General features: G+C 45.5%; 2 protein-coding genes and 1 long non-coding RNA gene across 16 annotated transcripts; 1 reads left to right on the top strand and 2 right to left on the bottom strand.

The window, feature by feature from the left end:
- Window positions 1-8,918: 8,918 nt before the first annotated feature.
- OR11A1 (olfactory receptor family 11 subfamily A member 1) lies at window positions 8,919-9,875 on the bottom strand (the record flags this gene model as incomplete). The annotated part of the gene is made up of 1 exon (XM_082715273.1): window positions 8,919-9,875. The coding sequence occupies one exon, from the start codon at window positions 9,873-9,875 to the stop codon at window positions 8,919-8,921; it is 957 nt and encodes a 318-aa protein (XP_082571399.1).
- Window positions 9,876-49,283: 39,408 nt separating this feature from the next.
- Window positions 49,284-52,575, bottom strand: LOC309855219. 11 transcript variants are annotated; one of them, XR_014306667.1, is made up of 5 exons: window positions 52,500-52,568; window positions 50,965-51,222; window positions 50,705-50,853; window positions 50,399-50,579; window positions 49,284-49,609 (listed from the first exon to the last, which is right to left on the bottom strand). It is a non-coding gene; the product is annotated as an uncharacterized lncRNA (long non-coding RNA). The 11 variants fall into 11 exon arrangements; XR_014306668.1 differs by having other exon boundaries at window positions 50,399-50,560; window positions 50,977-51,222; XR_014306669.1 differs by having other exon boundaries at window positions 50,977-51,222; window positions 52,500-52,567.
- On the top strand, window positions 52,541-65,182 carry ZNF596 (zinc finger protein 596). 4 transcript variants are annotated; one of them, XM_082715297.1, is made up of 7 exons: window positions 52,541-52,647; window positions 53,139-53,302; window positions 57,973-58,057; window positions 59,671-59,797; window positions 60,686-60,778; window positions 61,243-61,325; window positions 61,789-65,182. In XM_082715297.1, the coding sequence occupies exons 3-7, from the start codon at window positions 58,046-58,048 to the stop codon at window positions 63,031-63,033; spliced, it is 1,560 nt and encodes a 519-aa protein (XP_082571423.1). In that variant the 5' UTR covers window positions 52,541-52,647; window positions 53,139-53,302; window positions 57,973-58,045; the 3' UTR covers window positions 63,034-65,182. The 4 variants fall into 4 exon arrangements, with proteins under 4 accessions (XP_082571423.1, XP_082571425.1, XP_082571426.1 ...); XM_082715299.1 differs by having other exon boundaries at window positions 52,573-52,647; window positions 53,145-53,302; XM_082715300.1 differs by having other exon boundaries at window positions 52,573-52,647; window positions 53,145-54,526; window positions 55,603-58,057.
- The last annotated feature ends 6,907 nt before the right edge of the window (window positions 65,183-72,089 follow it).

The following is a 72,089-nucleotide window of genomic DNA, read 5'->3' as shown; positions in this document are numbered from 1 at the left end:
GATTTCTTATACTTTTTATTCCTGTGGAATATCCCTTAACTCCTTAACTTTTTACCTATTTTTTGTTTTATATTGCAAGTTTTTCTATTATACATACAATAGAATGTTCTGTTCTATCCCATATGGGTTTTTTTTATTTTTTAATTTATTTTTTCAGTGTTCCAAGATTCACTGTTTGTGCACCCACCCAGTACTCCATGAAATACTGCCCTCCTTAATACCCACCACCAGGCTCACCCAACCCCCCACATCACTCCCTTCCAAAACCCTCGGTTTGTTTCTCAGAGTCCACAGGAATCCCCACAGTTTTCAAAAGTGGCTGCACCAGGTTTCATTATGACTAGAGTCATATGCTGAGTCTACAATCATTCTATAAAGAATTCTTGGAAAATGTGACCTTTTAAGACTTATTCCAGTAAGTGTTCTTCCATAAAAGATCCACCCCATTTCCAAAGCACCTGCCTTCACTAAACCTTCTCCATCTGTCTTCTCTTGTTTGGCAATTTGAAACGGACTTTTGGGGTGGGGGCAATTTTTTTAAATTTTATTTAATTTTGTTTTTTAAACTTTATTTTATTTTTTCAGTGTTCCAAGGTTCTTTGTTTATACAGCACACCCAGTTCTGAAAAGCAGCAAATCCTAATCTCTGAATACCCCCAACTTTATCTCTCTTTTTTAAAGATTTTATTTATTTATTTGACAGAAAGACAGTTAGAGAGGGAATACAAGCAGGGGGAGTCAGAGAGGGAAAAGCAAGATCCCCGCTGAGCAGGGAGCACAATGTGGGACTCAATCCCAGGAGCCCAAGATCATGACCTGAGCCAAAGGCCGAGGCTTAAGAACTGAGCCACCCAGATGCCCCATTCCCAACTTTTACAAGCTGAGTTCTTTTCACAAGAAAAACAGATTATGCTGAGTAAAATAAGTCAAGCAGAGAGAGTCAATTTTCATATGGTCTCACTTACTTGTGGAGCATAAGGAATAATACGGAGAACATGGGGGAGATGGAGAGAAGGGAGTTGGAGGAAATTGGAGGCAGAGCCAAACCATGAGAGACTGTGGATTCTGAAAAACAATCTAGGTGTTTTGGAGGGAGGGGAGTGAGAGGTTGGGTGAGCCTGGTGGGTATTATGGAAGGCACATATTGCATGGAGCACTGGGTGTAGTGCACAAACAATGAATTCTGGAACACTGAAGAGAAATTTTAAAAATAAATAAAAATTTTTAAAAGAAAAACATAAAGATCGAACATTGTTTGATGCATTCTCAGAATAAACAGATCTGAGGTGCTCTTCTGTTTGGCTAACTTTGTATTTCTAATCAAAGGAATTTTCCACCTTAAAGCCTGAGGCACACCTTGTTAAAAGTGTATGTTCTACCAACATGCCCTCAGCACTTATGCTGGCCATCCTGGCAGCAGCAACTCCAGGCCTCAATTAGCAAGCACACCAGTGTATACCTTCTTAAAATGCCAACACTCACATGCAAGGGACAAAAATGCTGCCAAAAAGTTAGAAAACTGAATTAAAGGAAAAAGAGGCAAGAACAAAACAGAGACATTCAACTCAGCCCAGAGACACTCCCTGGAAGACCATGTCCTGTGAAACAGGAAATACTGCACTGCAACACATTTGCAGATCTCTTCTTCATAATAATAGTAATAGTAGGGGACTTTAACGCCCCACTTAGATCAATGGACAGATCATCCAAACAGAAAATCAACAAGGAAACAGTGGCTTTGAGTGATACACTGGACTAGATGGATATAACAGATATATTCAGAACATTCCATGTTTTTTAAAGATTTTATTTATTTATTTGTCATAGAGAGAGAAGCGAGAGCAAGCACAGGCAGACAGAGTGGCAGGCAGAGGCAGAGGGAGAAGCAGGCTCCCCGCCAAGCAAGGAGCCCGTTGTGGGACTCGATCCCAGGACGCTGGGATCATGACCTGAGCCGAAGGCAGCTGCTCAACCAACTGAGCCACCCAGGCGTCCCGAACATTCCATTTTTTTAATATGTTTTTTATTTTCAGCATAACAGTATTCATTATTTTTTCACCACACCCAGTGCTCCATGAAATACGTGCCCTCTCTAATACCCACCACCTGGTACCCCGACCTCCCACCCCCGCCCCTTCAAAACTCTCAGATTATTTTTCAGAGTCCATAGTCTCTCATGGTTCACCTCCCCTTCCAATTTCCCCCAAATCCCTTCTCCTCTCTAACTCCCCATGTCCTCCATGCTATTTGTTATGCTCCACACATAAGTGAAACCATATGATAATTGACTCTCTCTGCTTGACTTATTTCACTCAGCATAATCTCTTCCAGTCCCATTCATGTTGCTACAAAAGTTGGGTATTCATCCTTTCTGATGGAGGCATAATATTCCATAGTGTATATGGACCACATCTTCCTTATCCATTCATCCATTGAAGGACATCTTGGTGCTTTCCACAGTTTGGCGACTGTGGCCATTGCTGCTATAAACATTGGGGTACAGATGGCCCTTCTTTTCACTACATCTGTATCTTTGGGGTAAATACCCAGGAGTGCAATTGCAGGGTCATAGGGAAGTTCTATTTTTAATTTCTTGAGGAATCTCCACTCTGTTCTCCAAAGTGGCTGCACCAACTTGCATTCCCACCAATAGTGGAAGAGGGTTCCCCTTTCTCCACATCCCCTCTAACACATGTTGTTTCCTGTCTTGCTAATTTTGGCCATTCTAACTGGTGTAAGGTGATATCTCAATGTGGTTTTAATTTGAATCTCCCTGATGGCTAGTGATGATGAACATTTTTTCATGTGTCTGATAGCCATTTGTATGTCTTCCTTGGAGAAGTGTCTATTCATATCTTCTGCCCATTTTTTGATATGATTGTCTGTTTTGTGCATGTTGAATTTGAGGATTCTTTATAGATCCTGGATATCAACCTTTTGTCTGTACTGTCAGAACATTCATTTTAATAAATTAGAAAACACATTCTTGCCAAATGTACATAGAATGAACATTCTCTAGAACAAATCACATATTGGGCCACAAGTCTCAACAAATTCAAAAAAATCAAAGTCATACCATACATTTTTTTCTCAATACAACAGTAAGAAACTAGAAAGCAACAACAAGAAAAACTGTAGAGCACAAATGCAAGGAGGCTAAATAACATGTTACTAAACAATCAGTGGGCCAACTAGGAAATCAATGAAGAAATCCAAATGTATATGGAACCAAATGAAAATTAAAACATAATGGCCCAAATTGCTGGGCTGCTGCAAAAGCAATTCAAAGACATAAGTATATAGTAATACAGGCCAACCTCAAGAAGCAAAAAAAAAATCTCAAAAAAACAACCTCACCTCACACCTAAAGTATAGGAAAAAAAATACAAAACCCCAAACCAGAAGAAGGAAGAAAATAATAAAAAGAGCAGAAATAAATGATGTAGAAACTAAAACAACAGCAAAAACAAACACAAAACAAACAAACAAAAAGCAATAGAACCGATTGTTGAAACCAGAAGCTGGCTCTTTGAAAGCATCAACAAAATTTATAAACCTCTAGCTAGATTCATCAAGAAAAAAAGAGGGAGAGAAAGACTCACATAAGCAAAATTGCCAATGAGAGAGGAGAAATAACCAACACCACAGATATACAAACAATTGTAAGCAAATATTGTGAAAAATTATATGTTACCAATTGATGATCTAGAAAAACTGGATAAATTCCCAGAAACATATAAAATACCAAAATGGAAGCAGGAAGAAATAAAAAATTTGAACAGACCAATTACTAGCAAGGAAATTGAATCAGTAATCAAAACACTCCCCCCAAAAAAAAACAAAAGTCCAAGACCAGACAGCCTCACAGGCAAATTCTATCAAACATTTAAAGAAGAGATAATACCTACTCTTCTCAAACTATTCTAAAAAATGGAAGAGGAAGGAAAACTTCCAAATTCATTTTATGAGGCCAGCATTACCCTAACACCAAAACCAGATATAGACACCACAAAGAAAAAAAAAAAAAACAAACTACATCTGATAAACATAGATGCAAAAATACTAAGCAAAATACTAGCAAACTCAGTTCACATCACATATGCCTTCCTTGCCCTGGGTGTTATACATAACTAAGGAATCACTGAACACTACATCAAGAACTAATGATGTATATACAACTGGTATTACTGGTATACTACAACTGGTAAATGAATTCAGTAACGTCTCAGGATACAAAATCAATGTACAGAAATCTGTTGCATGTCTATATACTAATAATGAAGCAGCAGAAATAGAAATTAAGAAAACCACCCACTTACAATTTCACCAAAAATAATAAAGTATGTAGGAATAAACTTAAGCAAGGAATTGAAAGACCTGCACTCTGAAAACTATAAAAATCACTGATGAAAGAAACTGAAGAAGGCTCAACAAAATGGAAAGACATTCCTGGCTCATGGATTATAGTTTTTAAAAAAAATATATTAACTAAAGCAATCTACATACTTAATACAATCTTTATCAAAATATCAGTAGCATTTTTTACAGAATTAGAACAATTCTAAGAATTTGTATGGAACCACAAAAGACCCTGAATGGTTGAAGAAATCTTGAAAAAGAAAAGCAAAGCAAGAGGCATCACAATTCAGGGTTTTAAATTATATTACAAAGCTGTAGTGATCAAAACAGTATGATACTGGCACAAAAATAAACACATAAATCAATAGAACAGAATAGAAAACCCTGAAATAAACCCATAATTATATGGGCAATTAATCTTTAACAAAGCAGGAAATAACATCCAATAGGAAAAAGACAGGCTCTTCAACAAATGGTGTTTTTAAAATCGGGCAGTCACATGCAGAAAAATGAAACTGGACCACTTTCTTGCACCACACACAAAATTAAATTCAAAATGGATTAAAGACCTAAATGGAGTCAGGTAACCATAAATGTCCCAGAAAATATCTATACTGCCAAGAGCAATCTATACTTTCAATGCCATTCTGATCAAAATTCCACCAGCATTTTTCAAAGAGCTGGAGCAAACAATCCTAAAATTTGTGTGGAGTCAGAAGAGACCCCGAATTGCTACAGAAATGTTAAAAAAGATAAACAAAACTAGGGGCATCACGTTGCCTGATTTGAAGCTTTACTACAAAGCTGTGATCACCAAGACAGCATGAGACTGGCACAAAAACAGACACAAAGACCAGTGGAACAGAGTAGAGAGCCCAGATATAGACCTGCAACTCTATGGTCAAATAATCTTTGACAGACCAGGAAAAAAATATACAGTGGAAAAAAGAGAGTTTCTTCAATAAATGGTGCTGGGAAAATTAAACAGCTATGTGTAGAAGAATGTAACTTGACCCTCTCTTACACCATACACAAAGATAAATTTGAAATGGATAAAAGACCTCAGTGTGATTCAGGAATCCATCAGAATCATAGAGGAGAACATAGGCAGTAATCTCTTCGATATCAGCCACAGCAACTTCTTTCAAGATAAGTCTCTGAAGGCAAAGGAAACAAAAGTGAAAATGAATTCTTGGGACTTCATCAAGATCAAAACGTTCTTCACAGCAAAGGAAGCAGTCAACAAAACAAAGAGGCAACCCACAGAGTGGGAGAAGATACTCGCAAATGACAGTACAGATAAAAGGCTGATCCAGGATCTAGAAAGAACTCCTCAAACCCAACACACACATAACAGATAATCATGTAAAGAAATGGGCAGAAGATATGAACAGACAATTCTCCAATGGAGACACAAATGGCTATCAGACACATGAAAAAATGTTCATCATCACTAGCCATCAGGGAGATTCAAATCAAAACCACATTGAGATATCATCTTACACCAGTTATAATGGCCAAAATTAGCAAGACAGGAAACAACATGTGTTGGAGGGGATGTGGAGAAAGGGGAACCCTCTTATACTGTTGGTGGGAATGCAAGTTGGTGCAGCCACTTTGGAGAACAGAGTGGAGATTCCTCAAGAAATTTAAAATAGAACTTCCCTATGACCCTGCAATTGCAATACTGGGTATTTGCCCCAAAGACACAAATGTAGTGAAAAGAAGGGCCATCTGTACCCCAATGTTTATAGCAGCAATGGCCACGGTCACCAAACTGTGGAAAGAACCAAGATGCCCTTCAACGGATGAATGGATAAGAAGATGTGGTCCATATACACTATGGAGTATGATGCCTCCATCAGAAAGGATGAATACTCAACTTTTGTAGCAACATGGACGGGACTGGAAGAGATTATGCTGAGTGAAATAAGTCAAGCAGAGAGAGTCAATTATCATATGGTTTCACTTATGTGTGGAGCATAACAAATAGCATGGAGGACATGGGGAGTTGGAGAGGAGAAGGGATTTGGGGGAAATTGGAAGGGGAGGTGAACCATGAGAGACTATGGACTCTGAAAAACAATCTGAGGGGAATGAAGTGGGGGGGGGGAGGTTGGGGTACCAGGTGGTGGGTATTATAGAGGGCACAGATTGCATGGAGCACTGGGTGTGGTACAAAAATAATGAATACTGTTATGCTGAAAATAAATAAATTTAATTAATAAAAAAAAGAAAGAACAACAACAACAAAAAAAAAGAGACTATGGACTCTGAAAAACAATCTGAGGGGTTTGAAGTGGCAGGGGTTGGGAGGTCGGGGCACCAGGTGGTGGGTATTATAGAGGGCACGGATTGCATGGAGCACTGGGTGTGGTGCAAAAATAATGAATACTGTTCCATTGAAAAAAATTTTAAAAATTAATAAAAGAAAATAAAAGCTCTATTTTATGAATCATAAAAAAGAAAGAAATGGGCAGAAGAAATGAATATATATTTCTCCATAAAAATGTACAGATGGCTAACAGACATATAAAAACATGCTCAACATCACTCATAATCAAAACCACAATGAGATATCACCTCACACTGGTCAGAATACTAAATTTAATAAATCAGGAACAACAGATGTTAGTGAGGATACAGTAAAAGGGAAGCCCTCTTACACTGTTGGTGGGAATGCAAACTGGTACAGTCAATATAGAAAACAGTATGGAGGTTACTCAAAAAGGTAAAAATAGAGCGACCCTATGATCCAGTAATGACACACTATTTTTCCTAAAAAAATACAAAAACACTAATTCAAGGAATACATATATCCTGATGTTTATAGCAGCATTATCTACAATAGCCAAAAAAGAAAAAACTTAATTGTCCATCAACAGATGAATGGATAAAGAATATGTAGCATATATTTACAATGGAATATTGCTCAGCCTTCAAAAGGAATGAAATCATGCCACTTGCAATGACATGGATGAACTAGAAGTTATCATGCTAAGTTAAAGAAGTAATAGAAAGACAAATTCCTGTGATTTCAACCACATGTGGAGTTTTTAAGAAACTAAAGAAGTGAACCAAGGGGAAAAAGAGAAAAACAAACCATGAAGCAAACTCGTTTTTAAAGATTTTATTTATTTGAGAGAGAGAGAGTGAACAAGTGAGTGGGGGTTGCTAGTGGGGCAGGGAAGCAGAGGGAGAAGCAGACTCCCAGCTGCACAGGGAGCCCAACACAGTTCTCCATTCCCAGACTCTGGGATCATGACCTGAGCCAAAGGCATATGTTTAACCAGCTAAGCCACTCAGGTGCCCATGAAACAGATTCTTAACTATAGAGAACAAACTAGTGGTCACCAGAGGAGGGGTAGGTGGGGGATGGGTGGACTAGGTGGTGGGAATTAAGAAGTGTATTTGGTCATGATGAGCACAGGGTGATCTATGGAAGTGATGAATCACTATATTGTACACCTGAAACTAATAATACACTGTATGTTAACTGTATTGGTATTAAAAATAAAGTTAATTAAAAATGTCTTTACCAGTCATAGAGCACAGTGAATATTTATATGTGGAATATGTATTATACAATGTACACTTCTGAATGTGCTCTAAAATTTTGAGAAAAAGAAGGAGGTACAGTTCATTGAAACAGAGTTGGCAAATACAGATACTGAAGCTGTACGATTGCTACATGGGGTTGCTATAATTTTTTCTCTACTTTCATATGTTTGAAATTGTCTACAATTAAAAAATTTAAAAGAAATAAAATGCATTCATTTTTAAGTTTTAAAAAATATTAGAGATCCTTAGACCAGGCAATTGAAGTTCTAAAGATTTATTGTAATAAAATCTGGATGTGAACTATGTTTGTATGGTGAATGAATTGCAAATAACTAAAAAGATTCCACAATAGAACATTATTTAAACAAATCATGTTTAGCCATTCTAAAAAACCCAAAAGAATACATAAGTACATACTTCATGAAATAGAAAGATGTTTGAGACATAGCGTCCAGTGGAAGGACAGACTACAAAGTTTCACAATCCACACACAATACTAGTAGCTAATATTTCCAGGTCAGCTTTCTGTTGCTACTTTTGTGTATCTATTTTCTCTATTAAATATACATAGGCTATTTTATTTTATTATTTTTATTTTTTTTTAAGATTTTATTTATTTATTTGACAGACAGAGATCACAAGTAGGCAGAGAGGCAGACAGAGAGAGAGAGAGAAGCAGGCTCCCCACTGAGCAGAAAGACAAACCTGGGGCTCGATCCCAGGACCCTGGGATCATGACCTGAGCTGAAGGCAGAGGCTTTAATCCACTGAGCCACCCAGGTGCCCTTACATAGCCTATTTTAAAAAGAATAAAAGATAAAAGTAAATTTTAAGTTAGCACTTGAAATTTTTTAATTTTTTTTAGAGTAACTATAGAACATTTTGCAAAGGGAAATGTCAAAATAGAGCAAAGTTCTTCCTCCCCAACCAGCCAGTTCTGAAGGAAACCCCAGTGGAGACATCCAAAGTCCAAATAAAATCTTCACCACCCTCCTCCTTCAATCAGGTGTTTCAATGTGCTTAATACACAAAAGCCTCTGCAGTGCATGATGAATCTCCTTATTCCTTAGGGTGTAGATCACAGGATTGAGAAGAGGGGTGACCACAGTGTAGAGCAGAGCAAAGACCTTGGAGAGGAGTGGGGAGTGGACGGCAGACGGTGCAATGTACAAGACCATGAGAGTTCCATAGAAGGTGGACACTACTGCCAGGTGGGAGGAACAAGTGGAGAAAGCCCTCTGCCTCTGGGCCCCTGCAGGGACTCTTAGCACAACTACCACAATCCGGGCATAGGATGTCAGAATCAGTCCAAAGGGGATAGTGAGGCAGACCACAGAGAGAACAAATGTTGTCATCTGGGCAATGCTGGGATCTGAGCAGGCAAGGCCCATCAAAGGCATGAAGTCACAGTAAAAGTGGTCAATCTGGCTGGGGCCACAGAACCTCAGTTGGCCCATTAGGGCCACAACCAATCCATCCACCATGAAACCAGAGAACCAAGCTATGAGCACCAGCCCCAAGCACCCTCTGGGCCCCATCAGAAGGGGATAGTGGAGTGGATAGCAGATTGCCAGGTATCGATCATAGGCCATGACGGCCAGCATGAAGCATTCAGCTGTGGCTAGAGAACCGAAGATAAAGAACTGGAGCAAGCATCCAGCCACAGAGATGGCTGCCTTCTGCAAGAAGCCCTGCAGCATTTTTGGCACCACTGTGGAGGTGTAGAAGATCTCCAGGAAGGACAAGTTAGCCAGGAAGAAATACATGGGTGTGTGGAGCCTCTGTGAGCTAACCACCACCACAATGATTAGCACATTCCCCATGACAGTGGAGATGTAGATGACAGTGAACACAATAAAGAAAAGGAGATGCAGCTCAGCTATGTCATGGAAACCAAGGAGGACAAATTCTGTAATAGTTTGGTTTTCTAGAGCAACCATTTCCATAGGGATCATCCAAGCTGCTCTCTGGCAGAGATTAAAGGAGAGATTCTAGTGCATCTCTTCTCATACACCAACTCTGAGATAAGTAGAGCTAAAATGAAAACAATGATGTTGAGTATCCAGAATACAAGTCCCTTGCACATCCTCACCTGTCCCTCTTTGTAGTGGCTTACCCCTTGTCCAACTCCTGTTCCTGGGGCTGTCCTTAATTGTGCATGTTCTCACTCTAGAGAGTTCATCCAAATACCAGCAGTCTTCAGAGCCCTCCACCCTGTTAATGCAACACAGTATTTCTGTGACACAGTGAAACCACAATCCTAATCTGTAGATCCAGCCACACATCCTCCCTCCTGAACACCCTCCAATGCTTGCTAGACAGGCCCTACCCTCAGCTCAAAACATGATCAGCGTGATCAAACATGAATTCCTCCATCCTTCTCAGTCACAATCAAACAGGTGAGTGGTGAAAAATTATGTCTTGATACTGCCCTTACCATATAATAGTCATTTTCATCTTAATGTCCTCTCCCATTCCCCACCTCCAATCAGTGACATCCCTTACACATTCTCTCCTCGTTGCACACCACTGCTTTCACAGCCCCTTCATGACCATCTCAGTACAGTTACCTCTCTGTGGCCTGCTAGTCCCCAATTTTCCCTCTCCCTTAGCAAGACAACCTTCTTTAAATACTGGTTCCATCGAGTCATTCAAGATTTTATATTGGAAATGTGACCAGTGACAGTGCAGGGAAGTATAGGTTCTGTGGGAACAGAGAGACCAAATACAAAGGAGTGGAGGAAGTGTGAGAATCTGGTCAGGGAAAGTAGATTGTAGGATCAGTTTCACAGGACAGGGAAGAGCTGGCCAGGCAATAGGCCAGAGCAATCTAAGCATGAGAGGCATCCATGGAAGCAAAGACATGTCATTGAGCTTTTAAGATCTAAAAATGGGTCTGTGTATGTACAAGGAAGGAGGTGTTGTGAGAAAGTAGCCAAAGACAATTAAAAGAATTTCTTTTCTGGAGAAGCATTAGGACTTAGGCAAAGAACATGGAAGGTAAGGATGGAGAGATGGTCCAGGACCAGAGTGCAAGGGTCCTGTCCCGTCATGACGAACTGGAGCTCTATCCTATAAGCACCAGGTCACACCTGAGGCTTTTAGAAACTGGGGTGATGGGGTCTACCTGCACTTGAATGGTGCTGAGGAAGCTGGGCCCAAGGTAACCAGAATGGAAGAGGAAGAGTCCACACAGCTGGAACCTGGGGAGCACTGCCTTGAAGTGATCATTCATTATTCTGTTGTTTGCACTTTCTCCCTTTTGGAAAACTACTGGTTCCTCTATCACAGAGATTACAATTTATATCCACCATACTCAACAAAGTTCTAAACAAAGATGAAGCCTCAATAAACACTGATGTTTAAAACCACTTGTGCCACAACCAAAGCCCATGTGACCTGAACAGTGGGGGTTCTGCACTACGTGAACCTAGAAATTCCAGAAGTTCTGTTACTGTCTTATTCCACATCCTGTACCTCAGTGTTCTTCTTGGTGGTATGAATTTGGCTTTCCTCTGAGGACCTTCTATAACCTCTATATCATTTATGCACCCCAAACCCAATGTGAATATTGGATCCTTTCTACACCATTACTCTCCCAGGAGAGGTAGACATGCAGACCAGTCAAGAACCTCCAGTCATAAATAGCTCATTATCACCCCAGGAATTAGTGTCAAAAGTAGATCATACTGACACAGCCATTTATCCCTATAGTCAACCAAGATTTGCATCCCTATAGATTCCACTCACTCACTCTCCAGGTCATAAATGAAGTGGAAGCCTTCTTTCCTGTGGAAGCATTCAGCTGGCTGAAACCAGAAAGCAGCACAATGGAGAACAACACGATGAGGACAAACATAAGTTTCATGATTTTGTTGCAAAATTCAAGTGTGCCTATTGAAATCCATTTCATGACATTGTCTAAAGGAGCAACATGCTATTTCCTTCATTCCAACTATCCTGGAGAGGAACCAGGATTTCAGGGAACAGATTTCAGGGAACAGAGTGAGGATGAGAACAAGTCAGGGGAAACAAAAGAAAAGAAGTCCCATTGACCTCCAAGTGCCAAAACATCAGCAGTCAGAGACATATGTCCCTGACTGGCATTCTCTAAGGTACCAGTAAGACCTCAGTCTTGGTAAAACCCAGCCCCCCAACACACACATACACACACACACACACACACACTCACAATATGAGGAGAACAAACACATTACAATGTCCCCGATGCTATTAACCTTCATTAGGCCACTGAACAAATGCTAAACAATGCTAACCTATCCAGGAATGTGGTCAGAAAACAAGAGATGAGAATGGAAACAAAGGGTGAAATATAAATGTTAGGAGGGCTCAGGGTATTAAGTCATTTTTTAGAAGGCCAATGTGGTGTGATCCACCTATATATGAGCTAATTAACCCCAATTTCCAACCCCCATGGAATATCTAACTTCAATGTGTGTGGTCACAGAATCCACTAGTAGAGTTTCTGGAAATATGGCTGTATTCTATCTCCCAAATCAGATTGTTCTTGGGAGTTTTTTTAAAAGTTCATTCTTGTAAAAACTGATTTTTTATTGTAAGATAACCCTGGCCTTTCAGACCACAGCATCCCAGACCTGTTTTTCAAGGAAAGGGGTGGGGGCAAAAGGAAAGCAGAGGTATGGGGTGTGTGCAGGGCCACTGGAGGGAAGGTCACTATTGCCTAGAAAGAGAGAGAGACCATCAAATAGGGAAGGAGCTAAGTTTTGTGCTTGAAAACTCCATTCTAACAGAAAGGAAAATGAAAATAGTGCAAATTATCCATTTTCTGAAAAACACCCAATCACAGGCTCAACCCTGTATAGGTAAAAGTCATAGCAGGGGGCGTTCAGTTAAAACTCTCACCGCTGGTGGAAATGCAATTTTTATTTTTTTCTTTGGAAACTGTGAATTTAATTATTCCTTAGAAAATGAAGAAAGTTTATTCCCACATATTTCAAAATATCTGGTAAATGTGTTGTTTTTATAAACAGAAAACAAATAGTAAATAAATTTTCATTAGTTTGGATTCTTAATTTAATTCTCTTTAGCTTTCTTTCGCATTTACTCTGTAATAAAGTAGAAAATATAACAAAAATGTTTAAGGAAAACATCATGATGTTAGGCATATGCCATATCTATTATCCCATGAGAAATAGGATAAATCTCCATTGTGAAGGAAAACAGTGTGAATGTGTCTTTCTCAAACCAATGCTGTCCTCATGATGATTTGTGGTCCACTTCCAGGAGACAAGGAAATGAGCAGGGTGCAGGAGGGAGATTGAAAACCAGCTTCTTAAGGTCCCAGTGATAGAAATGGCAACAATAGGATTCTGGAGGAAGACTGTAGTATTTCCTTAAAGACCTCTGAAGAAGAGACCTTTTGCCTCTCTGAGTTAAAGGAAATGTGTTACTGGTTAGAGGAGAAAACTCTGCAAAGACCAATTCCTTAGTTTTCTAAAAGGATCTGTGAACCAAGCTGCAAAGAATTATACAAAAATAGGAAACTCACCTGAAATAACAATCCTAAAGGAAAATAGTGAGAATATGTGTTAAGGTGGGCTGAGGGCTTCACAATATTGATGTTTCCTGCCTTCAGTGCTCTCCCTCTGTGAGCTCAAGCTGAAGTCATGCAGAGCACTGATTGGCAACAGCTTACCAGTCACTCTCTGTGCCCCAAATCCATTCTGTCCTCCACTCTCCATTTCCCCTGCTAGAACCCAGATCCCTGTGCCCTTTCCTTGCAGGTCCTTCCTCTATCATAGGGAAGCTGACAATTGCCCAGAGGGGAGAGGCAACCCCCTGAGAGCCAATTATAGATTTTCTGGAGAGAGGTCCTAAATGCACAAGAAAGACCAGCCTCCTGAGACATTTGTCTCTTTCTAGAGGAGGTCCCTGAGCTGTTGGCTTGACCAGAAATAGAGAAGAAACAAAGAATCAAATGAGAACCCACCTTGACATCCACAAAGGGACTTACACTTTTCCCCCGGTAGTTCATCCTGTCTCCAGTCTCTTCCACAGAATTCAGTATCCCTCCACCACCACTGAATGTGGTCCTCCCAGAAGACTGCTCTGAACTCTCACTCTCTATCATGCTGCCTCTAGGCTCAATCACCATGCCAATACAGCTGACACTTAGACAATGTGGGGGTTAAGAGAACCAACCCCCATGCAGCCAAAAACACATGTGTAACTTTGACTCCCCAGAGACTTACTACTAATGGCCTACTGCATACCGGAAGTTTACTAGTAACATAAACAGTTTATTAGCACATATTCTGTACATTATGTGTATTATACACTGTTTTCTTACAATGAAGTAAGCTAGAGGAAAGAAAAATGTTAAGAAAACCATAAGGAAGAGAAAATACATTTACAATACTGGACCTTATTTATCAAAAAAAAAAAATGCATGTAAGTGGATCTGTGCTGTTCAAGAGTCAACTGTATTTCCATAGGGACAGTCCTTCAGAGGAGTGTTTTATGTGAATGGTCAGAGACTGCCAGCACTGGGCCTGCTTTTAGGGGAGGGAAGCTAGCATGTTGCTACAATGTCCAAATATCACAGCAATCCAACCTGTCTTAAGGGTTAACTGGCTTCAGACTTAGTGCTTCTTGCTTGCTGACCTGAGTCAGTAGCAGAAAAATCTACTTTCCTTGAGATTTGTGGACCACTGGCCTTTTAAGAGGGAAGGACCAGGCTTTCCACAAGATAAGGCCTGACTGCATTTGAAAACAGCTGCCACAGAATCCAGCATGTCTGTTCAGGGTCATGTCCACTTACAGGTCACAGGATGGGAACCTGCTGCTCCCACATGTAGCCCCCTCCCTTTCCCCAAGCCTTCTCCTGGTCTCAGCTGGACAAGAAAGATGGTCTTTGAGGCATTAATTCACCATCTTCCCAGGTTGCTGGCTTTCCTTTCCCACTGTCACTTGTCTTTGAGTATTGGTTTTCAAGTGATGAGCAGCTGAACCTGAGTTGGGAAATGGTTCTCTGTCCATAACATAAATGGTTATATAGCTTTTCAATACCTTCTGAGTGGTATATCTGCCCAGCACATCTACTGCTTTGTACATAGTACACACCAGGATGTATTATAAATGTTGTTAACCTTAAAAATAAAAATTATTTTTAGCAGCTAACATGGTATATTTGGGGGAAGGAGGAAGCAAGATGGCAGAGGAGCAGCAGACTGAAATATCATTTGGTCCCAGGAATCAAATCATTCCAAATATCTACAAACTCAGCAGGAGATAAAAGAGAAGAAGAGCAGCAATTTAGGAACAGAAAATCAACCACTTTCTTGAAGGTAGGACGTGCGGAGAAGTGAATCTGAAGTGACAGAAAGATAGACAGCAGGGGGAAGGGCCAGCTCCCTGCACTCGGTGGAGCAGTGGAGCACAAAATCAGATTTTTTAGAAGTCTGATCCACTGAGGGACATCACTCCAGAGGCTAAGCAGGGGGTGGAAACTTCACAGGGACAGTGTGGTCTCAGGACCTTTGGGGTCACAGAAAGACCAGGGGTGTCTGGGTGTGGCAGAGCTACCAGGTGTTGGAGTAGGGAAGCCAGTGGGAGAGATGGAGCTGAGCAGTGGGCTCTCAGCGTGAGCTTACCTTAAACCATGATCCGAGGCCCAGTTAGGCCACTAATCTTCAAACAGGGACCCCACAAGTGGAAGATCTGGGGAGACCCCCTCCTTCCTTCTCAGGAGGAGCAGTGTGTGAGGACATGGCAGGAATCTGCTGGGTTTGGAGACTCCAAACAGGGCCATGCACCAGAGATAGAAATGCTCAGTCACAGTCTGGGCAACCTCGGAGTGTGGCTGGAGACCAGGGAGACAGGAGAGATTGACTGCATTTCTCTGAGAATGCATTGAGGAGGGGGCCCAAAGAGGGGAAGCTGGCTACAGAGATGGAACCCAGGAGTGAGCTCTCAGCTCGGGATTACCTTAAACAGTGATCATGGTACAGTTGAGCCTTTGCTCTTTGAGCAGGAACTCCACAAGCGGCAGATCTGGGGAGACTCACCTTCCTTCTCTGGAGGCAGAAATCTGCTGGATTTGGATATTCCAAATGGGGACACACGCCAGAGACAGAAATGCTTGGTCACATGACAGATGAGCTCAGAGTATGGCCCGAGGCCAGGGAGACAGGAGTGATTGACTGCTTTTCTCTGAGAACACACTTAAAAGTGATGACCTGAGCTCTCAACTCCTCTGGCTGGAGATCGGGAGGCCGCCATTTTCATTCCCATCCTCTGGGGCTCTGAGGAAAGAGTTCAGGGATCAAAAGCTCTACCCCAAAGATACAGATGTAGGGAAAAGAAGGGCCATCTGAACCCCAATGTTTACAGCAGCAATGGCCATGGTCGCCAAACTGTGGAAAGAACCAAGATACCCTTCAACGGATGAATGGATAAGGAAGATGTGGTCCATATACACTATGGAGTATTAGCCTCCATTAGAAAGGATGAATACCCAATTTTTGTAGCAACATGGACGGGACTGGAAGAGATTATGCTGAGTGAAATAAGTCAAGCAGAGAGAGTCAATTATCATATGGTTTCACTTATTTGTGGAGCATAACAAATAACATGTAGGACATGGGGAGATGGAGAGGAGAAGGGAGTTGGGGGAAATTGGAAGGGGAGGTGAACCATGAGAGACTATGGACTCTGAAAAACAACCTGAGGGTTTTGAAGTGGCGTGGGGGTGGGAGGTTGGGGTACCAGGTGGTGGGTATTATAGAGGGCACGGATTGCATGGTGCACTGGGTGTGGTACAAAAACAATGAATACTGTTATGCTGAAAATAAATTAAAAAAAAAAAGTTCCTGAGAGCAAATGCAAGCAGATTACTTAGCCCGGCCCTCAGCAAGGGCAGCACAATTCTGCCTCAGGCAAAAATTACTACAACAGGCCCCTCCCCCAGAAGATCAGCAAGAACATCCAGCCAAGACCAAGCTAACCAAGGAGAACTGATAAAGAACTGATTAATGTTTACATTATCTGTAAAGAACTGTTAAGGAGAACAGCAGAATTCCAGAGGAGGGGAAAACAAAGCATGGAATTCATTCCTTTCTCCCCATGATTCTTTAATCTTGCAAAATTATTTAAATTTTTTTAATTTTAATTTTTTTCTTATTCTAATTTAACTTTTCCTCTTTGCCCTTTTACGTTTTAAACTAGTTTATCTTAATAATCCCTTTCTAAAAATATCTTTTAAACCTTCATTATTATAGTCATATTTTATCCTTCATTGTATCTAACTTTATTTTTTGTATACATATAGGGGTTTTTCCTCTAAAAAATTTTGGGATACAACTTCTTCTAAAAGATCAAAATATACCTTAAATCTAGCACAGAGCTTTGTTCTAGTCTCCTGCCTAAGCAAATTCTCTCCACTTTCTTTTCTTTCTTTATCCAACCAACTTATCAATTCCTTTTTTTAGAAATTTTTTTAAATTTTCATCCTTAGAGTCACATTTCATCCCTTCATCATGTTTACCCTTATCTTTGTATATATATAAGGTTTCCTTTCTTTAAAAAATTTTGGGAGGTTGGACACCTGGGTTGCTCAGTTGGTTAAGCGGCTGCCTTCGGCTCAGGTCATGATCCCAGCATCCTGGGATTGAGTCCCATGTCGGGCTCCTTGCTTGGCAGGGAGCCTGCTTCTCCCTCTGCCTCTGCCTACCACTCTGTCTGCTTGTGCTCGCTCTTGCTCCTCTCTCTCTGAAAAATAAATAAATAAATATTTTTTAAAAATTGGGGGAGGTAATTTCTTCTAAGAGACCAAAATATACCCCAAAATCAAGTGGGTGACTCTGTTCTATTCACCAGTCTAATATATATATATATATATATAAATTTTTCTTTTTACCCCCTTTCTTCTTCCCCCAATTTGGGGTCTCTTCTGATTTAGTTACTGTACTTTTTTCTGGGATCTTTTCCACCCTTTTAGTATTTTATTCTCTCATTCATATATTCTTATCCAGATAAAATGACAAGTGGAAAAACTCACCACAGGGGAGAAAATTAAAAAAAGAACAAGAGGCAGTACCGAAGGCTAGGGACCTAAACGATATGGACATTGGTAATAAATCATAGCTAGAGTTCAGAATGACAATTATCAACATGCTAGTTGGGCTCAAAAAAGGCATGGAAGATATTAGAGAATCCCTTTCTGGAGAAATAAAATCCCTTCCTAGAAACAAAAAAGAACTAAAATCTAACAAAGTTGAATCAAAAAAGCAATAAAAAATGGAGGCTCTTGGGGCACCTGGGTGGCTCAGTGGGTTAAGCTTCTGCATTCAGCTCAGGTCATGATCTCAGGGACCTGGGATCAAGCCCTGCATCAGGCTCTCTGCTCAGTGGGGAATCTGCTTCCTCCTCTCTCTCTCTGCCTGCCTCTCTGTTTACTTGTGATCTCTGGCTGTCAAGTAATAAAATAAATAAAATAAACCCCTTTTTAAAAAGGACACTCTTAAAATTGCACTTAAAACCATAAGATACCTAGGAATAAACCTAACCAAAGAGGCAAAGAATCTATACTCAGAAAACTATAAAGTACTAATGAAAGAAATTGAGGAAGACACAAAGAAATGGAAAAATGTTCCATGCTCCTGGATTGGAAGAGCAAATATTGTGAAAATGTCTATGCTACCTAAAGCAATCTACACATTTAATGCAAAAAATCAAAATACCATCAATTTTTTCAAAGAAATGAAGCAAATAATCCTAAAATTTATATAGAACAAGAAAAGATCCTGAATACCAGAGGAATGTTGAAAAAGAAAGCCAAAGTTGGTGGCATCACAATTGCAGACTTCAAGCTCTATTACAAAGCTGTCATCATCAAGGCAATATGGTCCCAGCACAAAAACAGACACACAGATCAATGTAACAGAATAGAGAGCCCAGAAATAGACCCTCAACTCTATGGTCAACTAATCTTTGACAATTGAGGAAAGAATGCCCAAGGGGGGGGGGGGGGACAGTCTCTTCAACAAATCATTTTGGGAAAATTGGACAGCCACCTGCAGAAGAAGGAACCTGGACCATTTCCATACATGACACACAAAAAATAGACTCCAAATGGATGAAAGACCTCCATGTGAGACAGAAATCCATCAAAATCCTTGAGGAGAATACAGGCAGCAACCTCTTTGACCTCAGCCACAGCAACTTCTTCCTAGAAACATCACCAAAGGCAAGGGAAGCAAAGGCAAAAATGAACTACTTGGACTTCATCAAGATCAAAAACTTTTTCAGAGCAAATGAAACAGCAACAAAACTAAAAGACAACTGACAGAATGGGAGAAGATATTCGCCGATGACATATCACATAAAGGTCTAGTATCCAAAATCTAGAAAGAACTTATCAAGCTCAACACCCAAAGAACAAATATTCCAATCAAGAAATGGGCAGAGCACATGAACAGATATTTCTGCACAGAACATCCAGATGGCCAACAGACATATGAAAAAGTGCTCCACAGCACTTGGCATCAGGGAAATACAAATCAAAACAACAATGAGATCCCCCCTCATACCAGTCAGAATGGCTAAAATCAACAAATCAGGAAATGACAGATGTTGGCGAGGATGTGAGAAAGGAGAACCCTCCTACACTGTTGGTGGGAATGTAAGCTGGTGCAACCACTCTGGAAAACAGCATGAGTGTTCCTCAAAAAGTTGAAAATAGAGCTACCTTACAACCCAGCAATCACACTACTGGGTATTTACCCTAAAGATACAAATGTAGTGATCCAAAGGGGCATGTGTACCCAAATGTTTATAGCAGCAATATCCACGATAGCCAAACTATGGAAAGAACCTAGATGTCCATCAACAGATAAATGAAAAAGAAGATGTGATATATATATATATAGATATATCTATAGATATATCTATATATATATATAATGGAATACTATGCAGCCATCAAAAGAAATGAAATCTTGCCATTTGCAATGATGTGGATTGATCTAGAGGATATTATGCTTAGCGAAATAAGTCAATCAGAGAAAGACAATTATCATATGATCTCCCTGATATGAGGAATTTGAGAGGCAGGCAAGGTGGGGCTTGTGGGGTGTAGGGAGGGAATAAAATAAAACAAGATGGGACCAGGGAGGGAGACAAAGCATAAGAGACTCCTAATCTAAGGAAACAAACTGAGGGTTGTTAGGGGAGAGGGAGGGATGGAGTGGCTGGGTTATGGACCTTGGGGAGGCTATGTGTTTTGGTGAGCGTTGTGAATTTTGTAAGACTGATGATTCACAGAATTATACCCCTGAAGCAAATAATGCATCATATGTTAAAAAAATAAAAAATAAAAGAAATTTTTTAAAAGGCAGGGGAGAAAAAAATGGCCTTAAATGACATGTTAGACCAAATGCACTTATCAAAGATATGAAGAACTTCCCATCTAAAAGCAGCAGAATACACATTCTTCTCAAATGCACATGGAACATTCCTCAGTATCGATCCCATATTAGGCCACAAAAGAAGACTTGATTGGGATGCCTTGGTGACTCAGTCATTAAGCATCTGCCTTCAGCTCAGGTCATGATTCCAGGGTCCTGGTATCAAGCCTCAAATCAGGGTCCCTGCTCAGCCAGAAGCCTGCTTCTCCCTCTTCTACTCCCCCTGCTTCTGTTCCCTCTCTCACTGTGTCTCTGTGTCAAAAAATAAATAAATAAAATCTTTTTAAAAAAAGACTTGATAAATTTAAGAACGTTGAAATCACATTAAGCATGTTTTCTGAAGTTGTTCCTTTAAGTATAAAACTAAAAGTCAATCAAAAGAAGAAAATGGGGGCGCCTGGATGGCTCAGTGGGTTAAGCCTCTGCCTTCAGCTCAGGTCATGATCTCAGGGTCCTGGGATTGAGTCCTGCATCAGGCTCTGCTCACAGGGAGCCTGCTTTCCCCTCTTTCTCTTCCTGCCTTTCTGCCTACTTGTGACCTCTGTTAGTCAAATAAATAAATAAAATCTTTTTAAAATAATAAGAAGAAGAAAATGGAAAATTCATGAATAAGTGCAGTTCAAACAACATGATACTGTGCAATGAGTCAATGAATTAATCAAAAAAGAAACTTAAAATGCCTTTAGACAAATGAAAATGGAAACACAACACAAATTCTATGGGACACAGCAAAAGCAGCTCTAAGAGCTAAGTTCATAGCAACAGTCAGAAAGAAAGAAAGATTCAAATGAATAATTTAGCTTTACACTTAATTGACTTAGAAAAAAAGTAAGAACTGAAGTTCAAATTTAATAGGAGGAAGGAAATAAAAAGGATCAGAATGAAATTAAATTGAAGCCAGAAATAAAATTACAAAGATCAATGAAACTAAGAACTGGTTCTTTGAAAGGATAAACCATACTGACAAATTATTACCTAGACTTGTAAGGAAAAAAAAAAGAAAAAGCTCAAATAAATAAAATTGGAAATTAAATAGAAGTTATAAATGATAACAAAAATTCAAAGGATCATAAGAGACTACTATAAACAATGGAGAATATAAACAATGGACTACTATAAACTACTGGACAACATAGAAGAAATGGATAAAAATCCTACCAACATTAAAACCTTTCAAGCTTAAATCATGAAAAAATAGAAAACCTGAATAAAAATTTATTGATAAGGGGACACCTGGGTAGTGTAGTGGATTAAGTGTCTGACTCTTGACCTTGAGCTCTGTTCAAACCCCAGTTTGGCTCCATGCCTAGCATGGAGCCTACTTTTAAAAAATTACAGTAAGATGATTGAATCAATAATCAAAAATCTCTTAACAAACAAAATTACTAGACCAGAGAGCTTCACCAGTTAATTCTACCACTCAAAGAAGATTTAAGCCTATCAATCTCAAACTCTACTAAAAATGAGATTCTAAATGATTATAAATGATTCTAAAAGCATATTATGAAACCAGCCTTATCCTTACACCAAAATAAAGACAGTGGAAAGAAGGAAGGAAGGAAGAAATTAAAAAACCAATATCTCGGAGGAGGAGTCAAGATGGTGGAGAAGTAGTAGGATGAGACTACTTCAGCTAGCAGGAGATCAGCTAGATAGCTTATCTAAAGATTGCAAACACCTACAAATCCAATGGGAGATCGAAGGGAAGAAGAACAGCAACTCTAGAAACAGAAAATCAACCACTTTCTGAAAGGTCGGACTGGTGGAGAAGTGAATCCAAAGCGACAGGAAGATAGACCCTGGGGGGAGGGGCTGGCTCCCGGCAAGCGGTCGAGCAACGGAGCACAAAACCAGGACATTTAAAAATCTGTTCTGCTGATGGACATCGCTCCAGAGGCTAAACTGGGGTGAAGCCCACGGGGGGTTCAGCACGGCCTCAGGTCCCGCAGGGTCACAGAAGGATCGGGGGTGTCTGAGTGTTGCAGAGCTTGCAGGTATTAGAACGGGAAAACCAGCTACAGAGACAGAGCCAAGGAGTGAGCTCCCAGCTTGGGGTTACCTTGAACCAGTTGCAGGCTCGGTGAGCTCAGAGCGCGGCTGGAGGCCAGGGAGATGGGAGTTATTGGGCGCTGTTTTCTGATGGCGCACTGAGGAGTGGGGATCTGGGCTTTCGCTCCTCCAGGCTGGAGACCGGGAGGCCGCCATTTGTATTCCTGTCCTCCGGAACTCTATGGAAAGCACTCAGGGAACAAAAGCTCCTGAAAGCAAACCCGAGCGGATTGCTCAGCCTGGCCCCTGGTAAGGGCGATGCGATTCCGCCTGGGGCAAAGACACTTGCAAATCACTACACCAGGCCCCTCCCCCAGAAGATCAACAAGAAATCCAGCCAAGACCAAGTTCACCTACCAAGGAGTGCAGTTTCAATACCAAGGAGAGCGGTGGAATTCCAGAGGAGGAGAAAGCAAAACAAAGCACAAAACTCATGGCTTTCTCCCCATGATTCTTTAGTCTTGCAGTTAATTTAATCTTTTCTTCTTTTTCAATTTTTTTTCTCTTCTTCTGCTAATTCTTTTAACTTTTACCCTTTTCTTTTTAACGTTTTTTTAACTAGTTTATCTAATAAATATTTTTTCTTTTTTATAATTTTTCTTTATTCGTTTTCTTTTTTTAATTGTTTCTTTTCTTTCTTTTCTTTTTTCTTTCTGAACCTCTTTTTACCCACTTTCTCCCCCCTCATGATTTGGGACCTCTTCTGATTTGGTTAAAGCATATTTTCCTGGGGTGGTTGCCTCCCTTTTAGTATTTTACTTGCTCCTTCATATACTCTAATCTGGACAAAATGACAAGGCAGAAAAATTCACCACAAAAAAAAAAAGAACAAGAGTATTGAAGGCTAGGGACCTAATCAATACAGACATTGGTAATATGTCAGATCTAGAGTTCAGAATGACGATTCTCAAGGTTCTAGCCGGGCTCGAAAAAGGCATGGAAGATATTAGAGAAACCCTCTAGGGAGATATAAAAGCCACTTCTAGAGAAATAAAAGAACTAAAATCTAACCACGTTGAAATCAAAAAAGCTATTAATGAGGTGCGATCAAAAATGGAGGCTCGGGGCACCTGGGTGGCTCAGTGGGTTGAGCCACTGCCTTCGGCTCAGGTCATGATCTCAGGGTCCTGGGATCGAGTCCCGCATTGGGCTCTCTGCTCAGCAGGGAGCCTGCTTCTCTCTCTCTCTCTCTCTCTCTCTCTCTCTCTCTGTCTGCCTCTCTGACTACTTGTAATCTCTCTCTGTCAAATAAATAAATAAAATCTTTCTTAAAAAATGGAGGCTCTCACTGCTAGGATAAATGAGGCAGAAGAAAGAATTAGTGATATAGAAGACAAAATGACAGAGAATAAAGAAGCTGAGCAAAAGAGGGACAAACAGCTACTGGACAATGAGGGGAGAATTCGAGAGATAAGTGACACCATGAGATAAAACAACATTAGAATAATTGGGATGCCAGAAGAAGAAGAAAGAGAGAGGGGAGCAGAAGGTATACTGGAGAGAATTATTGGAGAGAATTTCCCCAATATGGCAAAGAAAATAAGCATCAAAATCCAGGAGGTGTAGAGAACCCCCCTCAAAATCAATAAGAATAGGTCCACACCCATTCTCCTAATAGTAAAATTTACAAGTCTCAGTTACAAAGAGAAAATCCTGAAAGCATCCCAGGAAAAGAAATCTGTAACATACAATGGTAAAAATATTAGATTGGCAGCAGACTTATCCACAGTGACCTGGCAGGCCAGAAGAGCTAGCATGATATATTCAGAGCACTAAACGAGAAAAACATGCAGCCAAGAATACTATATCCAGCTAGGCTATCATTGAAAATAGGAGAGATTAAAAGCTTCCAAGACAAACAAAAACTGAAAGAATTTGCAAACACCAAACCAGCTCTACAGGAAATATTGAAAGGGGTCCTCTTAGCAAAGAGAGAGCCTACAAGTGGTACATCAGAAAGGAACAGAGACCATATACAGTAACAGTCACCTTACAGGCAATACAATGGCACTAAATTCATATCTCTCAATAGTTACCCTGATGTTAATGGGCTAAATGCCCCTGTCAAAAGACACAGGGTATCAGAATGGATAAAAAAACAAAACCCATCTATATGTTGCCTCCAAGAAACTCATTTTAAGCCTGAAGACACCTCCAGATTTAAAGTGAGGGGGTGGGAAAGAATTTACCATGCTAATGGACATCAGATGAAAGCAGGAGTGGCAATCCTTATATCAGATCAATTAGATTTTAAGCCAAAGACTATAATAAGAGATGAGGAAGGACACTATATCATACTCAAAGGGTCTGTCCAACAAGAAGATTTAACAATTTTAAATATCTATGCCCCCAACATGGGAGCAGCCAACTATATAAACCAATTAATAACAAAATCAAAGAAACACATCAACAATAATACAGTAATAGTAGGGGACTTTAACACTCCCCTCGCTAAAAAGGACAGATCATCCAAGCAAAAGATCAGCAAGGAAATAAAGGCCTTAAATGACACACTGGACCAGATGGACATCACAGATATATTCAGAACATTTCATCCCAAAGCAACAGAATACACATTCTTCTCTAGTGCACATGGAACATTCTCCAGAATAGATCACATCCTCGGTCCTAAATCAGGACTCAACCGGTATCAAAAGATTGGGATCATTCCCTGCATATTTTCAGACCACAATGCTCTAAAGCTAGAACTCAACCACAAAAGGAAGTTTGGAAAGAACCCAAATACATGGAGACTAAACAGCATCCTTCTAAAGAATGAATGGGTCAACCGGGAAATTAAAGAAGAATTGAAAAAAATCATGGAAACAAATGATAATGAAAATACAATGGTTCAAAATCTGTGAGACACAACAAAGGCAGTCCTGAGAGGAAAATATATAGCGGTACAGGGCTTTCTCAAGAAACAAGAAAGGTCTCAAGTACACAACCTAACCCTACACCTAAAGGAGCTGGAGAAAGAACAAGAAAGAAACCCTAAGCCCAGCAGGAGAAGATAAATCATAAAGATCAGAGCAGAAATCAATGAAATAGAAACCAAAAAAACAATAGAACAAATCAACGAAACTAGGAGCTGGGTCTTTGAAAGAATTAACAAAATTGATAAACCCCTGGCCCGACTTATCAAAAAGAAAAGAGAAAGGACCCAAATAAATAAAATCATGAATGAAAGAGGAGAGATCACAACTAACACCAAAGAAATACAAACTATTATAAGAACATACTATGAGCAACTCTACGCCAATAAATTTGACAATCTGGAAGAAATGGATGCATTCCTAGAAACATATAAACTACCACAACTGAACCAGGAAGAAATAGAAAGCCTGAACAGACCCATAACCAGTAAGGAGATTGAAACAGTCATTAAAAATCTCAAAACAAACAAAAGCCCAGGGCCAGATGGCTTCCCGGGGGAATTCTACCAAACATTTAAAGAAGAACTAATTCCTATTCTCCTGAAACTGTTCCAAAAAATAGAAATGGAAGGAAAACATCCAAACTCATTTTATGAGGCCAGCATCACCTTGATCCCAAAACCAGACAAGGATCCCACCAAAAAAGAGAGCTATAGACCGATATCCTTGATGAACACAGATGCGAAAATACTCAACAAAATACTAGCCAATAGGATTCAACAGTACATTAAAAAGATTATTCACCACGACCAAGTGGGATTTATTCCAGGGCTGCAAGGTTGGTTCAACATCCGCAAATCAGTCAATGTGATACAACACATCAATAAAAGAAAGAACAAGAGCCATATGATACTCTCAATAGATGCTGAAAAAGCATTTGACAAAGTACAGCATCCCTTCCTGATCAAAACTCTTCAAAGTGTAGGGATAGAGGGCACATACCTCAATATCATCAAAGCCATCTATGAAAAACCCACCGCAAATATCATTCTCAATGGAGAAAAACTAAAATCTTTTCCACTAAGGTCAGGAACACGGCAGGGATGCCCATTATCACCACTGCTATTCAACATAGTACTAGAGGTCCTAGCCTCAGCAATCAGACAACAAAAGGAAATTAAAGGCATCCAAATCGGCAAAGAAGAAGTCAAATTATCACTCTTCGCAGATGATATGATACTATATGTGGACAACTCAAAAGACTCCACTCCAAAACTGCTAGAACTTATACAGGAATTCAGTAAAGTGTCAGGATATAAAATCAATGCACAGAAATCAGTTGCATTTCTCTACACCAACAGCAAGACAGAAGAAAGAGATATTAAGGAGTCAATCCCATTTACAATTGCATCCAAAACCATAAGATACCTAGGAATAAACCTAACCAAAGAGGCACAGAATCTATACTCAGAAAACTATAAAGTACTCATGAAAGAAATTGAGGAAGACACAAAGAAATGGAAAAATGTTCCATGCTCCTGGATTGGAAGAATAAATATTGTGAAAATGTCTATGCTACCTAAAGCAATCTACACATTTAACGCAATTCCTATCAAAGTACCATCCATCTTTTTCAAAGAAATGGAACAAATAATGCTAAAATTTATATGGAACCAGAAAATACCTCGAATAGCCAAAGGGATATTGAAAAAGAAAGCCAACGTTGGTGGCATCACAATTCCGGACTTCAAGCTCTATTACAAAGCTGTCATCATCAAGACAGCATGGTACTGGCACAAAAACAGACACATAGATCAGTGGAACAGAATAGAGAGCCCAGAAATAGACCCTCAACTCTACAGTCAACTAATCTTTGACAAAGCAGGAAAGAATGTCCAATGGAAAAAAGACAGCCTCTTCAATAAATGGTGCTGGGAAAATTGGACAGCCACATGCAGAAAAATGAAATTGGACCATTTCCTTACACCACACACAAAAATAGACTCAAAATGGATGAAGGACCTCAATGTGTGAAAGGAATCCATCAAAATCCTTGAGGAGAACACAGGCAGCATCCTCTTCGACCTCAGCCGCAGCAACATCTTCCTAGGAACAACGCCAAAGGCAAGGGAAGCAAGGGCAAAAGTGAACTATTGGGATGTCATCAAGATCAAAAGCTTTTGCACAGCAAAGGAAACAGTTAACAAAATCAAAAGACAACTAACAGAATGGGAGAAGATATTTGCAAACGATATATCAGATAAAGGACTAGTGTCCAGAATCTAGAAAGAACGTAGCAAACTCAACACCCAAAGAACAAATAATCCAATCAAGAAATGGGCAGAGGACATGAACAGACATTTCTGCAAAGAAGACATCCAGATGGCCAACAGACACATGAAAAAGTGCTCCATATCACTCGGCATCAGGGAAATACAAATCACACCAGTGATTTGCAATATCACCTCACACCAGTCAGAATGGCTAAAATCAACAAGTCAGGAAATGACAGATGCTGGCGAGGATGCGGAGAAAGGGGAACCCTCCTACACTGTTGGTGGGAATGCAAGCTGGTGCAGCCACTCTGGAAAACAGCATGAAGGTTCCTCAAAATGTTGAAAATAGAACTGCCCTATGACCTAGCAATTGCACTATTGGGTATTTACCCTAAAGATACAAACGTAGTGATCCAAAGGGGCACGTGCACCCGAATGTTTATAGCAGCAATGTCCACAATAGCCAAACTATGGAAAGAACCTAGATGTCCATCAACAGATGAATGGATCAAGAAGATGTGGTATATATACACAATGGAATACTATGCAGCCACCAAAAGAAATGAAATCTTGCGGGAGGAGTCAAGATGGCGGAGAAGTAGCAGGCTGAGACTGCTTCAGCTAGCCGGAGATCAGCTAGATAGCTTATCTAAAGATTGCAAACACCTGAAAATCCATCGGCAGATCGAAGACAAGAAGAACAGCAATTCTGGAAACAGAAAAACAACCACTTTCTGAAAGGTAGGACCGGCGGAGAAGTGAATCCAAAGCGACAGGAAGACAGACCCCGGGGGGAGGGGCCAGCTCCCGGCAAGCGGTGGAGCAACGGCGCACAAAATCAGGACTTTTAAAAGTCTGTTCCGCTGAGGGACATCGCTCCAAAGGCTAAACCGGAGCGAAGCCCACACGGGGTCAGCTGGCCTCAGGTCCCGCAGGGTCACAGAAGGATTGGGGGTGTCTGAGTGTCGCAGAGCTTGCGGGTATTGGAACGGGAAAGTGGGCTGCAGAGATGGAGCTGACAGTAAGCTCGCAGCTCGGTGTTACCTTGAACCGGTCGCAGGCTCGGTGAGCTCGGAGCGCGGCCGGAGGTCAGGCAGACGGGAGTAACTGGGCGCTGTTCTCTGAGGGCGCACTGAGGAGTGTGGCCCTGGGCTCTCGGCTCCTCCGGGCCGGAGACCAGGAGGCCGCCATTTGTATTCCCGCCCTCCGGAACTCTACGGAAAGCGCTCAGGGAACAAAAGCTCCTGAAAGCAAACCCTAGCGGTTTACTCACCCCGGCCCCAGGTAAGGGCGGTCTATTTCTGCCTGGGGCAAAGACACTTGAGAATCACTACAACAGGCCCCTCCCGCAGAAGATCAACAAGAAATCCAGCCGAGACCAACTTCACCTACCAAGGAGTGCGGTTTCAATACCAAGGAGAGCAGCAGAATTCCAGAGGAGGAGAAAGCCAAGCACGGATCTCATGGCTTTTTCCCTGTGATTTTTTTTTAGTCTTGCAGTTAATTTAATTTTTTTCTTTTTCATTCTTTGTTGTTTTTTTTCTCGCCTTCGGGTAAAATATTTTTTTTAACTGTTACCTTTTTCTTTTTTAACGATTTTTTACTAGTTTATCTAATATATATATTTTTTCTTTTTTACATTTTTCTTAGGTGTTTTCTTTTTTTAATTCTTTTCTTTTCTTTTTTTTTCTTTTTTCTTTTTTTTTTTTTTTCTTTCTTCCTTTTTGAACCTCTTTTTATCCCCTTTCTCCCCCCTCACAATTTTGGATCTCTTCCAATTTGGTTAAAGCATATTTTCCAGGGGTTGTTGCCAACCTTTTAGTATTTTACTTGCCCCTTCATATACCCTTATCTGGACAAAATGACAAGACGGAAAATTTCAAGGCAAAAAAAAGAACAAGAGGCAGTACCAAAGGCTAGGGACCTAATCAATACAGACATCGGTAATATGTCAGATCTAGAGTTCAGAATGACAATTCTCAAGGTTCTAGCCAGGCTCGAAAAAGGCATGGAAGATATTAAAGAAACCCTCTCGAGAGATATAAAAGCCCTTTCTGGAGAAATAAAAGAACTAAAATCTAACCAAGTTGAAATCAAAAAAGCTATTAATGAGGTGCAATCAAAAATGGAGGCTCTCACTGCTAGGATAAATGAGGCATAAAAAAGAATTAGTGATATAGAAGACCAAATGACAGAGAATAAAGAAGCTGAGCAAAAGAGGGACAAACAGGGACGCCTGGGTGGCTCAGTTGGTTAAGCGGCTGCCTTCGGCTCAGGTCATGATCCCAGCGTCCTGGGATCGAGTCCCACATCGGGCTCCTTGCTCGGCAGGGAGCCTGCTTCTCCCTCTGCCTCTGCCTGCCATTCTGTCTGCCTGTACTCGCTCGCTCTCCCTCTCTCTCTCTCTGACAAATAAATAAATAAAATCTTAAAAAAAAAAAAAAAAAAAAAAAAAAGAGGGACAAACAGCTACTGGACCATGAGGGGAGAATTCGAGGAATAAGTGACACCATAAGACGAAACAACATTAGAATAATTGGGATTCCAGAAGAAGAAGAAAGAGAGAGGGGAGCAGAAGGTATACGGGAGAAAATTATTAGGGAGAATTTCCCCAATATGCCAAAGGGAACAGGCATCAAAATTCAGGAGGTTCAGAGAACGCCCCTCAAAATCAATAAGAATAGGCCCACACCCCGTCACCTAATAGTAAAAATTACAAGTCTCAGTGACAAAGAGAAAATCCTGAAAGCAGCCCGGGAAAAGAAGTCTGTAACATACAATGGTAAAAATATTAGATTGGCAGCAGACTTATCCACAGAGACCTGTGGCAGGCCAGAAAGAGCTGGCATGATATTTTCAGAGCACTAAACGAGGAAAACATGCAGCCAAGAATACTATATCCAGCTAGGCTATCATTGAAAATAGAAGGAGAGATTAAAAGCTTCCAAGACAAACAAAAACTGAAAGAATTTGCAAACACCAAACCAGCTCTACAGGAAATATTGAAAGGGGTCCTCTAAGCAAAGAGAGAGCCTACAAGTGGTACATCAGAAAGGAACAGAGACCATATACAGTAACAGTCACCTTACAGGCAATACAATGGCACTAAATTCATATCTCTCAATAGTTACCCTGAATGTGAATGGGCTAAATGCCCCTGTCAAAAGACACAAGGTATCAGAATGGATAAAAAAACAAAATCCATCTATATGTTGCATCCAAGAAACGCATTTTAAGCCCAAAGACACCTCCAGATTTAAAGTGAGGGGGTGGGAAAGAATTTACCATGCTAATGGACATCAGAAGAAAGCAGGAGTGGCAATCCTTATATCAGATCAATTAGATTTTAAGCCAAACTATAATAAGAGATGAAGAAGGACACTATATCATACTCAAAGGGTCTGTCCAACAGAAGATATAACAATTTTAAATATCTATGCCCCCAACATGGGAGCAGCCAACTATATAAACCAATTAATAACAAAATCAAAGAAACACATCAACAATAATACAATAATAGTAGGGGACTTTAACACTCCCCTCGCTAAAATGGACAGATCATCCAAGCAAAAGATCAGCAAGGAAATAAAGGCCTTAAATGACACACTGGACCAGATGGACATCACAGATATATTCAGAACATTTCATCCCAAAGCAACAGAATACACATTCTTCTCTAGTGCACATGGAACATTCTCCAGAATAGATCACATCCTCGGTCCTAAATCAGGACTCAACCGGTATCAAAAGATTGGGATCATTCCCTGCATATTTTCAGACCACAATGCTCTAAAGCTAGAACTCAACCACAAAAGGAAGTTTGGAAAGAACCCAAATACATGGAGACTAAACAGCATCCTTCTAAAGAATGAATGGGTCAACCGGGAAATTAAAGAAGAATTGAAAAAAATCATGGAAACAAATGATAATGAAAATACAATGGTTCAAAATCTGTGAGACACAACAAAGGCAGTCCTGAGAGGAAAATATATAGCGGTACAGGGCTTTCTCAAGAAACAAGAAAGGTCTCAAGTACACAACCTAACCCTACACCTAAAGGAGCTGGAGAAAGAACAAGAAAGAAACCCTAAGCCCAGCAGGAGAAGATAAATCATAAAGATCAGAGCAGAAATCAATGAAATAGAAACCAAAAAAACAATAGAACAAATCAACGAAACTAGGAGCTGGGTCTTTGAAAGAATTAACAAAATTGATAAACCCCTGGCCCGACTTATCAAAAAGAAAAGAGAAAGGACCCAAATAAATAAAATCATGAATGAAAGAGGAGAGATCACAACTAACACCAAAGAAATACAAACTATTATAAGAACATACTATGAGCAACTCTACGCCAATAAATTTGACAATCTGGAAGAAATGGATGCATTCCTAGAAACATATAAACTACCACAACTGAACCAGGAAGAAATAGAAAGCCTGAACAGACCCATAACCAGTAAGGAGATTGAAACAGTCATTAAAAATCTCAAAACAAACAAAAGCCCAGGGCCAGATGGCTTCCCGGGGGAATTCTACCAAACATTTAAAGAAGAACTAATTCCTATTCTCCTGAAACTGTTCCAAAAAATAGAAATGGAAGGAAAACATCCAAACTCATTTTATGAGGCCAGCATCACCTTGATCCCAAAACCAGACAAGGATCCCACCAAAAAAGAGAGCTATAGACCGATATCCTTGATGAACACAGATGCGAAAATACTCAACAAAATACTAGCCAATAGGATTCAACAGTACATTAAAAAGATTATTCACCACGACCAAGTGGGATTTATTCCAGGGCTGCAAGGTTGGTTCAACATCCGCAAATCAGTCAATGTGATACAACACATCAATAAAAGAAAGAACAAGAACCATATGATACTCTCAATAGATGCTGAAAAAGCATTTGACAAAGTACAGCATCCCTTCCTGATCAAAACTCTTCAAAGTGTAGGGATAGAGGGCACATACCTCAATATCATCAAAGCCATCTATGAAAAACCCACCGCAAATATCATTCTCAATGGAGAAAAACTAAAATCTTTTCCACTAAGGTCAGGAACACGGCAGGGATGCCCATTATCACCACTGCTATTCAACATAGTACTAGAGGTCCTAGCCTCAGCAATCAGACAACAAAAGGAAATTAAAGGCATCCAAATCGGCAAAGAAGAAGTCAAATTATCACTCTTCGCAGATGATATGATACTATATGTGGACAACTCAAAAGACTCCACTCCAAAACTGCTAGAACTTATACAGGAATTCAGTAAAGTGTCAGGATATAAAATCAATGCACAGAAATCAGTTGCATTTCTCTACACCAACAGCAAGACAGAAGAAAGAGATATTAAGGAGTCAATCCCATTTACAATTGCATCCAAAACCATAAGATACCTAGGAATAAACCTAACCAAAGAGGCACAGAATCTATACTCAGAAAACTATAAAGTACTCATGAAAGAAATTGAGGAAGACACAAAGAAATGGAAAAATGTTCCATGCTCCTGGATTGGAAGAATAAATATTGTGAAAATGTCTATGCTACCTAAAGCAATCTACACATTTAACGCAATTCCTATCAAAGTACCATCCATCTTTTTCAAAGAAATGGAACAAATAATGCTAAAATTTATATGGAACCAGAAAATACCTCGAATAGCCAAAGGGATATTGAAAAAGAAAGCCAACGTTGGTGGCATCACAATTCCGGACTTCAAGCTCTATTACAAAGCTGTCATCATCAAGACAGCATGGTACTGGCACAAAAACAGACACATAGATCAGTGGAACAGAATAGAGAGCCCAGAAATAGACCCTCAACTCTACAGTCAACTAATCTTTGACAAAGCAGGAAAGAATGTCCAATGGAAAAAAGACAGCCTCTTCAATAAATGGTGCTGGGAAAATTGGACAGCCACATGCAGAAAAATGAAATTGGACCATTTCCTTACACCACACACAAAAATAGACTCAAAATGGATGAAGGACCTCAATGTGTGAAAGGAATCCATCAAAATCCTTGAGGAGAACACAGGCAGCATCCTCTTCGACCTCAGCCGCAGCAACATCTTCCTAGGAACAACGCCAAAGGCAAGGGAAGCAAGGGCAAAAGTGAACTATTGGGATGTCATCAAGATCAAAAGCTTTTGCACAGCAAAGGAAACAGTTAACAAAATCAAAAGACAACTAACAGAATGGGAGAAGATATTTGCAAACGATATATCAGATAAAGGACTAGTGTCCAGAATCTAGAAAGAACGTAGCAAACTCAACACCCAAAGAACAAATAATCCAATCAAGAAATGGGCAGAGGACATGAACAGACATTTCTGCAAAGAAGACATCCAGATGGCCAACAGACACATGAAAAAGTGCTCCATATCACTCGGCATCAGGGAAATACAAATCACACCAGTGATTTGCGATATCACCTCACACCAGTCAGAATGGCTAAAATCAACAAGTCAGGAAATGACAGATGCTGGTGAGGATGCGGAGAAAGGGGAACCCTCCTACACTGTTGGTGGGAATGCAAGCTGGTGCAGCCACTCTGGAAAACAGCATGAAGGTTCCTCAAAATGTTGAAAATAGAACTGCCCTATGACCTAGCAATTGCACTATTGGGTATTTACCCTAAAGATACAAACGTAGTGATCCAAAGGGGCACGTGCACCCGAATGTTTATAGCAGCAATGTCCACAATAGCCAAACTATGGAAAGAACCTAGATGTCCATCAACAGATGAATGGATCAAGAAGATGTGGTATACATACACAATGGAATACTATGCAGCCATAAAAAGAAATGAAATCTTGCCATTTGCGACAACATGGATGGAACTAGAGCGTATCATGCTTAGCGAAATAAGTCAAGCAGAGAAAGACAACTATCATATGATCTCCCTGATATGAGGAAGTGGTGATGCAACATGGGGGCTTAAGTGGGTAGGAGAAGAATAAATGAAACAAGATGGGATTGGGAGGGAGACAAACCATAAGTGACTCTTAATCTCACAAAACAAACTGAGGGTTGCTGGGAGGAGGGGGTTTGGGAGAAGGGGGTGGGATTATGGACATTGGGGAGGGTATGTGCTTTGGTGAATGCTGTGAAGTGTGTAAACCTGGTGATTCACAGACCTGTACCCCTGTGGATAAAAATATATGTTTATAAAAAATAAAAATTTAAAAAAAAAAAACTCCCAAAAACAAGAGCCATGTACCTGATGGATTCCTGGGGGAAATCTACCAAACTTTCATAGAAGAAATAACACCCATTCTCCTGAAGCTGTTTCAAAAACTGAAGCAGAAGGGAAACTTCTAGACACTTTTTATGAAGCCAGCATTACCCTGATCCCCAAAATAGGCAAAGACCCCACCAAAAAGGAGAATTTCAGACCAATATCCCTGATGCATATGGATGCTAAGCTTCTCAACAAGATCCTAGCAAATATGATCCAACAGCACATTAAAAAGATTATCCACCATGACCAGGTGGGATTCATCCCTGGGTTGCAAGGCTGGTTCAACATTTGCTAATCAATCAATGTGTTGGAACAGATCAGTAAGAGAAGACAGTAGAACCACATGTTGAAGAAGAAGAAGAAGAACCACATGTTGAAGAAGAAGAACCTCTCAGTTAATGCAGAAACAGAATTTCACAAAATCCAGCATCCATTCCTGATTAAAACGCTTCAAAGGGGGCACCTGGGTGGCTCAGTGTGTTAACCCTCTGTCTTTGGCTCAGGTCATGACCTCAGGGTCCTGGGATCAAGCCCCCAGTCAGGCTCTCTGCTCAGTGGGGAGGCTACTTCCCCTTATCTCTCTGCCAACTTGTGATCTCTCTGTCAAATACATAAATAAAATATTTTTTAAATGCTTCAAAGTATAGGCATAGAGGGAACATTCCTCAACTTCGTAAAATCTATCTATGAAAAATCCACAGCAAATATCATCCTCAATGGAGAAAATCTGACGGCCTTCCCTTTGAAATGAGGAACACAACAAGGATGCCCACTCTCACCACTCTTGTTCCACATAGTATTAGAAGTCCTAGCAACAGCAATCAGGCAACAAAGAGAAATAAAAGGTATTCAAATTGGCAATAAAGAACTCAAACTCTCTCTTTGCAGATGACATGATACTTTATATGGAAAACCCAAAAGGCTCCACCCCCAAACTACTAGAACACACACATAAATTCAGTAATGTGGCAGGATACAAAGTCAATGTACAGAAATCAGTTGCTTTCTTTTTTTTAAGATTTTTATTTATGTATTTGTCAGAGAGAGTGAGCACAGGCAGACAGAGTGGCAGGCAGAGGCAGAGGAAGAAGCAGACTCCCTGCTGAGCAAGGAGCCCAATGTGGGACTTGATCCCAGGACGCTGGGATCATGACCTGAGCCAAAGGCAGCTGCTTAACCCACTGAGCCACCCAGGTGTCCCAGAAATCAGTTGTTTTCTTATACACCAACACTGAAAATACAGAAAGGGAAATTAGAGAATTGATTCCATTTACTATAGCACCAAGATCCATAAGATACCTGGGAATAAACCTAACCAAAGAGGTAAAGGATCTGTACTCAAGGAACTACAGAAAACTCATGAAAGAAGTTGAAGAAGACACAAATTGAAGAAGACACAAAAAGATGGAGGACCATTCCATGTTCATGAATAGGAAGAATAAACATTGTTAAAATGTCTATACTGCCAAGAGCAATCTATACTTTCAATGGTATTCTGATCAAAATTCCACCAGCATTTTTCAAAGAGCTGGAGCAAACAATCCTAAATTTGTGTGGAATCAGAAGAGACCCCGAATTGCTAAGGAAATGCTAAAAAAGAAAAACAAAACTGGGGGCACCACGTTGCCTGATTTCAAGCTTTACTACAAAGCTGTGATCACCAAGACAGCATGGTACTGGCATAAAAACAGACACATAGACCAATGGAACAGAACAGAGAGCCCAGATATGGACCCTTAACACTATGGTCAAATAATCTTCAACAAAGCAGGAAAATATATATAGTGGAAAAAAGACAGTCTCTTCAATAAATGGTGCTGGGAAAACTGGACAGCTATGTGTAGAAGAATGAAATTCAACCATTCTCTTACACCATACACAAAGATAAACTTGAAATGGATAAAGGACCTCAACTTGAGGCAGGACGCCATCAGAATCATAGAGGAGAACATAGGCAGTAATCTCTTTGATATTAGCCACAGCAACTTCTTTCAAGATATGTCTCCAAAGGCAAAGGAAACAAAAGCGAAAATGAACTTTTGGGACCTCATCAAGATCAAAACCTTCTGCACAGCAAAGAAAACAGTCAACAAAACAAAGAGGCAACCCACAGAATGGGAGAAGATATTCACAAATGACAATACAGACAAAAGGCTGATATCCGGGATCTATAAAGAACTTCTCAAACTCAACACAAAACAGATAATCATGTCAAAAAATGGGCAGAAGACATGAACAGACACTTCTCCAATGAAGACATACAAATGGCTAACAGACACATGAAAAAATGTTCATCATCACTAGCCATCAGGGAGATTCAAATCAAAACCACATTGAGATATCACCTTACACCAGTTAGAATGGCCAAAATTAGCAAGACAGGAAACAACATGTGTTGGAGGGGATATGGAGAAAGGAGAACCCTCCTACACTCTCAGTGGGAATGCAAGTTGGTGCAGCCAATTTGGAAAACAGTGTGGAGATTCGTTAAGAAATTAAAAGTAAAGCTTCCCTATGACCCTCCTATTGAACTACTGGGTATTTACCCCAAAGATACAGATGGAGTGAAAAGAAGGTCCATCTGTACCCCAGTGTTCATAGTAGCAATGACCATAGTCACCAAACTGTGGAAAGAACCAAGATGCCCTTCATTGGACAAATGGATAAGGAAGATGTGGTCCATATACACTATGGAGTATTATGCCTCCATCAGAAAGGATGAATACCCAACTTTTGCACCAACATGGATGAGACTAGAAGAAATGATGCTAAGTGAAAGAAGTCAAGCAGAGAGAGTCAATTATCATATGGTTTCACTTATTTGTGGAGCATAAGAAATAACACGAACATGGGGAGATGGAGAGAAGGGAGTTGAGGGAAATCAGAGGGGGAGATGAACCATGAGAGACTGTGGACTCTGAGAAACAATCTGAGGGTTCTGGAGGGGTGAGGTGGGAGGGTGGGGGAGTCTGGTGGTGGGTATTATGGCGGCATGTAATACATGGAGCACTGGGTGTGGTGCATAAACAATAAATTCTGGCACACTGAAAAGAAATTTAAAAAATAAAAATAAAAGTATCTCTGATAATATAGATGCAAAAATCCTCAAAAAATATTACGAAACCAAATTCAACAATACATTAAGGGGGGCCTAGGTGGCTCAGTCAGTTAAGCTTTCAACTCTTGATTTCAGCTCAGGTCATGATCTCAGGGTTGTGAAATCGAGCCACATGTTGGGCTCTGTGTTATGGAATTGCCTTCAGATTCTCTGTCTCTCTTTGCCCCTCCACACACTACTCTTTCTCTATCAAAATCTTTTTTTCTAAAAACAACCAATACATTGAAAGGGTTGTACACTGTGATCAAGTGAAATTTATTTCAGGAATGCAAGGATGACTTAATATCTAAAAAACAACCATATGATATACTGCATCAACAAAATGAAAAATAAAAATCATAGGATGGCGTCAATAAATACCAAAAACATGCTTGACAGAATCCAACATACACTGAAATTATAAAACAATTAAAAACTCTTGAAGAGGGAAGATGGAGGAAAATTAGGAGACCCACGTTTCATCTGGTCCCTTGAATTCAGCTAGCTACCAAATAATTCTGAACACCTGAGAATTCAGGTGAGCTCTAATGGGGGAAATGCTGTAATTCTACAAATTGAAAAACAAACACTTTTGCAAGGTAGGAAGTGCAGAGAAGTGAACCTGAGGTGGTATATTGGAAGGTTAAGCATGGGGAAGGGAGCGTGTGTAAGCTGGGGACCAGAAAATGACATAGCAGCTGAGGGCAAAATCAGAACTTTCAGAAGTCTGCTCAGGTGAGGGACATCCCTGAATGAAAGGCGCTCAGATGGTGAAGTGGGGTGGAATCCTAGGTGGGAGAGCCTGGTCTCGGATCCCCAGCATCACAGAAAGAACAGGGGATGCCTGAGTACAGCAGAGTTCCCAAGCTTCAGTGTTGGAAGGCCACCCACAATCAGCAAGCCTAGGAGTGGGCTTTCAGCTCTGTGTTGCCATACACTGTGAACCACAGCATATTCGGGCCACTGCTCTCCAAGCAGAGGCCCAGCAAGAACCCTGGAAAGAACCCCCATTCTTTCTCAGAGAGGTACAGTGCAGGTGTGTGTCACAGGAGTTTGCAGGGTTTGGAAATTCCAAATGGGGCCGCCTGCCTGAAATGAGAATGCCTGGTCAAGGGCTGGGTGAGCATAGAGTTTGGACAGAGATGAGGGAGACAAGAATGGATGTTTTGTGAGGCTGCACTGAAGGGTGGGGCATCCCAGACCTGGAGATCAGGGTGCAGCCATTTCCATCCTCTAAAGCAGTTCGGAAAGCCTTCAGGGAACAAAAGCCACGCAGAGCAATCTGGAGTCACTTACATTGAGCCTGGCCCCTTGGCAAGGGGGGTGCAATTCTGCCTGAAAGAAACCTGAGAATCAGCACAAAGGGCCCCTCCCCCAGAGGATCAGCAAGAACATCTACAATACCAAGTTTACAGATCACTCAGAACTGCCAAAACCCCAGCACTAAGGGAAAACAGTATCTATAACTTGGGGCTTTAGCCTCATGATTCCTCAGTCTTCCAGTTTAAATCGTTTTGGGGTTTGTTTGGGTTTTTTTTGTTTGTTTGTTTTTGGTTTTGTTTTTTTTGTTTTCAACTAGTTTATCTACTCTATACCCTGAGCTAGCAGGAGACACACTCTGGTCTCCCTCCCAGAGCCTACCCAGAATCTGGAGTCTGGGTGCCCTACGGACCAGCACACAACAGGGTCTCTGCTGACCAGGGACCCATAGCCCCCCCAGGTGAGTCCACACTGCCCTCTCCCAGCTCCTGCCCCACATCACCTCTCCTCACTGTGGGGCTCCAGGACCCGAAACCATAGGGCTGGCTCAGCTCCAGCTTGTAATGAGTTTGCACCCTCCACCCCAAGCAGCTAGATTTCCTGGGGCTGGAGGGAGGACTGGCTGCAGACACGGATGGGATTGGGGGAGAGGTGGGGACTCATGGAGAGTGAAGGATGGGGCAGGGGCCGAGTCCTGGGGCCACTGCTCATGTCTAAAATGGCTGACGTCCATGAATGCCCATGGTGTCCTTCATTATGGTAACAACACCCTCACACTGGAGCAACATGGTGGTGGGTCCCTCCTCCCTGGCTTCTTTGCCACACCTCTGATTCCAGCCAGGGCTGCATCCAGGGACAGGCTGGATCTCTGTCCCTGAGTCCTATCAGGAGACAAGGCAGGAAGAGGACAGAAGAAGGGGAAGGGGCAGACTGATCTCTCTGTTCTGAGTCAGTCTTCACTGATGCCTCCAGTCCTCTGGCCCAGCACTGCACTTAGCTGGACCCTGGGAGGGAGTCTGCATTCCAGGCCAGCTGGGTGGGCGTATTCATTTCTGTCCCCAAATGTGCAGTCCATCTGGCCTTGCACCCTGAGGCTTGCTGCCCAAGGTGGGCATGGCTCCGGGGCTCAGCAGACTTTGGGGCCACGGAACACTTGGTGGTGGCGAGGGAACACGGGGGCTGGTCAGGTGCGGAATCATGGGACTCGTGCACATCTGCCTCAGGGTTGTGTCACGGCACAGGTGCTGTGTGAAGGTCTCCTGTGCACACCTGACCCTCTCAGGAGGGAGGCCTGTGTGCCTGATGCACCTGCCCTCCACCTACACGTGGCAGAGTGGCCAAGTTCATGCATTTGCATGTCCAAACCTCAAGGATGGTTGGGAACCTGGGGTCAAGAGAGGAAGGAACTGGCCCAGGACAAATGAGGGGTATAGAGGGGTATAGACTGATCTCCCTGTTCTGCTCTGCAGTCCTAGACCAGCCCCAACCCTCCCATGAGTTTGCTTTGGGGGTGAGAGCCCCTCAGATACTCGGGAATAGCCACCTTGGGCATCCCCAGGCATGTACGGGTATGCACACTGTACACACACACACACACATACATACACACACAAGTCTGACTTCCCAGCTGGGGCTCAGAAGGGGAGGACACCCTGGGAGTGAGGTGGGTGACAAGGGGGAAAGAAGAGGTGGGAGACAGCTGGGCCATGAAGCAGGGGCATCAGGACTCCTGGCAAGAACCCAGATCCATAGCATGGGGAGGGGAGAAATGCCAGGCTGATGGTCAGGAGGTCTCCAAGGGGCCCAGAGGGGTTGCCAGGGCACTGGGGGATGACAGGTTCTGGGGTCTAGTGTACATCACCACCCCAGACTACCGGAAGCAGGATGAGATTACCCCCCACCCCAAGTCCAGATGGGGCTACAGCACAAAAGGCCTCAGCTTACTCTTCTGCCAACTGGGCTACAGAGACAGGGTGTCCCTAGGGTCCCACAGGCTTGTAGAAGAGCCTGTTGACCTTGCATCTTATTCCCTGACCCACTGTGCTCCCCTGGGGAAATGCTTTGTATTCCGTCAAGGTCCTTCTGAGCAGAAGACAGCCTGGGGACTTGGGGGGCTGAGGACCTGGGTTTGCAGAACATGGCAGAGCACTGGACCACTGATCTGGGGGCCAAGGTCAGGAGCCCCCTTGTTGCAGCCTCAGGGTCCCTGTCTGGAAGAGGTTCCAGAGTCAGTGCTATGGTCAGGGTGAGGAGGCCTCAGGAAGGAACTGAACACCAGGACAGGAGAGGGAAACGGGGACAAGGGAGGCTCCTGAGGTCTCTCGCATCACCCCTGGGAGCCCACAGATCCTGCTCCTGGGGGACATAGACAGAGAAGGAAACAGAGATTGAACACAGAAGACAGGGAACAAGGAGAAGCCACAGACTTTCCTCAATCAGGTTGGAAATGACACTCCATCATTTCACCCCATCCTATAGAGCACAGTCACACAAGCCATCCACCCTGGGGAGAGGATTCCACAGGGATGTGTGGCCAGGATTCAGAAATGCCTGCGAACTGCTGTGGAGACTACCCAGCATGTGGGCACAGACAAGGCCCTGGGATCTGAGCCTAAACCTAATGGGAGCCCCTGGAAGTCTCCATTACCAGGGACAAGATCTGAATGCATTCAAGATCTGAATGCATGCCAAGACCAGCCCTTGGCTCACCCTTGCATTGCCAAGTGTGCACACCAGCCTCCTGTGATAGCAGGTATGGAATGTATGTACAGGTGCCCCCCGGTGGCATCCCTAGAAATAGAAGCCAGAACACTCCCAATGTGCAGACAGGAAGACTGGGGAAGCCCTGAGAGGCACACAGTCTGTCCGGAGTCACAGCCCTGGACACAAGGAGGAGCCTGGTCTGAACCCAGCTCTGTCCCCACAGCAGGGACACCGACTGTACCTGGCCTCATGGGGGCTGTGGGTGGGCTATGTGGGTGTCACTGTATGGATGAAGCATGGGTTGGAGGGTGAGCAGTGAGCACCTGGGGGAAGGGGGCCCTTGGGGAGACTCTTGTGTGAGAAGGAAGTTGGATAAGCAGGCCCCAGGCAATGGTGACCTCACTTCCCTGACGACAGAGCCCAACAGAATTTGGAACCCAGGTAACCAGGCACCCACATTCCAGAGACAGCTGCTGTCCCCGTCCATTTTGTTGGAGATCCTCGAATGAAGAACATGTTTGCATGCTGTATCCCAAAGTTCAAAGGCTGCAGGCAGAGGACAGTGCACCCTGCAAACACTTTCCCTCACCTGGGGATGCCACATCAGGGATCCCCGATGCCTCTAGCCATTTAGCCAGAAGGACCAAAAGGTGACACTGGGAAGCCCAGAGCCAGCCACCCAGCCCCACACACTCTGATCCCACTTGTGCAGCCCCAAGTCCCCTCCCCATGGGTGTGTGCATGTGTGCACTTGTGTGTGTCAAGAGGGCTCATGTGGTTGGAGATGTCCCAAGCAAGAGCAGGTTGATGAGGGGTCAGATGCCCAGTGGGCAGGTCATGTACAAGGTCAAGGCTAGCTGGGTGGGACTGGGTGTGGGGGCTTCGAGCTTCTGCCCAGGGTTTATCCCCAGAGCCCTGCAGGGATGGGTCACTGTCCCAGGTGCAGGGCTGTGCACACACAGGTCTGTGTCTGGTCTGGGAACAGCAGGGCGACTGGAGAGTGAGAAGGCTGGGCCTGGGTGCCTGTGGGTGTGTGGGGTTAGCAATTGCACTACTGGGAATTTACCCCAAAGATACAGATGCACGTGCACCCCAATGCTCACAGCAGCAATGTCCACAATAGCCAAACTGTGGGAAAAGCCGAGATGCCTGTCAACAGACAAGTGGATGAAGAAGATGAGGTCCATATACACAATGGAATACTACTCAGCCATCAGAAAGGATGACTATTACTGTACATTGCTGTGGATGGAACTGGAGGGAATTAAGCTAAGTGCAATAAGTCAAGCAGAGAAAGACAATTATCATACGGTGTCCCTCCTACGAGGAGCGTAAGGAATAGCACGGAGGACCACAGGGGAAGAAATCAGAGAGGGAGACAACCAAGGGAGACTCTGGACTCCGGGAAACAGAGGGTCTCAGAAGGAAGGGGTGAGGCGATGCGGTGACCGGGTGATGGGCAGTAAGGAGGGCACGTGTGGGATGAGCACCGGGTGTTCTGTGCAACTAATGAATCCCTGAGCACTACATCTGAAACTAATGATGTGGTATTGCTTGGCTAACTGAATTTAAATTTTTTAAAAGCTGAAAAAAGGGTGGGGGGTGACAACGCCAAGTGCACCAGTGTCTCCTGCACACAGAGTTGGGCCAAGTTGTTTCTGGGCGCGTCTGTGGAGCCAACCACGAGCACCAGAATACCGTCACCACCAGAGTCAACAACGGTTGTCTGGGGGCCGGGAGGAGGCTCTGGGCACTTCATCTCTGTGCTCTGTCTCGTGATCTGGATGATGGCTTTGTAATTACCATTTTATATTTCCACATACACAAAATAATTTGTAATGCGTAAAGTGTAAAGTTCTTTACTTTTAAAAAAAGGCGTTCTTCCCAACAAACTAGCAGAAGTGGCATGTTTCCACCAGGAAAATCCTAATGCGGGGCCGCTTCAAGCCCCAGGCCGGAGGCAGAACCCCCTCCCTGAGGGACGTGGAGCAGCGACGCCCAGGAGGAAGCCCCCACGCGCCGAACCCCGGGCTCGGGACTCCGAGAGCGCAGCCAGGGGCCGAGCTTCTCGTCACTCCGCACACCACACTGCTGCCCTGGTCGCTGGCGCACGGCTCAGCGCTGTGCACCCCTGGAAGAGAAAGAAGGGCTGCTCCGGTCCACACCCCTTCTGCTGGGGGGCGAGGGGAGCAGTGCGGGCCGGTCAGCTGCCAGCCCCGCTCCCAGCTCCCCGAGCGGTTTGTTTCCCACGCAGCCCCTGCAGGGACGCCGACTTCACGCGCCATACACCTGCCTCACTGGAAACACGAACCTCAGGGCCCAGCCGCACCCTCACGAGTGGCCAACGTTCCCACGGTGATTGCATTAACCCCCAGCCCCGGAACCACAGACACGTGGCCGTCTGGTCTGGCTTCTCGCCCGGGCACCATGTTTTCACCGTCACCCACCCGCAGTCCAGCCCAATCGCGTTCACCCCGCGTGCTTCCACCGCAGTAACTGTGACTCACAGCCGCAGGGCACACGGCGGGCGGAGTAACCTGCACTGTGGTCAGACCCGGGGGGATGCCCTGCCCCACCAGAGGCCCAAGAGGAAGGCTGTGCTGGCCAAGCAGGGGCGGGGGCTCAGCGCCTGCGGTCTCCTGTGGAACCAGCTTGCTGCTGAGCATCCTGTGGGAGCTGCTCCCCACGGCCACGCAGGGGACACGGAACCATCTGAGACCCCTCCCCTACCAGCCATGCAGGGGTCACAGAACCATCCCCCTCCACACGCAAGGAACGTGGAACCATCCACTCCCCACCTCCCCCCCCCCCACCCCCCGGCCAGGCAAGGGATGTGGAACCTTCTGAGACCCCCACCATGCAGGAGACAGCACCAATCACCACCCGGGGCACAGGGAACCCTCCACCGCCCCACCCCTCAGCACACAGGGACCACGAACAGTCTGCTCCCCCACCCCCACCCCCAGGGACCACAGCTTCTGGAGGCTCCAGGGATCCCCTGGGTGCGGCGGTGCCTCTTCCACCACTGTCTGTCTTTACATGGCTTTTCCCGTGTCTATGTCCCTCTTCTTTCTATAAGGACACAAGTCACACAGGATTAGGGATGCTCTGATGGCTCCTATTACCTGCTTATAACTGCAAAGGTCCTTCCGAATGAGGTCCTGAGGTCAGGAGATGGACCTCTCTCTCTCTCTGGGGATACAACTTACCCTTCACACCGAGATAAACTTGCTCTAAAAGAAAGCCAGTTCTACTTAAACGAGTCTGTAGAAAAGGTTCTAGCCTGCCCAATCTATTTAAGAACCATGTGGGCAGGAGCTTAAGGTCCAGCAGGCCCACATGTGAAAGGCACCCAGGAGTCTGCTGGTTTCCTCTTGGCCTTCTGGAATCCAGCCAGCCTCCCCAGACCCACATATCCCCAGTCCAGACACCTTACTCCCCCCGATTCTTTCAAAGGTGGCAGCTTGAAACTGGCTGGAGAAAGACACCTTTTGGACAGCATGCTTGATGGGGACAGGGATTACCTAACAGCCAAGGCTCTCAGAGGTCTGTTGTCTGGTGGGTCCCCCAACAGACTTGCCGAGGGTGGGGGTGCGGACTCACCAGATTCCTCCAGCTCTATCCTCAGAGCAAGATTCAATGATGAAAATGAGGCAGATGCTTCCTACCCTCACACTTCCTACCTACTCACAACACCTGCCTGGCCCCTTGGGCTTGGGATCCCCTACATTGTGCAATTCTCACAGTGCCCCCGACTTATACTGCACCCCACCTCCTGGCCCCTGAGGGCAGTGGGGCCAGCCAGGGCCCTCCAGGCTTCTGGGCCTCCAGTGGATCTCAAACCACCTGAACACCCTCCAGGGCAGAGAGCACCCTCCCCCACAAAATGTTTCTGAGTCAACAATAGTCCCCAGGCTGTGTACCTGATGGCATCCCAAGGCTACCAGGAATCAAGGTTCCCAGACATGTCTTCGCAAAGTACCCCGACAGCCACACGGGCACTGTTTGGCCAAAGCGGTTCATGTTCCTCCAGCTTTACCTTGGGGGGGCAGGGAGGATGCAGGGAACAGGCTCCTTTGTGTAACAGAGCTGGAATTAGGGAGAGGAATTGGAGAGCCCAACACCCATGCACAAGAGCCAACCCCACTGCACACATGCCCTCTGCTAGTCCCTGGCTCCCTGCATCTGCATGCCGAGCCTCACCTTAACCTGTGCTGAGGAGACCGGGTATCTCTCTGCCTGAGGAACTCTGCTCAAATCTCCACCACAACAGTGCCTCCTGGGCAGAGGGAGCCCACCCCTGAGAATGTTTCCGAGGAGGCAGTATAAAAGTGGGAGCAGGGGTGCCTGGGTGGCTCAGTGGGTTAAGCCTCTGCCTTCGGCTCAGGTCATGATCTCAGGGTCCTGGGATCAAGCCCTGAATCAGGCTCTCTGCTCGGCAGGGAGCCTGCTTCCCCCCCTCCCACTAAGCCCCCCCCCTGCCTTTTTCTGCCTACTTGTGATCTGTCAAATAAATAAAATCTTTTTTTTTTTTTTTTTTTTATCTGACAGAGCTCACAAGTAGGCAGAGAGGCAAGCAGAGAGAGAGGAGGAAGCAGGCTCCCTGCAGAGCAGAGAGCCCGATGTGGGGCTCGATCCCAGGACCCTGGGATCATGACCTGAGCCGAAGGCAGAGGCTTAACCCACCGAGCCCCCCAGGCGCCCAAAAACAGAGTGGGAGCACTGAGTCCCCATCGAGCCTGCCCGCCTACCTGACGGGGTCGCCGGCTTTACCAGCAATCCGGGCTCTGGCATCTTTTGTAAAAGATGAACCAGCCGTGCTGCCTCCAGACCAGAGCTGACGAGGGTGTGCCACTGCTTCCAGCTCGGCCTCCAGTGGCAATGTGCACCTCTGTGTCAGCCAAGACTTTCACTGAGACTGACTTCAGGGACCCACAGAGTAGATACACCTGGGGCACGGCCTCTTCCTACAACTGCCCTGCTCCAGGACCCTGGCACCCTGACCTGCACCGTGCCAGCCCACCAGCCCACCGTGGCCTCCTGTCCTATGGGGCTCCAGGTCGACTCCAGAGCATCAGAATGGCATCGGGAGCCCACATGAAAACAGTCTCAAGTGGCAGGTTGCCCCTCCCCAGGTGGACTGGCTGCTTGAGGGGTCCCAGGTTTCTCCAGCAAAGATGAAGTGCCTCTCTGGAAGGCAGCCTGAGCATCCCCCAGTCTCTCTCTATAAAGGCAGCCCCGACTGCTCCAGCTCGGCCTTCAGGGGTGGTACGTGCAGTTGTGTAGAACAGAGCTTGGCTTCTGCAGATGCCACAGCCCACCAGGAGCTTGCAGCCACACCTAGGCGCTACTCATGGCTGTTTCTCAAGATCCAGGCCATCCTGGGCCCACGGCAGCCACATCTGTGCAGTCAGCCCCCACCACTGGCCTCCAACTGTGCATGCGCGTTTGCTAGTTGCCAAGACACCTTGCCAATCGGGCCCATGGTGGCCTACTGAGGTCCAAAGCATGTTCTGGGGCCAGAGTTCTACGTACAGTTTCCTGTTCCAAGTCCAGGCCTCCCCTCGGCCTGAGCAGCCTTGAGTGTGCAGTCAGCCCTCGTCATTCACCTACCCACCCCCACAACCTTGTTGGCCCCTCGTGGAACACTGGGCTCAGGCCAGTGCCCCACACTGCACCACCCCAGGGCAGAGGGCGGTTACACCCTGAAATTCTTTCAAAGGCAGCAGCTTCAGACTGGATACAAACAGATCCCTTTTGAAACTAGGGGCTTCTTGAGTCCCTGGGCTTCTCGAACAGAGCTCCCTGGGGTCTGTGCTGAGGTCAGAGGGGTCCATCTGAAGCCTGCCCCGGGGCCCAAGATCGCCTTCCCTCCTACCTGCCTTTTCAGTTCCTTGTGCTCCCTCAGGCCTGGGCTGCCTGGTCAGACCCCTCTCAGCCAGCCTCCGGTGATGCATACCCAGTAGGTCCCTGACAATTGGGCTCAGCCTGTGGGTGCCTGGTGCCCCCTCCTTGTTACCTAACTTTTGTCTGTTGGCAACCTTGTGGGCTGTGGGGCTCAGCTTTGGCTCCCAAACCTACATATCACCACAGTCAAGAGTGGTTTCTCCCCTTCAAATTAAAACCACATTGAGATACCACCTTACAGCAGTTAGAATGGCCAAAATTAACAAGACAGGAAACAACATTTGTTGGAGAGGATGTGCAGAAAGGGGAACCCTCTGACACTGTTGGTGGGAATGCAAGTTGGTGCAGCCTCTTTGGAGAACAATGTGGAGATTCCTCAAGAAATTAAAAATAGAGCTTCCCTATGACCCTGCAATTGCACTACTGGGTATTTACCCCAAAGATACAGATGGAGTGAAAAGAAGGGCCATCTGTACCCCAGTGTTCATAGCAGCAATGGCCACGGTCGCCAAACTGTGGAAAGAACCAAGATGCCCTTCAACAGATGAATGGATAAGGAAGATGTGGTCCATATACACTATGGAGTATGATGCCTCCATCAGAAAGGATGAAACCCCAACTTTTGTAGCAACATGACGGGACTGGAAGAGATTATGCTGAGTGAAATACATCGAGCAGAGAGAGTCAGTTATCATATGGTCTCACTTATTTGTAGAGCATAACAAATAGCATGGAGGACATTGGGAGATGGAGAGGAGAAGGGAGTTGGGGGAAATTGGAAGGGGAGGTGAATCATGAGAGACTATGGACTCTGAAAAACAACCTGAGGGGTTTGAAGTGGTGGGGGGTGGGAGTTCGGGGTACGAGGTGGTGGGTATTATAGAGGGCACGAATTGCGTGGAACACTGGGTGTGGTGCAAAAACAATGAATACTGTTATGCTGAAAAGAAATATAAATAAATAAAATCTTTAAAAAAAAAAAAAAGAGTGGTTTCTCCCCAAAATACTTTCAAACATTGGCAGCTTGAACTCGATGGCCCCCAGGGCCCAGGGATCCTTCAACACCCAAGGCTCCCAGAGGTCTGGAGGGTCCCCAGAACATCCCGCACCACCCCCACCAGATTCCTCCAGCTCTGCCCTTAAGGCAAATACGTTCAGTGATCCTGATGACTGACAACATGAGGCAGATACTGCCTGCTCCTCGTGGGCCGCTATCACACGCTGCCTTGTACCCACGCAGCTGGCCATGCTGTGGTTTGTGGCTCACGGGGGCCGAGTCCAGCTCCTCTTTCACCACGTGAGGGCAGTGGGGCCGGGCCAGTCCTCCAGGTTACTGGCGCCATAATTCACTCCGGAACCCAACACCATCCCAGACAGGAGCCCTCCCATTCTGAAGTATTTCTGAGGTGCCAATCCTCACCTCCCCTGAAGGGGTACCCATGGGGTTACCAGGAATCCAATCTCCTAACTGTCTTGGTGAAGAATACCCCAGCAGCCACACAGTCCTGTGCAGAAAAGCAATGCATGTATTTACAGCATTTCACTGCATGAAATATGTGCATTTTTCTAATACAGGAACATAATTTAGGCAGATGTAGCAGCCAAAACTGAAAAACTTCCACCACATTAAGAGTCCACCTCTGTGCATATAACCTCCAGGTAGCAGGAAACCGTCCTCTGAAACTTTCTGACACGGCAGCTCTCAACTGGCGACAGTCACTCACCCTGCAGACTGGCCACACCATGGGCTCCCAGGTGCCGCATTCGGCCAGCTCCCCAGTCAGTGGGCAGGCCCCGACCCTGCAGAGAAATCCATGTTTTCCAGGTCTGCCCTGAGGAGAGAGAGACCCAACTATGCAGGTTAAGGCTTAGAAAAAGGCAGATGCCATGAATGCCCCAACAACATCCTCCTGTCACCCAGCTTGGCCAGACATTGCCCAGCTCCAGGTCCCAACCTCACCCCACCTTCCTCACCTGCCCACGCACAGTAAAAACCCAGTCCAGTGGGGGGGGGGGTACCCAGCCCCATGGAGGTCTAGCCCACCCCACCCACTGGCAGAGCCTTCAGGGTGCAGGGCCACACTCCCGGGGTTCCTCATACAGGTTCATCTGACACTAAGGACTGTCAGACCCTCTGGTACTGCCTACCTCTAGGGGTGCCAGGGCTTCCTCAGCAATCAGGACTTCCCAACTGTGGGAGCCTGGGTGGCTCAGTGGGTTGAGCCTCTGCCTTTGGCTCAGGTCATGACCTCAGGGTCCTGGGATCGGCTCCTCCCACATCAGGCTCTCTGCTCGGTGGGGAGCCTGCTTCCCCCTCTCTCTCTGCCTGCTTCTCTGCCTACTTGTGATCTCTGTCTGTCAAATAAATAAATAAAATCTTTAAAAAAAAAAAAAAAAGCTTCCCAGCTCTATCTCCTGGGAGGTCTCCTGAAAGTGCTATTTGGCCAGAAGCAGCAAATGTCCCCTCTCTTCCAAAGTGAACGATTCAGTTCTTCATGTTTCTAGCCAGAAAATTTACTCAAGGCTTTTATCAATAACATCAATTAGTATAATGCGAAGTTAAAACAACCCAGTAACTCCAACCCCTCTAGGTTATTCCCACCTAAAGAACATTACATTACCAGGGTGGCATCTGGGGGACTCAGTCTGTTGGGCATCTGACTCTTGCCTCCAGCTCAGGTCACAATCTCAGGGAAGGATCTGCCCATTCGGCTCCGCGCTCAGATGGGAGTCTGCTTGAGACTGTCTCCCTCACCCCCTGCTCGCACTCTCTCTTTCATTCTCTAAAATGAATAAGTAAATCTTTGAAGAAAAAAAAAAGAAAGAAAAGAAAAAGAACGAACATTACCAGCAGGCTTCAACAACTGGAATGCACATCAAGCCCGTCACCGCAAGCTGAGGAGGTCGGGATATCAGTGAGAACTCACGCGACACGCCCCTGAGGTGCTGAGAAGCTGGACGGGCACAGTGGTCCTGGGCGGGCACCGAGGGCCAGTTGCCAGACAACACGCGGCTCTTCCCACAGAGTTGCTCTGAATCCTGCTGACTACAACAGGAAATGCTGATGCAAACACACCTGAGAAGAAAGAGAGTTTCACTCCAGGTGCCCAGGAAACATGCTCTTAACAGAGAACGCGCTCCAGAGCATTATAAACTTTTCACATCTTGTAAAAACTCAAAAGCTCACAGGTTAACATACTGGCAGGAATTATGAGTTTTAGGGTTAGGGTTAGCTTCAAGGAACGCAGGGGGCATTGATGGGCATCTCAAGGACAAGTCGGTTTTCCTTTAGGCGACTTCTTCACAAAGCAGATGTACAATGCGCGTGGAGGGGCCGTCAACCAGGTTCACGGTTTGAACAAGTCTGTGTACGGCTCTGCTGGCTCAGAATCTGAATCCGCTTCCTTTGTACACCAGCCTTCCACATGGCGGACTTTCTTCGTGCCTCAGGGAGGAAGAGGAAAGTCTGGGTGTCCTTCTGGCATGGCCTGTCTCTTAAGAAATTCTTACTTAAAACGACCAATGTCACTGTACATTTCGGAGGGCCTGTCCTCAGGCCCCACGGTATCCGGGCAGTCCCTACTCTGCACGAACCCACAATCCCGGACGGACTTCAGCAAGAAACCTATCAGGTCACTCTTCTCACCAACCCTAACCCTCACGTTTCCTCCTAGTAACCTGCTGCCACGAACCCCACTCCGCTCCCCGGTGTGCGTTACCACTCGGCGCACCGCACCTCAGTGGAGCACAACCACCCGCCGCCCACGGCAACACTGCGAGGTCCCTACACCCAACGCAGAAACAGCCCCACGCCCTGAGAGCTGCGCTTTAACACGTCTCCTGGTTTTTGTTTTTGTTTTTTAATTAATTAATTTATTTTCAGCGTAACAGAATTCACTGTTTTTGCAGCACACCCAGTGCTCCGTGCAATCCGTGCCCTCTCCAATACCCACCACCTGGTTCCCCGACCTCCCACTCCCGCCCCTTCAAACCCCTCAGGTTGTTTTTCAGAGTCCATAGTCTCTCATGGTTCACCTCCCCTTCCAGTTTCCCCCAACTCCCTTCTCCTCTCCATCTCCCCTTGTCCTCCATGCTATTTGTTATGCTCCACAAATAAGTGAAACCATATGATAATTGACTCTGCCTGGTTTATTTCCTAAAACTCCGAGAGCCCGGCCGCCCGCCGCCCCGCGCCGCCCCAAGGCCGCCCCCGCCGCGCCCCGCCGGCCCAGACAACGGGGGCCGCGCTCACACCTGTCACCCCAACCGGGGCGCGTCTGCGCACGCGGGGCCCGAGGCCGCGCGCCTCCCGGTCTCACCTGGAAGTGCCCCCAACAGCCGCCGGGCGCAGGGGAGCGGCGGCCGGCTCCCGCGGACACCGCGCAGCCGCCCACCGACCCGAGCGGCCAGCCGCCGGCGCGCGCCTGCGACCGTGGGGCCGAGCGGAAAGTCTGCGGCCGCCTCTTCCTAGCTCCCGACGCACCCGGCCCCGGCCCCGCCCCACGCCGGCCGCGCCCCGGCCCCGCCCCACGCCGGCGTCCCGGCCCCGCCCCACGCCGGCCGCGGTCCCGCCCCTTCGCCGGCGTCCCGGCCCGGCTCCGCCTAGTCCTCCCTCGGGCCCCGCCCCTGCGCTGTGGCCGCGGTCTGCCGCGCTCGCGATCCCCAGCCCCACGCTGGCCGCGCCCCAGCCCCGCCCCTCCGCGGCCACTCGTCCCCGCTCACCCTGGCTCTGCCACGTCCCGGGAGGGCCGCGCCCGCTGCACCGGCCCCGCCCCACCTTGGCCTCGCCCCTCCCGGGCAAAGGCCCCGCCCCTCACGTAATTTCCTACTAACCCGGAAGAGGATTTCCGGAAGCGAAGGTCCTGGTCTGGTGAGTGGATTGTGGTCTCTGAGGCTTAAACCCGGGCTCGTCGGCCCCTTCCTGGCCTGGTTCTCCACGCCCCGGGACCGAGGACTCCTGCGGGCGCCCCAGGCCCCGCAACCGCCCGTCAGACCCGCGGGGAGTCGCCGGGCCCTGCGCTCCCTGGGCCGGTAGTCCGTGTCTGTTGGCGGTCGAAGGCGCCCCCGAGGCCTGCACAGAATCCAGTCCTCCCCGATGCCGCCGCCGTCGTCCTCCGGCGGCCGGGGGTGCGTCCCCGCCTCGGCGGGGAGAGCGGGCCCGGTCCCCGCGCCCCAGACCTGCCCCGGGGCTGCGGTGCCGGCGTGTTCGCGTGCCGGGTCCCGCTGGGAAGGGAGCGCCTCCGTCCCGGAGAGCGGCGCGGGGTGTCGGCGGGGTGAGGAGGAAAGACCGGGAAGGGACGGCGGGCTCCCCGCGCAGCGGCGTGCAGGCCGGGCGGGGCGGTCACGGAGGACTCCCGACAGGAGCAGCGGTCGTGAGGGAGGAAGTGGCCCGGGGAACACAGGTCGGCATGTGAGGGCAGAGCAGCGCGGGAACACGGACAGTCGGGTGACCCGGCCAGCACTGGCGCCGGGCAATGCAAGGGCCATGGCTGTGAAGTCCTAAGTTGCTCTCCTGGTTAACTCAGGTAAGTCACATTCAGACGAGAGTCCGCGGTACTTTTCGTACGGAAGGGTTTCTTGTTGGTTAGCAGATAATTCTACAGCGTTTCCGTGCACAGCTACAGCGTTTCGGTGCGCAGCTAGAGTGTTTCCGAGCGCAGCTACAGCGTTTCCGTGCGCAGCTACAGCGTTTCCGAGCGCAGCTAGTGTTTCCGTGCGCAGCTACAGCGTTTCCGTGCTCAGCTACAGCGTTTCCGTGCGCAGCTACAGCGTTTCCGAGCGCAGCTACAGCGTTTCCCGTGCGCAGCTACAGCGTTTCCGAGCGCAGCTACAGCGTTTCCGTGCGCAGCTACAGCGTTTCGGTCGCAGCTACAGCGTTTCTGTGCGCAGCTACAGCGTTTCCGAGCGCAGCTACAGCGTTTCCGTGCGCAGCTACAGCGTTTCCGTGCGCAGCTACAGCGTTTCCGTGCACAGCTACAGCGTTTCTGTGCGCAGCTACAGCGTTTCCGAGCGCAGCTACAGCGTTTCCGTGCGCAGCTACAGCGTTTCCGTGCACAGCTACAGCGTTTCCGAGCGCAGCTACAGCGTTTCCGAGCGCAGCTACAGCGTTTCCGTGCGCAGCTACAGCGTTTCCGTGCGCAGCTACAGCGTTTCCGAGCGCAGCTAGTGTTTCCGTGCGCAGCTACAGCGTTTCCGTGCTCAGCTACAGCGTTTCCGTGCGCAGCTACAGCGTTTCCGAGCGCAGCTACAGCGTTTCCCGTGCGCAGCTACAGCGTTTCCGAGCGCAGCTACAGCGTTTCCGTGCGCAGCTACAGCGTTTCGGTCGCAGCTACAGCGTTTCCGTGCGCAGCTACAGCGTTTCCGAGCGCAGCTACAGCGTTTCCGTGCGCAGCTACAGCGTTTCCGAGCGCAGCTAGTGTTTCCGTGCGCAGCTACAGCGTTTCCGTGCGCAGCTACAGCGTTTCCGTGCTCAGCTACAGCGTTTCCGTGCGTAGCTACAGCGTTTCCGTGCGCAGCTAGTGTTTCCGTGCGCAGCTACAGCGTTTCCGTGCGCAGCTACAGCGTTTCCGTGCGCAGCTACAGCGTTTCCGAGCGCAGCTACAGCGTTTCCGTGCGCAGCTACAGCGTTTCCGAGCGCAGCTACAGCGTTTCCGTGCGCAGCTACAGCGTTTCCGAGCGCAGCTAGTGTTTCCGTGCGCAGCTACAGCGTTTCCGTGCGCAGCTACAGCGTTTCCGTGCTCAGCTACAGCGTTTCCGTGCGTAGCTACAGCGTTTCCGTGCGCAGCTAGTGTTTCCGTGCGCAGCTACAGCGTTTCCGTGCGCAGCTACAGCGTTTCCGTGCGCAGCTACAGCGTTTCCGAGCGCAGCTACAGCGTTTCCGTGCGCAGCTACAGCGTTTCCGAGCGCAGCTAGTGTTTCCGTGCGCAGCTAGTGTTTCCGTGCGCAGCTAGTGTTTCCATACGCAGCTAGTGTTTCCGTACCCAGCTACAGCATTCCGTGCGCAGCTAGTGTTTCCGTGCGCAGCTACAGCGTTTCCATGTGCAGCTACAGCGTTTCCGAGTGCAACTACAGCGTTTCCGTGCGCAGCTAGTGTTTCCTTGCACCACTACAGTGTTTCCGTGCACAGCTAGTGTTTCCATGCGCAGCTACAGCGTTTCCGTGCACAGCTAGTGTCCGTGCGCAGCTACAGCGTTCCGTGCGCAGTGACAGCGTTTCCGTGCTCAGCTACAGCGTTTCCGTGCGCAGCTAGTGTTTTCCTGCACCACTACAGTGTTTCCGTGCGCAGGTAGTGTTTCCGTGCGCAACTACAGCGTTTCCGTGCACAGCTAGTGTTTCCGTGCACAGCTACAGCGTTTCTGAGCGCAGCTACAGCGTTTCCGTGCACAGCTAGTGTTTCCGTGGGCAGCTACAGGGTTTCCGTGCGCAGCTAGTGTTTCCATACGCAGCTAGTGTTTCCATGCGCAGCTACAGCGTTTCCGTGCGCAGCTAGTGTTTCCGTGCGCAGCTACAGTATTTCCGTGCGCAGCTACAGCGTTCCGTGCGCAGCTAGTGTTTCCGTGTGCAGCTAGTGTTTCCGTGCGCAGCTACAGCGTTCCGTGCGCAGCTACAGCGTTCCGTGCACAGCTAGTGTTTCCGTGCGCAGCTAGTGTTTCCGTGCGCAGCTACAGCGTTCCGTGCGCAGCTAGTGTTTCCGTGCGCAGCTACAGCGTTTCCGTGCGCAGCTAGTGTTTCCGTGTGCAGCTAGTGTTCTGAGTCCAGCTATAGCTTTTCTGTGTGCAGCTACAGCATTTCCTTGTGCAGCTACAGCGTTTCCGTGCGCAGCTAGTGTTTCCGTGCGCAGCTAGTGTTCTGAGTCCAGCTATAGCTTTTCTGTGTGCAGCTACAGCATTTCCTTGTGCAGCTACAGTGTTTCCGTGTGCAGCTGCAGTGTTTCTGTGGGCTGCTACAGTGTTTCCGTGGGCCCCTACAGTGTTTCCATGTGCAGCACTTGGATATATTGAGGACTCAGGTCTTCACATTCAAAACCAGGTTTAAACAGGTCGTCTAATATTCAACACTTTTCTTTTTTTTAATGTGGTTCTGAAGATTTTATTTATTTAGACAGAGCCCCCACCAGCCAGGGCAAGGGGCAGAAGAAGAGGGAGAAGCAGACTCTCCCATGAACGGAGAGCCCCATACAGGCACTCAGTCCCAGGACCCTGAGATCATGACCTGAGTGGAAGGCAGAGAGGCGTAACAGACTGAACCACTCAGGCGCCCCAACAGTACATTTTTTGATGTATTGATATGATGTTCTGGAAAAAAGGGAAATTAAAAGCTTTTAATCAGTGTGAGTAAAACCATGAAATAGAGAAGTTGCTGTTGCTCAGGAGGCTGGAATAAGGTCTGGAACCTTCAGCGGCAGGGGTGAAAAGGGCAGGCCTTGTCACTATTGAACACAACTCCAATGCATGCATAAGGCCAATGCAATGATAGTTTATTCTCCCCAGGCCTCTCCTTCTGTCATCTCTGCCTAGCCCAAAACACCCACACACAAAGCACAAGACCTTTGGGAAAGGAAAGACCAAGAAATTTTAAAATAAGCAAAGAACAAACATCTCTCCAACGGGGAGGTAAACCTTGGTTTTGGGATGGGAGGATAATGTGCAGTGAGTGTTAATAGATGGGAGAGAGCCTGGGAGCACAGAGACAGGAGAACTCCACATCCTCCCTTGGTAATCCTGTATTCAGCCTATACCGCAAGAGACTGCAAGGATTGTAACTTGAAAGGGAGGGTCACACAGACTCCCATTCCCCTGAATGCCAGGTGACAGGTGGGCTTCAGCAGGAATCGGGCATTGTGAAGCACAGGGCAGACACTTGTTCCTCTCCATCTGCAAGTTTATCATCCCTCTTCCCTGGTGCTTTAGTAGACCACAGAGAACCACCTAGTCCACATGCTGATTTCCTCCCCACAGTTTATTCAAAATCCTGAGTGGCACATTTTCCAAACTAGGAGAAAGATGATGATGATGGTGATTCAGGACCATAATTATTAGCAGAATTCTTTTGAGGAAGAAACAAATTATGTTTATCTCCCAAGCACAGAATCACATAAAATAAAACTTTATCTTTTCTTGACATGAGATACAAATGGGTAAGTTAAACCTGCTTTTATTTATGACTCGTTATTACTTGTCCATGAAATACACTTACTTCTTATGGGTGTTTTAGGGGAGGAGTTAAAATTTATAAATGCTTTCACAGACAAATACCCAAAATCAAACATCGAAATTCAGGGAAGTTTCAGCTAATGCAGATTTCAGTGAACAATTTTCTAAAACTTCAGCTGGAGTAAATAAACATCCTCCTAAAATCCTCTCATTCTTTAATTTCTGGAAGTACTACCCCATAAAGATTATTAGACATGAGTTCTGCTGTAACCCACATATTCCTGCAATTTTCTGATGCAGGGAATTTTAAGGGGTAAATTTGTAAGGTGGGTGCCTTTGACCCTGAAAATGAAGTAAGTCACTTAACTGGCTAATCTTACCATTAAATGCATTTTTTTAAGATTATTTATTCATTAAAGAGAGCATGAGCTGGGGTAGGAGCAGACTCCCCACTGAGCAGGGAGGTGATGTGGAGTTTGATCCCAGGACACTGGGATGATGACCTGAGCCAAAGTCAGATGCCCAACCGACTGAGGACCCAGTCACCCCCATAGAATTCAAACTTAACGATCTTGCTTCATAACCAAAAACCCAGTCAGAACAAATCTAAAGGCCAGTGTTGGTGGAGACAATGATGGATGATATGTGTATCCAGAGGGCTGGACAGGGAAGTATAGGGATGGAGTTGAGACACCAGAGAGCTGAGGAGTTAGGGAAACTGCTAATAAACAAGCGAATGCCTAAGTCTGGGAAATTTCACAGTGCTTCCGCATGTGGCAGGTGCAAGAAATCCTGGAATTGGAATTGGAGGGAACTGGCTCTTCACATTCTTCCTAAATTGAGAGTATTGCTTTCGTTTCTCCAAGCAGTAGTAGAGCCTTACCTTTGGAAAGCTGACCTCTTCTCCCTGTTTCCTTTGGAGCACATTGCATGTTTCTGTCCGGTCTGCTGGGGATTACTTCCAAGTGGAGTGGTCTTCGTAACAAATGTGTATGGACACTGTGGGCAGCTATAGTTTAATTGGCTCCTTTCTTATTCCTCAGCTTTGCCTCCTGTTGCTGAGAGACTGTGTATGAGTGAAAACCCAGAAGACACTTGGCAACTGAGCTACTAAGAATGGACTCACAAGTGAGTAGGGAGTTATTCTTCCTACTGAAATAGCGTGTCTGTTGCCATCATGTGGACATAAATCCCACAGGCATTCATGTTCTAAGTACACTCAAGTTTTTCAAGCTTTCCAAGAACTGTGGAATGGTCATGTTTGGTCAAGGACTCATCATGTGGTAATCTCTTTCCCAATGTTACGCTGAGATATCTCAGGTTCAGTTAATGCCCTACATTTTCAGGAGACATGAGAGAAGTTTTTCTTCATAGCCATCCCATGCCCTAGTTGGCACCAAAAATGCACTTGTTAACCATTTTATTAACTGTAGTGGGCTTAGGATTCAGGTCAGTACAGGTGATAGAGATGAAAAAGGAGCATAACTTTACAGTCCAGTAGAAAGGCAGATGTTCCCACATGTGAGCTCTGTCAATGCAGTATTATATGTGCCGGGGGTGGGGAGGTTGTTGCTGATTAATACTGAGGGAAAATGAATGACGGTCATGCCAGAGAAGCCAAGGAGGAGTCCTCCTTTCTTTCCCCCAATTTAAACCTCTTAAAAGTTTTGATAGGATGTGTTTGTACTTTTTGAAACTTATAAAAGAGAAAACTAAAAGTCATTACTTCCTTTATCCCAAATCCTGATTTTTTCCCCCTCTTTATAATTTCCCTTAGTTCAAATTTGGTAACTGGAAACAATGTATAGGGAATATTGTTTTCTTAACTTTGTGATTCAGGAAAAGGAGTATAGGAGGTAAAATGAAGCCCAAGGACCCCTGGGAATTTTCGATGAGCTGAAGAGACAGGAACAGTAAAGTGGCTTTAAGCATACTTGAACCGAGAGATGAGATAAAGAAAAGCATGATGATAACAGATCCCTGGAGGGCCTCAGGAAATAGGAGGGGTCCGGACACTACTATCCTTCCTTAGGGAAGTCTCAGCCTCTGGCTCACGCTCATGAACCATTTGTCCTTATGCTTTATAATGAACCATTTATCTTTATGCTTTATAATAAATACCTGTTATGTGAAGATTAAAGGATGTGCTGCTGATTTCATATCCTGTGTGGATTCTGTTCAGTTTTACAGAATTATGGACACTGTTTCAATACTCTGGTAGTTAATGGATAGTAAAACTAGAAGTTGCATTTAAATGTTTGCTGTTAGCATTTACTAGGTCATTGGATCTTTAAGAACTCATAAAAGATGATCATGATAGATGATGAAACTGAGATCGTATAGGGGCATAATATTGTCAAAGTACTTTAAAAGTGGCAGGTTGTGTCATGAGTCCATAGATTTACTTGAAATTGGTGGAAAATAGTGTTTTAGTTTTAATAGTGTTCCAGAGAGACTATTATACGCATGATCTGGAAGTCTCACTTACAAGTTTATTGCAAAACCCACAGGTTAGATCACACCTCATTCTATATCTCTGTAATGAAATGTATGTATTATGAATGTGTCTGGGTATATGTGAAAGTCAGATGTCCAGGTGTGCACTGAAGATGACTGAGCCCAGCATTCTGTTTGAGCTTCCTGTACGTGCAGCCCCCACTTCCTTAGTGCCGTTGTCTGGACTATCTGCCCCTGAATATTGGCAGGGATGGTCCTGTCTGAAAACATCCATAATCTTCTAGGAATCAGTGACGTTTGAGGATGTAGCTGTAGACTTTACTCAGGAAGAGTGGACCCTGCTGGACAGGTCCCAGAGAAAACTCTTCAGAGATGTGATGCTGGAGAACATCAGTCACCTGGTCTCAATTGGTGAGTCTCTTAGTGTTACTATGTATGTATATTTCTAGTCACTCATTCACTCAACAGCTTTGTGGCTAAGACTCCTCATTTCTCACTGAAAACTGTCCTTCTTACAACTCACAACAATCTTCACATTGTACTTTGATTTGTCATCCCACTAGAATGTAATTTTCTTCACAGTTTCATGTCTTTCTTGCTGCTCAATCTCTACAACACCCAAACAGTGGTGGGAATTCATTATTTTTGAATTGGTAAGTAAATACATTGACTTTTTAAAAAAAAAAAAAATTTTCTGGTGGGGACTGATCAGACCATGGTATTAAAAAAAAAAAAAAAAAAACCCAGGAGCACCTGGGTAGCACAGCTGGTTAAGTGTCCAACTCTGTTTCAGGTCAGGTCATGAGCTCAGAGTCGTGGAATTGAACAATAAAGTGGCTCCATGCTCAGTGCAGAATCTGCTTAAGTTTCTCTCGCCCTTTTCCCCTCCCCACACTGGGTCTCTCTAAAATAAATAAATCTTAAGGAAAAAAAAACAGGTGGTTTTCCATGCAGAATCTAGATTTTCTGGTGGAGTTTTATTTATTGGGTTCATTTAGGATATAATACTCAAACACTGTGAGAACTTACATCTTCTCACTGTGTTAAAATATTGAAGATTGCACAGTTGGTCTCTGAACTTAGTTAGGCATCAATAATGACAGGTCATTAAAGTCTTTGGGAAAGGTCAAGAGTTAACCTTCTGTTGGTGAAGGACTACCTATGTTGTTTTCAACATACTCTTACCAGAGAGGACTCTCAGAGGTTACCTCATTCTTTCCCATTAGTTGGCCCTACATTGATGATCATGCCATGTCCTACACAGAAGTCAAAATTCAATTCTCTTTTTTCTATGAACAGGCAGACAGCTCTACAAATCTGAAACGATTTCCCACTTGGAACCAGGAGAGCACCTTTCAAAAGGGCTAGGTTTGCTGCAATGCCAGAGTCTGGGTGAGCTACCTTAAGAGCTACTAAGTGAGTGAGTAGGCCCTAAGAATCATCAGATAAAACTTAGCTGCTTTTTAAAAAGATAGATAATATGATAGGGGGAAATATTTTTAGATATTGTCATTATATTTAACAGGTGTCAATTTCTGTTCCGTCTTTGGGAAGGTAATAATTACGTACTATTGAAGTTAAAATACACCAAATGTCCCTTTCCATGATTTTCTTATGTGAAGATTTTCCCTCTCTTTTCCTCCCCAGCTTGCCGTCTCCATCCTACTTTTCTCATCTTTCAGTCCTGAAAATGTCAACTGTTGATGTCCTATGTGTTTCTTCTCCTTATGGTATTCCTTAATTTGACTTTCTTTCCCATCTCTGTGTCAGTATTCAAAACATATTCCATGAGCATTTAGTGTCTTCAGCATCTTAATTCTGTGTCATTATTGCAATTTTTTCCCCAATCATTTCAGATAGGGAAGATGATCTTAAAAAACAAGAAATGATACTCATGCAACATGTCTGCAAGAAGGACACAGCATTAGTCAGTGCAATGGTAAGCCTCAAGGGGATGAACCTGTGCTTTGAGAAATGTGGGTATTGAATAAGGAAGGAATTGGGCACCATTAACCAATCATAATTTAAGCTGGAATCAAGGGTTTTCACAGCAAGAAGTTTTGGTTAGTTTTATTTTAGGGAAGAAATTAATCTGAAGTCAAAACTATAACCTGAGGTCTTGTAAACAGCTACATGGTCATAACTTACATACCTAACATTTGAAACACAGTATTGTTTTGAAACATTGTCTTTAATCAGGTATCTCTGCATTTGGGCTACTAAAAAAAAGAAAATTTCTGTGCTTGCTGGAGAGGCATACATATATGTTTATGTAACTAATGTAGAGTGTTGTAGGACTCTGTCCCTGAATGATGACTATAGAATTTATATGTAGATGAAGGAAGGAAGGAATAAATTTGAGGAACTTTTTCAACAGTTTCTCATTTCCTTTTGAATAACAGAGATCTCACACTCAGGAGAATCCTTTTGAATGCAATGATTTTGGAGAAAATTTAACTGAAATACTAACATGGACTCAATATGTGGTACCTAAAATGGGAAAGAATCCCTGTATCAGCAAAGAATGTGGAAAAGACAGCAGTTGTTCCCCATCATTTAATACACGTAAGCAGAGTCACAGTACAAGTAAATCACATGAATGTCTTCAGCGTGGGAATGCCTGTATTCAAAGCTCTGCCCATAGCCAAACCAGTACTACTCAGAATGGAGAGAAAACATTTGAATGTCATGAATGTGGGAAAGCCTTTGGAAAAAGTTCTAACCTGAGGCGACATGAGATGATTCACACTGGAGTGAAACCACATGGATGTCATCTGTGTGGGAAGGCCTTCACTCATTGTTCTGACCTTAGAAAACATGAGAGAATTCACACTGGAGAGAAATCATATGGATGTCATCTGTGTGGGAAAGCCTTCAGTAAGAGTTATAACCTTCGGCGACACGAGATGATTCACACAAGGAAAAAACCCCATGAATGCCATCTGTGTGGGAAAGCCTTCACTCACTGTTCTGACCTTAACAAACATGAAAGAGCTCACTTTGGAGAGAAACCATATGGATGCCATCTATGTGGGAAGACATTCAGTAAAACTTCGTACCTTAGACAACATGAGCGAACTCATAATGGAGAGAAACCGTATGAGTGTCATCTCTGTGGAAAGGCATTCACTCACTGTTCTCACCTTAGAAAACACGAGAGAACTCACACTGGAGAGAAACCCTACGAATGTCATCTATGTGGGAAAGCTTTCACTGAATCTTCCGTCCTTAGACGACATGAGAGAACCCACACTGGAGAGAAACCGTATGAATGTCACCTCTGTTGGAAAGCCTTTACTGATTCTTCTGTCCTTAAAAGACATGAGAGAACTCACACTGGAGAAAAACCATACGAATGTCCCCTGTGTGGGAAAGCTTTCAATCACTCTTCTGTCCTTAGACGACATGAGAGAACTCACACCGGTGAGAAACCATACAAATGCAGTGTATGTGGAAAAGCCTTCAACAGAAGCTATAATTTTAGATTGCATAAGAGAATCCACACTGGAGAGAAACCATATAAATGTTATGTATGTGGGAAAGCCTTCAGTAAATATTTTAACCTTAGACAACATGAGAAAATACATGTAAAAATAATCAGTGTAGACAATTCACCACCTATAGCTTCAAACTATAAACACTCTTGAGGGCTCAAACACTCAAGAAACACTAGGTTTATAATCGGTGTGGGAGAGCATTTTTCCATCCTTACTACTTTACTCAACTGAAGGTAATCCCAAGTGAAGAGAATCTGCATGTGGGTCACACCTGTGTGACCAAACCTTCACAGAATGGACTAACATGGAAGAATATAAATGGAGAATGGAAGGATTTTCACCCACTGTTCTGTCGAACAAAATGGAGAAGTGGCATGTCAGAGAAAACAGGTCTGTAATTAATGCAGAAATACTTTCCTTCATCCTTTAAATAAGCAAATTGTGCAGCAGAGTCTCTAGACCTGTAATCACCATGCACTCATTCATTCAGCAACACATCTGGCATGCAGAAGTCTGCTATAACCAATAAGGGGGGGGGGGGACATTCCTAGGAAGACCGGAGAATTTTGTTGCCAAAGGGCTGTGTTCCATGAGAACTAGGACATAAGGATTGAGGACATTTGGAGTATCCTGTGTGCAGAAAGCCTAAATTACCTGACCTAACAGTAATGTCTGTAGTGACAAAGCACTCCCTCTACTAATGGCAAACACCAGTTTGGCATAGCTGAAAGCAGCAGCAGAAGAGACAAGCCTGCCTTGCCCTTTTCCCCATCATAGCAGCCACAAATGCACAAGACACCCAACTGAGGAGACCTCTGCATCCCAGGTCGCCCCACAAAAGGCAAATGCAGAAAGACGGGAGACACCAGGTAACAGGCCAAGTCGCTGATCCTACTCACTTGGACGTGCTTAGGCATCCTTGTTCACACATGGCAAAAAAGAGAATACAGATGCTTATAATTAATTTATACCAGTATGAGTGAGGATGCAATGCCCTTTTCAATCCGTTTCAACTGTCTCCTTTGGTTTGAAGAAATCATTGTTGTGTTTATCGGTGTTTCCTCACCCTAATTTGCTTGCTGTGTTTAAAGTCTTAAAGTGACCTGTGAACATCACCAACAGAATAGTGCTTCCCAAACCTAGAACTATTGAGTCTCTCCATCTTCCTGTGTTTCTTATAACTTCTTTTTTGTATAGTAATATTACACATTTTCTTCCTAACTCCAAAGATACATGAGAATTTGTTCCATCACCTTTCCTACTGCTTTGCAAAGATGTTTTTGTATTTTTTAACTTTGCACATTGTCTTAAAAAGAGGAGGAGACTTACATTGATGTGGTTTTACCCAGATGAGTTTATTATTCTCTTCAAGTGAGGAAACATCACTTCTTCCATCCAGGAGCTGAAATATGCTGGGGCTAGGCAGCAGTTTTGATTTCACTCAAGACATTAATGTCTTCCAGGTTGTTCCTCTAGATTTATGAAGACAACTCCCAAAGTACTATAAACTGAGAAGACAAAATGCTTTTCCTCCTTATCCCCACCTAACAACCTATGGGGAAAAGGATCCCAGGGTTGGAGAGTCTCTGTATTTCTATCAGCCTATCTCCATCTACTTGCTATTTCCTCATAGTGGTTTTGTGCCCATGATTTTCAGTGTCTATACAAAGCAAATTCCCAGACTTGTGGAAATTGGATGGTCTCTTCATGGTTCTTACAGTCCTCTCTGATTTCACAAATCTCTGAATTTAAAACAGTACAATTTTTATTTGATTGAATCTTTAATTTCCTGTTGTCTGTCTTGTCTCTACTCAACAACTTATCTGGAAGCAGAAGCCTCAGTATTTCACTTGAACCAATTTCCAGTTGATTTTGTTTGAGTCAGGACAAGCTGCCTACTTCTCCGGACTGTCCTTCTGTGGTGTTCATTTCCAGGTGCTTCAGTAGAAGAAACCGGTGTGAATATGATGACCACATCGGCGGGCTTCCCTCTCCTCAGGTCATGTCATGTCATGTCACCCAGAGAGGCTACACTGTGGTGCCGCTGGGCAGTTGCTTGCGTCCTTCACGAAGGGTTCACTGCTGCCACTAGTTAGTTGGTACAATGCAAGCTATTCAGGGCCAAAACAGAAATAATTCACCTGGACATACTTCAGACCAAAGAATGATTTATCTCTAGGTTTAATGCGTAATATATTTGTTAGAATTTTAAAAACAGTTAACTATTTATATAAGAAAAAAAATCTCCACAGTTTACAAGTTGGAATCACATTAAAAGTCTGATAGCTTCTCATGGGAACGTGGTTTGGTTATCTGCACTTTCCTAATTTAGTTTCTTGGGACTGTGTTTATGTCAAACCATACGTCAACCATACAAACCAGTGGGACTGCCTTCTGATGAAGGTCCAGCACAGGGCTGGAGCAAGTGGAAGATCGCTGAAGACCAGGTGCATTACCTCTTTTTGGGTAAGAGTAACAGTCTCACTTTACCTAGATCCCCATTCCCCAAAAAGGGCGCGCCTTGGTGCCATGAGAAAGCATTCTGGCCCACATTCTTTCCCACAGGGAAAGGGAGAGCATCTGAGTGAGTGACCTCTAGCCAAAGAAACCCAGGTCTTTTCTGCACTCCCTACAATACCAGGGTGAGCTACATAAGCTGGGGCTGGGAATCCTGTGAAAAGAGCACGTAAAGGTCTTACAGGGTATCAAAGACATGGCTCCTACTAACTCCACTGCAGACTACACCCCCCAGTGCTCAGTGCACATCACCCACACATCTCCAAACCTGGTGCTCAGCTCCCTGAGTGCACTCCCAACTGCATCCAGACTGAGGCCCTGCAGCTGGCTAGAGCATGCAGACAGCACTGGCCCCACTCTGTAGGACTGGGAGTCAAACAGGAGCACTTTGGCAGCACACTAGGGAAAGCAAAAGAAGGCTGTCAGCACCTGGCCCAGCCTTGCAGCATTAAGAGAAGGCCTGCAATCAGGAATTCCACACCCCCCCAAGAGGAGACCTGAGTTTGGAGCAGGGCCACACATAGAAAAGGTATGAGAAACGATACAGCAAATACAAGATTTGAAAGAACATAGGTGTGCATGGGTGGCTTGGTCGGTTAAGCCTCTGCCTTCAGCTCAGGTCATGATCACAGGGTGCTGGAATGGAGCCCTGCATCGGGCTCTCTGCTCATCGAGGAGTGTTTCTTACTCTCCCTCTGCCTGCCTGTGCTCACTCTCACTCTCTCAGACAAATACATAACAAATCTTTTTTATAAATAACAAAATAAGCATTTAATATAGTTATATAGCTAAATTCAGAATACTGCAATCCTATTTTATGGTGATATTAACCACTTACTTCCAGCAGCAGGACTGAGAGAGAAAAGTACTGAGAATAACTATGGCTACCATAATTTTTAAAAGACACAATGTGAAAAACATCAAAAATGTAAAACATAAGAGGAGTAAAGTTACTTATCAGCTTACATTAGACTGTCACATCTAGATGTTTTATGGAAGTCTCCAGTGACCACAGAGCAACAGTTGACACACAGAAGATACAAAGAGGATCAAAGCACAGCACTACAGAAAACCATCAACACCCACAGACCGTTCTCTTATCTAGAAGAGAACAAGTGAGATGGCATCAGGAAACCCGTCCAGCAGTTACCAAAGATGTGGGTGGACTAAATTCTGTAACAGAAAGGCAGAGTGGGTAGCTGCACTAAAAGCAATACCCAAACAAACAACACCATCAGAAGACACACTTCAGCTTTAAAGACACATACAGGGGTGCCTGCCGCGCTCCATCATTGGGCATTGCCTTCGGCTCAAGTCATGATCCCAGGGTGCTGGGATCGAGCCTCCATCAGGTTCTCTGCTCAGCAGGGAGACTACTTCCCCCTCTCTCTCTCTGCCTGCCTCTCTGCCCACTTGTGATCTCTGTTAAATAAATAAAATCTTAAAGAAAAATACTGGTGGGAAAGATAGAGAACACAAGCAAGGAGAGTGGGTAAGGGAGAAGGAGATGCAGATTCTCCACAAAGTAAGGAGCCCAATGCGGGCCTCGATCCCAGGACCCTAAGATCACCGAATGAACCACCCAGACACCCCTAATCTCATTTTTAAAAAGCAGTTGTAGAGTAAACCCATCCCATCATGTAGATTTCTACATTCTCCCACTTTATTCCAAGTAACTAATATTTTGAGGCCAGATCCACACAGGCTCACTTTGTAGGGCTGGAATGCATTATGAAGTCAGGGAGATCAAATTTTCCATTACCAACCTTATTTTCCAGGAGTGATTCCTGCACATTAACTAGTCCTTACCCAGAGAGAATTGACAGGGCATCCTGCTTTGGTCCCCAGGAAACCCCTGCTACCCTACCTCACTGAAACCGTAGTACTCACCCCATCTCCAATCCCTACCTGCACATGAAGTCCAACGACTCAGCCCCAAATGGAAATGCTTCACAAGTTTGATGTCTGTGGTTCATAGATGGGATCTATCTAGAGATGGAAGAGGACTCAGAAAACACCGTGAGGGACAGTGAGCACGTGTTAGGTAGGACAGTTGAGAGCTGAACATTAGTCAATCTAAAATCGCATTTCAGGGGACGCCTGGGTGGCTCCGTTGGTTGGACGACTACCTTCGGCTCAGGTCATGATCCCGGGATCGAGTCCCACATCGGGCTCCCAGCTGCATGGGGAGTCTGCTTCTCCCTCTGACCTTCTCCTCACTCATGCTCTCTCTCACTGTCTCTCTCTCAAATAAATAAATAAAATCTTTTAAAAAAATAAAAATAAAATCGCATTTCAGGAGGGAGAGGACATAAGAACCGACAGAGTAACTCTTCTAAGGAAGAGGGATTCCTGACTCCTCGTCTTCCTGTCTGAGCTTCCTTCCAAGGCAACTCACTCCTGAGTGTTGAGACTATGCCTTTCAGAGCTTGGAATCAACGTACCTTCCTGTGCCACAGCCATATACATCAGGAGTCCTCTTTCTACTGAAACACGGGGACACCACCCACAGAAACTCCGGCACTGTGCTGTGTGGCTGGAGGTTTCTGGGATTTGTCCCGCATAACCTTCCCCCCCGACCCCCACGAACGCAGGCAGGCTCAACAGTGCTGTGTGTGAGACTCGTGCAGCAGGAGTGACCTCGGGAGCCTGGCTAGTGGCCCTCAACTGGCCTCCAGGTCAGAACGGGCCCTTCTGGTCTGGTCGCCATAGAGCCAGAAGCCTTGCCTCCCACCCCCTCCTGCTCCAGGCTGGGCCGGGCCCCCGGAACGGACCCTGGGACGAGGCAAACACACACAGCCCGGGCTCCTGGAAGAGGCAGAGACGTGGTAACACAAAATGCAGCTCACTCCAAACTGCGCGGAGGCAGACCAATGTTTAACTCCAGACCCGTCATCTGCCCTAGAACTACGGCCCCTGTGGGGATGCTCAGTGGGAAGCCCCTCCTGAGGGGAGCACACTCTGCCCAGGCCTCTCCTTCGGGACTGCAGCCGGGCTGTCTCCACGGGGCTTCGCCAGCCGCCAAGGCTGGGTGTTCTAAGTCCCCGAGTAGATGTGACTCGGCCTCGGGCTCCTTTACTGCTTACTCCTGCCCTCATCTGTGTGTGGATCTTCCTTTTCTTCTTTCGGTTCCTAATAGATTTTTACAGAATCAATGCAGTGTTTTTCCCCTTTGAAGCGGAGAGTTCGGCTGCCGTGGATCTTTACTTCAGAACTCACAGTGACAATAAACTTCAACACGGAGACCCAGAGTTCGGTTTTTCTGTTTCTTCAGAAAGTCTTCCTATCCTAGGGAAACCCACACGTCACTCGGCAGCAGTGGGTATGTGACTGAAATCAGACGCTGAAGACGCTGCTAGTGCCTGCAGAGCACTGATCTCCCGGAAGGTGGGCAGAGACTCGTTTCTCCTCTGGAACTTCCCAGTATCCCACCCACTCCTGGTTCCTTAACTCCCTCCGCATTCTTCTTTTCCTTCCCTAAGCTCACGACACATCACCGGTGCCCCTCTCCTTGGAAGAGACACCTATGGTCTGTGCTTAGCGTAAACAGTCTCGGTTCTCACCTGCCCACTGCCCTGGAACCCCGTTCATGCGCGGGGACAGGCACGGAGGTCAGCAGAAGCCGGCAGGCTGCAACCACCAGCACCCTCACGGGACAGGCTTCCCCTTCCCACCCCACCTGCAAAGATCACAGGCCAGATTTCATACTCCTAAGCAACTTCTCTACCACGGTTTTCGTCATAATGATCTCGAGCAGTGCACTTTTCTCAAACACCACATTAGACTCTCAGGAAACAGGAAGTTAAGAACCAGCTACCAGTACTGGAAACCATGAAGGATGGCCACGTGTGCAAAGAGCTCTATGTGGTGTGTTCATCACCATGGGCTTTGTCCCGACCAAACATGCGTTACCACTCAGCGTGTCCCTGAACGTTCACTGAGAGGGATAAAGGGAGCACATACCTAGTCAAAACCTGAGTTTACAGCCCACAAAGTTAAAAGATCACATAAAGAAAATCCATTACTACACAAACTGGTTAAACTAAACTTTGCTGCTCCCAAAGTAAAAAAAAAAAAAAACTCAACAAATGTACACTGAAACAGGGAAAATTATTAAGTTCCAAAGAATATTTTCAGAATACAGCCAAGAGTAGAAAACTACTGAGTCTTCATGATCCGAGTATGACACTATACAGGGAGAAGACAACACACACTGCGGGGACTCCGGTGTCTGCACTTCTCCCACCTGCCCCTCCTCCGTCTGTGCGCTGAGCCCCTTTCTGGCTGTCCTCTTCTGCATCTGCCACGTGTACCCGCAGCCGCTCCCCGTACCCCGCTCTGCACCCCTCCCGCAGGTGCGCACGGAACCGTCCCCCCTGCACCCCTCCCGCAGGTGCACACGGAACCGTCCCCCCTGCACCCCTCCCGCAGGTGCACACGGAACCGTCCCCCCCTGCACCCCTCCCGCAGGTGCACACGGAACCGTCCCCCCACTGCACCCCTCCCGCAGGTGCACACGGAACCGTCCCCCCCTGCACCCCTCCCGCAGGTGCGCACGGAACCGTCCCCCCCTGCACCCCTCCCGCAGGTGCGCACGGAACCGTCCCCCCACTGCACCCCTCCCGCAGGTGCACACGGAACCGTCCCCCCCTGCACCCCTCCCGCAGGTGCACACGGAACCGTCCCCCTCTGACCGGAGCCGGCGCAGGAAGGTCCGAGGTCTGCTGGCCCTCGGGGCTCCAGGGCCGCGTGTTCCCAGAGCCCCCGACCGAATCTGGCTTCGCGCACGCTTCTCCTGACTGCAGGTCGGGGCACACGTCGGGCCACCCCGCCGGCCTCCAGCCCGCCTTCGCCCCAGGCCTCCCGGGTTCCCCGGGGCCGCAGACGCGTCCGCTCCTAACCTGCCGTTGGGGCCGCGGAACTGCTGGGCGGCCGGACGGCCTGCGCACTGGCGGGGGTCCGTGGTCACAGTCACAGAACCTCCAGGCCTTCCGCCGAAGAGCTCGCGCCGGAAGAACTGCAGCCCGGCCCCGCACCGTGCTTAGACAGCTGTCAGGGAGGGCTACTCCGATGGCCTGGGTGAAGAGGGGGCCTCTCTCCAATGCAAAAAATAAAGAAAAGAAAAGAAAAAAGCAGGGGCACCTGCGTGGCTCAGTGGGTTGGGACGCTGCTTTCAGCTCAGGTCATGATGCCGGGGTCCTGCGACAGACTCCCACATCGGCTCCCTGCTCACTGGGGAGCCTGCTCGGTCTCATGAATAAATGAAATCTTTTATTTCTTTTTAAGGTGGAATTTCATGGTTCCATCCCACACTTCTTGAATTGTCATTTCCTGGGGTTGAGACCCGGCTCTCCAGGACATCTGTAAGCATGTTACGGTTTAAGCGGCAGCATTTAGCTAAATGATTCTCAGTGCTGATTTCCTGTTGGGCCCCTTGGGCGCTGTAAGACACAAAACTGTCGGAGACTTGAGTGCAAGTGCTCTGGAGGGACGCTGAGCCCTGGTGCTGCTCAGTGCGTTCACGCCTCCTGACCCGCTCTCCGGGTCTGCACATCCAGCAAGCCGTAGCCCACTCCTCGCCCCCAACCCCATGTTCTAATGGCTGTTTGAGTCCAAAATTCTTTCACTCCCTTCGTTGTTAAAAGATCCAGAAGGGAGAGGAATTTTCTGTGCTTCTCCAGACCCTCTCAGTATTGCCAGAAATGCAGAGCCATGCTAGAGGAAGGAGGCAGGATTTGGACCATGAGGCCAGGGCTAGTACAAACAGCCTGTGACCTGACAGCATGGAGACTGGGCTGTCGGGGTCGCGCCCCTAAGATGGCGCCAGCTACATAGCCCGAGCAGCGCGGACAGCCTGAAAAACATCCACCCTGGCCACACGTGACCTCATGCTCGTCACATGAACAACGCATGCCACCACTGCCTACGAGCCCAATACCTCCTGTGCACGTGAACACCTCTGTGATTGGTTGTTATGCCCTATATAAGGCAAGAGAACTTCCCCCCCAGGAGGAGAGAGAAAGATCGACCAGGGAATAAACAAGAGCTTGTGCACCGACCTGTGTGTGTGCTGGTGTTGCGTCATCTCTGCGGGCAGGGAGAGCACGACACTGGGCATCTCCTTGGTCACAGAAGAGCTAGGGACTCGCCCAGCTGTGGACCTTTCCTTGCTCTGCAGGGGGCAGCTGGCACTTGAGGGACGAAATCCCATCGACGAAAGGAAGCCCTGCTAAGGCAAGTGTAGTGAGGGAGGGAGGAGTAGCTACATGCTCCTCAGAAGGAACTCCCCCCCCCACACACACACACACAGAGCCGGCCCACTGTTCTAGGTGACAGTTGCCATTTTTTCGAGGTTAGAAGATGTAGACGGCATGAGGCACGTGATCTCATCTCCAGCTCCATGGTTCATAAATGCTGCTGCCCATTCCCACCATGTGGACCCCATGTAAACCCTTGGGCACACACAGGCTCCAGTCAGACCGACCACGACGGTGACAACACAGAGCTGGCATCTTGGGCATTGAGCATAGACATCAAAAATGTTTTAAAACTCAACACCTGCTATAAAAATAAAGAAAACCTGAACAACTGCTTCCAGTATGAGAAAACAGAGGACTCCGTGTGGGTGCAGGGCCTTCCAGAATTTAATACACATAAGGTCCGCTCCAGAACATTGTTTCTGTGCATAT

The sequence above is a fragment of the Mustela nivalis genome (assembly GCF_964662115.1).
Source record: "Mustela nivalis genome assembly, chromosome: 20".
Lineage (NCBI taxonomy): Eukaryota > Metazoa > Chordata > Mammalia > Carnivora > Mustelidae > Mustela > Mustela nivalis.
Note: the sequence above shows the minus strand (reverse complement) of the source record. Positions and strands in the feature narration are given on the sequence as shown.

Coding starts and splice junctions, on each gene's coding strand:
- ZNF596 (XM_082715297.1), top strand. Junction 60,779..61,242: donor GCTGCAATGCCAGAGTCTGG/GTGAGCTACCTT, acceptor CAATCATTTCAG/ATAGGGAAGATGATCTTAAA. Junction 61,326..61,788: donor CAGCATTAGTCAGTGCAATG/GTAAGCCTCAAG, acceptor TTTGAATAACAG/AGATCTCACACTCAGGAGAA.